At 38.5% G+C, this 60,948-nt stretch overlaps 2 protein-coding genes across 3 annotated transcripts; both read right to left on the reverse strand.

The window, feature by feature from the left end:
• Positions 1-25,265: 25,265 nt before the first annotated feature.
• Positions 25,266-30,522, reverse strand: LOC308256542 (serpin B11-like; the record flags this gene model as incomplete). Its single annotated transcript, XM_080684882.1, is given in 6 exon segments — positions 25,266-25,429; positions 25,432-25,458; positions 25,461-25,656; positions 26,459-26,614; positions 28,408-28,548; positions 30,487-30,522. Coding segments are annotated over 6 exon segments (720 nt in total).
• Positions 30,523-31,807: 1,285 nt separating this feature from the next.
• Positions 31,808-59,481, reverse strand: SERPINB7 (serpin family B member 7; the record flags this gene model as incomplete). 2 transcript variants are annotated; one of them, XM_080683842.1, is made up of 8 exons in its annotated part: positions 31,808-32,206; positions 35,355-35,504; positions 38,358-38,500; positions 40,653-40,770; positions 46,653-46,769; positions 47,343-47,393; positions 52,438-52,623; positions 59,443-59,481. In XM_080683842.1, the coding sequence occupies 7 exons, from the start codon at positions 52,603-52,605 to the stop codon at positions 31,808-31,810; spliced, it is 1,146 nt and encodes a 381-aa protein (XP_080539968.1). The 2 variants fall into 2 exon arrangements, with proteins under 2 accessions (XP_080539968.1, XP_080539967.1); XM_080683841.1 differs by lacking the exons at positions 47,343-47,393; positions 59,443-59,481 and having other exon boundaries at positions 52,438-52,605.
• Between the last annotated feature and the right edge of the window lie 1,467 nt (positions 59,482-60,948).

Raw genomic sequence — 60,948 nt, forward strand, 5'->3', positions numbered from 1 at the left:
ATCCCTTCTACCTTTCTACAGGTTTGTCCTGTGGGATCTTTGTAATACATAAAGGCAATAGAATCCTTTCTTTTGCTTCTAGCAACCCCTTAGGGCTCCTTTGGTCATGGGAAAAAAAGAAAACTACTCTTTCTCAGAAATTCTCTATTTTAAAATCTTACCTTTTTCTCAAGCTATAATTTTCTAAATAATTCTGGGTTCCACTCTAATCTCCTGTCACCAGCCACACCCAAAGCTCTTTTCATTGACCTTGTTTAGAACATAGATCTTATCTATTGATCAGTGAAAATCCATGGTATAATTTAAGTTGATTTTTATCTCTAGGTAAATAATGGATGTTGATTAGAAATTGTGATGTTAAAAACTTGATTGAGAAAATTGGGAGATTTTTTTTAGACCCAACCAAAGGAATTTGAGAAACAAAAATAAATAAAAGATATGCATGAAAATATAATTTGAGTTCAAAGATATTCATGCTGTTAGAGCTTATTGAAAAGTGTTTGCAACACGTTATAAAGATGGATTCACTTCTATTCTCTTTACTTTTATGTTCAAGAAGTGCCAAAAGAGGTAGGATGAGGAGAAGTAAAGGCACCATGCTTCTTCTCAGCTGGTGTCGGAAGCTCCATGTCTGTGCAGGGAGAGCTGGGTGGACAATCTGAGGTGTCAGTGAAACCAAGACTGTGGGTTTGAGTCCTTTGTGAGTCCTTCTCAGTTTGGCTGTGGTCCATAGAGCCAGATTTATCCTTACCTCATCTTGCTAGTGTGAGTTTCCAGTCAAAAATGAGTGGGAGGCATGGATCAGACTGACATATCTCAGACAGGAAGGCAGGGTGGGGGGGAGATGGGAAGAGATTAATCAAAGAACTCATATACATATATGCATAACCAATGGACACAGAAAACAGTGTGGTGAAAGCCTGGGTAGGGCAGGGGTTGGGAGAAGAGGAAATTGGGGAACATCTGTAAATAGTGTCAACAACAAGATAAAGTAAAAATATCTATAATAATAAAAGGGTAATATGCTAATTCGACTGGACATCATTCCGGATGTCCTTCCTGACGAAGCCGGGGCCAGAGGGATGCCCAGGTCCTGGGTGCCAGAGGGAAGCCGGTGCTGGCAGCTGGGGGAAGGAAGGCCTACTCTTGCACAAATTTCGTGCATCAGGCCTCTAGTGAATAAATGAATAGTTAAAAATAAAAAATGACTGGGTTTAATTAACCCAAACCCCTCATTATCGTTAGAGGGACAACGGCATAGGTGTGTTCTTCAGAACTTTGGCAATCAAAAGCCAAATTACAATCATGTGCCTCTTAATGATGGAGGTAAGTTCTGAGAAATGCATCTTTAGGTGATTTCATCGTTGTGCAAACATTATAGAGTACACTACACAAACCTAAGTGGTATAGCCTACTACCTTGGTTATATGATATAGCTTATTGCTTCTATGCTACAAACCTATGCAAAACAACATGGGATTAAATCAAGCAGAAGAGAAAATTATATAAACAAGAAAAATGGGATGTATGAGGCTGCTGCGATATTACAGGACACACTGTTTTATACCAAACTTTATTAAAAGTATAAAGAGCACAGTTTAAAATAACAATAAAAATATAGTATAATAAGTAACACAAACCAGTAACATATTGGTTTATTACCATTATCAAGTATACTGTACATAACTGTGTGTGCTATACTTTTATATGATTGGCAGCGCAGTAGGCTCGTTTACACCATCATTAACAAAACATGTGAGAAATTACTTTACAATGGCTACAATGTCCCTAGATAATGGGAGTTTTTAGCTCCATTTATAATCTTATGGGACCAACATTGTGTATGCTGTCCATCATTGAACAAAATGGCATTCATTATACGAAGCATGACTGTATTTGAATGTTTAATTGATGGAAGATCTCAGGTTCAAAAAGAAAAAGAGCTGGAAGTCAACCCCCAACAATGATCTTTCAACAATTCAGTTCCTTCATTAGACCAAAGGACCAATCAATGGCTGCCTACAAATTTTAATATCCCTTGGTCCTCAGTCAGTTCTCTGCTATTACTTGGTGGTCTAGGTCTCTCTCCCTTACCAATCTCAGTCCCCTGGAGTGCCCCCACTGGCAATATATATGTGATCAATCTATTCAACTGTTTCTTAACCACACTTGGTGAATGTCCCTAGAACTTTCTTTCACTCACTTTTCACGCTCTACTTTTTCTATCTCCTTCCTTCACTCTAGCTTTCCTTCTCAAAGGGAATGTCATCCTTCCTTCTGCCTGCTGATCCTAATCTTACACCTTATAACTTTCATGAAATTCAGTCTCACTTCTACAATCCTCAGTGAACTCCTGCTACATAGAACTGTACCTTTTAGGGTTATTAATTAATTAACCTGGTGTATTCTAGTTGATTCATCTGAGTTGGGCGTCTATCTCTAACTAGATTCTATACTTATTTCTCCTTCAGCAGAAAGAACAGTGCTGAGCATCAATGGGTACTTACTAAATGTTTTTTGATGAATTGAATAAGGTGTTAAAGCTCTTTAGAAGGGCCCTAAACTGTGATGAGCAAAGATGTGGACTCAGAGACTCAGAAAAGTTTTATTTGAAATCTCTTCCCCCTTTCCCAACTTTTTCCTGCACTGATTTCTCTACCTTTCTGAGCTTTAATTTTCTAACAATACTATATGGCTGGTACCACTCATTGACTACACCAAAGCAATCCACATTTGCTATCCTTCCTGATTTTGTTTAAGTATTATTTTGAGATTTCTTGATATTGAGAAAGGAGGACCTAGTTTCTGGTCTAGGGGATGGCTGCATAACCTGGTATGGTTAATGAGATGTGGATGAAGTCTGCTGGGGAATGTTTTGGGAAAATTTTTCTTCCCTATAAGAGAGATACATGCAAAGAGAATCTTCCCTTCTCTTCCTACCTGACTTTGAGCATGCTTGTCTGAGTTGTGATGCTGGGAGATGCTACAGCCATATTGCAACAATAGAGGAAGGGGGAGGTATTTGAAGAGATGCCAAACCAGAGCCCTGACATCAGAGAACTCCTAAGCCAAAATGGAAACCACCCACCCCCAGGTTTTGTTCTCATTACATGAGATAAGAAATAATAAGTTTGTATTGTCTAGGCATTGTTAGACACCTTAGATCCTCTATCATCTGCAGCCAAATTATTCTTAAATGACACAGACTTTTGTGAAGAATAGATGAGATAATGTCTATTAAGTACTTAGCATATTATCTTTCATACATTAAGTGCTCCATAGTGTTAGCTGGTATGATGGAGTGAGGGTTGTTGACCAGAGATAGGAGTTTCCTTCCTGTATACATTAGAGAAATTTTATGAGTTCAGCAGAAGAAAAAAATGTTTGGATGGCAAACAATTAGAGAAAGTTGTAAAAGACAATATATGATTAGGAGCCCAAATGAGTGGCACCAATGGTGTGTGCCATAGGAAAGAGGGAAATAGACTGAGAAATGTGTGTTAGGACCTCAAAAAAAGGTCGAGATAAGTGAAGTAAAATAAATATTGAAAGGAGAAGACCCTGAAATTATAGAAGTGGGAAGGAAAGATCATTGAGTGGCTATCTGAGGTCTGCCTGGAGCAGAATCAGTGTTATAGGGGAGAGAGAGGAAAAGGAACAGATAGTATCTTACAGAGGGACTGTGATTTCAGACTGAGTTGAGATCTAATCCAAAACCCACCTACTGCAAACTCTGGAGAATGGAAGTGACTTATAAAAAGTGGTGTTTTAAGAAGAAAAATCTGGAAAGTCTGGGAGAGGAGGAACCAAAGGTTGAGATACCTCTTAGGAGATCACTGCAATAACTCATCAGTAATCAACTAGAAGAAAGAGTCCAGCTACTGTAAAGAGTCCCTAGATAAAGGTCTCTCAAATGTCCTGAAATAGTATATGCTACAGTTTTAGGGCAACTTCTAAGGAAGTTGAGAATAGTAAAATAAAATGTCTTTTACCTGCCCAGCAAGTGTGGTTCAGTGGTTGAGCATCAACCTATGAACTAGTATGTTACTATTCAATTCCCAGTCAGGACACATGCCCCGGTTGCCAGCTTGGTCCCCACTAGGCGGTGTGCAGGAAGCAGCCTATCGATGATCCTCTCTCACCATTGATGTTTCTATCTCTCTCTCCCTCTCCCTTCCTCTCTGAAATCAATAAAAAAATATATATTTTTTAAATGTCTTTCACATTCTCATTTTCTTATCCTCTAGGAAAATGTGTACAAGATAATCTTAAGTGGAAAATAGGATATAAAATTATATATGCAGGATGACTCAACTATATAAATAAAATATGTGCAGAAATATGACTTGAAGGAAATACATCAAAATGTAAATAGTGGTCATTGCTGGGTGGTAACTTTATAGATATTTGTCATTATTTTCTTTATACTTCAAAAAATTTCCCACATTTTCCATAATAAATAGGCATTGCTTTTAAAATTGGAAATACCTTATCTAAGTATCTATATTGAGGTGTTTATTCTGCTCTCTTCCCAGAAGCACTACAATAAATCATGCATAAAGAAGAAATAATACCCCAAATTAGAAAAGAACTTTATGAATAAAGTTCTAATATTCTAATTTGGAGATGGCATACACTGTACATTTTCTCTGAAATGCCTATCCAACTATAATTGAATGACCTGAACAGTTCACTATTCAGTGTCTTTCTCACTTCTGGATGGTAAGCACCATGAGTTCCACAACCATAATAGTATTTCCCAATGACTTGGACAGGTTCTTGGTTCATGATGAGTGCTCACTAAATGTTTGCTAAATGACTTTCTTATGTTCAGCATATTGCAACATATTTCTATTCTCTCCACTTCGGATGAGAAACCACGGATACTTCCATAATTACCCTTTACATACGATTTACTGGTAGATGTCAAATATACAAATTTTAAAAATGTATCATCTCTACATCAGCAGTAATGTCACCACTGAAATTATCCAAAGCATGACATACCAGTAATTGTAGGTCAAAAAGGAAGTTTTGTTTTGACATAAAATTCCATATAATAATCTTCTTTTGTTAATGACTTTCAGTTAAATATATTAAAACACTATTTTTATAACAAAAATCACTAATACTAATTAGCTGTAGTATTTAAGTAGTATGGTTTCCTCTACAAATTTAAGTAGCTGTTGCTGTGAGCAGGACCAAATGTATGTGAAGGTGGTCACCTCAATGGTGTGAATTTGGGGTCCCTTTGACTAAGACAGCCTCCATAATACTAGTATACTTTTCAAACTATCTTTATTAGAGTATAAACATCCTATATAATAAAAACCTAATATGCTAAGTGTCAGTCGTCCAGTCGTCCATTCAACCAATCAAAGCATAATATGCTAATGATATGCTAAGGTCGCTCAACTGTTCACTATGACGTGCACTGACCACCAGGAGGCAGGTGCTCTGACCATTAGGTTAGCTTGCTTCTGTGGTCCAGCTGATCAGGACTGAGCGAGATGGGCTGGACACACCCTGAAGCTCTCCCGCGGTCTCTCCCCCCAGCTGGCCAACCTCCCATGTCTCTCCCCAGCCCTTATCATGTACTGGTGGGGTCCCTCGGCCTGTGCCCTCTCGCAATCTGGGACCCCTCAGGGGATGTTGGAGAGCCAGTTTGGCCTGATCCTGCAGGCCAGGCTAAGGGACCCACTGGACGGGACTCTAGTCTTTTATAATTAGCAATAAAACTTGGTACGTTAATGACTCTGGGAAAATAACACATGTATTTAAATTCTTGCAGAGAGGATTTTGATGGAGTGGAGGCAGAGTGGTCCAGGAAGCAGTTTCAGCATGTGAGAAGAGGATAAGCCAAAGAATGAGGCTCTAAATGAGAGTGGGCCTGGGCCCCAGAGAGGGTCACTCCCAGAATCCAGGGAAACAGAAAGCAAACCTCGCCTACTTTAAAATATTGCCCTGGGCTAGCCATGAGTGTGAGAAAGTTTGCACATGAAACAAGCTTTGCTAGGGAGTGTTAATACCTCAGATATTTATCTTGTTGCCAAGTGATAACCCCAACATAGATGCCACAGTCAGTAGACTGTGGGAACAAATACCCAGTGTTCTGTGAGTCAGCACTTGAAAAAAACCAATTACCATCCTAAAACTTGTCATGCCAAAAGCACACTAAGAGAAATGACATTTTCAGAACAACTTCAGAATGCATTGTGAATCATGAATTCACCCTTCATACACTTCAGGTGAAACTCTATGCTTGCAGTGATACATTTCCTTCGTGAGTCTAATGATGTAACATTGTACTCGTAACCACAATGGGAGCATCATCCAACTTTCTATTAATCTTGGATTATGTGTGGATAAGTGGATTATTGTGTTACTTAACAAGTCTTAATTCACCCACTCTCTTCACTAATATATTCCTAGCACATCTCTGCCAATACTGTATGCCTAATAAAAGTAACACATTTCAACGTTAACTTTCATGAAACATACTAAGAAGGTGAACATAAAACCACATAATCATAGAATACATTCCAAATCTATATGTCAATTACTTATTTTTACCCTTTTAAGGATTTCTGTGTTGTTGTTTTGACATTAAGAGTAGATAAAAGACCAGAGACCAATCCACACTCACTACTAAAATATACACATGATTCATACACAGACTTCAGAATTGGTCCCATTTAAAATGACTGGGAGAATCCCTTGATTTATAGGAAGGAAATGTCAAAGAAAAATTAGAAGAATGATAACCAGGTGGTGCATTTTATAGAAGGGTTGGACAGAAGAATTTGCATTGTCTTCAAATCATGACAGCCTTATTTAGGCTGGTGTAAAAATGAGGAGGAGGGAGGAGAGATTATTGCTCAGTTATTCCCCTGTTAATTAGTCATAGTCCATGGAATGCATGGACAGGAATATGGAAATGGAAATATGATGCGTGAGTGACTGGGAAGGAGGAAAGAAAAGGAGACAAGAATGGCTCCTACCACTCTATCTCCAGCCTTGACCCCTCCCCCAACCTTAGGACTGCCAAATCTAGCCTGCTAGAAGTGGACATCCCACTTGACTGCCCATGCCACTCCAGTTTCAACATGTCCAATATTGGACAAATCATCTCCTCATCATTTTCCCAGACATGTTTATTCTCATCTACTTCCCACTTGTCTACTGTCAAAACAAGAGCAACATCCTGGACTCCTCTTTTTATCCACTTTCATACCTATCACTTAACAAGTTCCACTAATTTCAGTTTTAAATTACTTTTCTCTAAAACTGTTACTCTGGCTCTGGTCTTCATCACTTCTGGCCTATTATCCCTGTCTCTAGTGTCTTGTTCCTTAAGCCATAAACTTGATATATTTATGTGAATCTGACCTAGTCATCACTCTTCTTAAAATCCTTCAATGAGTCCCCATGAAATACAGGATGAAGTGTTAACTGGGTTCACATGAGTCCAAGCCCATCTGTGATTTGGCCCCTGCCTTCCTCTTTACATGCATTAAATTCAAGAGTCTGGATAAGCTTTTATCATAATACTAGAGGCCTGGTGCACGAAATTCGTGCATGGGGGGTTGTCTCTCAGCCCAGCCTGCACCTTCTCCAATCTGGGACCCCTTGAGGGATGTCCAACTGCCCATTTAGGCCCGATCCTGGTGGGATTGGGCCTAAACGGGCAGTCGGACATCCCTCTCACAATCCAGGACTGCTGGCTCCCAACTGCTCACCTGCCTGCCTTCCTGATTGCCCCTAACAGCTTCTGCCTGCCAGCCTGATCACCCCCTAACCACTCCCCTGCCAGCCTGATTGCCCCTAACTGCCCTCCCCTGCCATCCTGGTCACCTCTAACTGCCCTCCTCTGCAGGCCTGGTCACCCCTAACTGCCCTCCCCTGCAGGCTTGATCGCCCCCAACTGCCCTCCCTTGAAGGCCTTGTCCCTCCCAACTGCCCTCCCCTGCTGGCCATCTTGTGGTGGCCATCTTGTGTCCACATGGGGGCAGGATCTTTGACCACATGGGGGCAGCCATCTTGTGTGTTGGAGTGATGGTCAATCTGCATATTACTCTTTTATTAGATAGGATCTGGCACAAACTAGGTACTCAAAGTTGTTAGCATTAATGATTACTATAACTTTTACCTGTTACTGTACTCAAAAAATTGTATTAAAGTTTTATATTTACATATTTTTCTCCATTTAGTCTCTTAAGAGTAGAAACTGAGTATCTCCTTTTTTTCTCAGTATAATATCTGCTCATTGAGGCTGCCTACCTAATTTTTTTTTACCTAAACTGAACACAGACTTTTGCATCCAAATTTTTATGCTCCCTAGCACTCCTGAGATAACCCCAAAACTAGGCTTTTCTTCTCTTCCCCCTTCTCTATAAGAATAGACAACTATCTTCCAGGATAGGGAGAAGTTAAGGTTGAATCCCACAAACTAGAGCTGACACAAATGTTGGGATTTTGGGTCTAGGAGTTTGGGCAACTTGAGGGGCAGGTGCTGGGAGAGGACTCCATAGGCAAAGTAACAGAAACCTTGATCTTGGATAACTGCAATAGGCAGAGAGGGGATCAGGTCTGTGGAAGGGAAAATACCTCCTCTCTTTTAGGGCTTGGGAGGAGGTGTCAACGGAGCTGAGATCACAGAATTTCTAAGATTCGAGTATCAAGTACTAAGGAAAGAGGCAAAGAGCTAAGAGAAGGTAAGGATTAAGGCCACAGGAGGAGGACTCACAAGGGAAGAAAGCTACCTAATTTTCCAAGTTTTGTTTTGGATACCTGAGTACAAACAGAAACAAATAAAACTTTTAATTGGGGGAGGAGGGAACATTGATGATGCTGCTAAATATCATGTGCCATGTAATAGATTACATAAAATTTGCAAGAATATTGGCTTCAGGGAAAGAAATAATTTAAATTATTTATGTACTAGACATTGAAATGAATAGGCTAATGAGATCATACACAGATCAGAGCATCTCAGAGTTCCATCAGGTCTGGACTTGTGATGGCTTACTTTTTGGTTCTAAATACTTAATCTATCCCTTTGAAACTCTTGCTTACCTGAGATCTGAGTCAAAGGAAAGAATATTCCCCACAGTATGTTATTACTCAGTGGTTTTTGCTCTTATCATCCTTCCAACACTATTTTAATCATGCTTCTTGGTGATTTCCATTTTGCACCCATATGCTTATTGGCTTAATATGAGAGTGTGGCTTCCTTTTTTCACACACTGGCAGAGCATGGTACTGAGCACAATAATTTAACTTTTCTATACTAGTGACTTAGTGTTCTCCAAAAAGTTATTACTATTACATTCTCTTTGATTCCCTTTAAATAAAAGGGAATCTTAGAAAGGACTTGAGGTTAAATGAGTTGTGTAATTGCTAACTTTTAACCAAATTTCTCACAACAGCCGTCTGAATTAGTTGTCCCTTTGTCCCTGTGTTAATTGACTGACTGCATTGTGACTGTGATGGCAGGAATTTTCAATGTTGTAAAAGATATTTTTGCACTGTTGGGGCAAAAACCTCCAACATATTTTACCCCAGAGGTTTCTTCTCATCTATGAATTGGGTCATGACTCCTTAATGATGCATATCTGAGTCAACTGGTTTACCTGTGACTTTTCCAAAAGTCTTTCAAGATTAAATTGTGGAGGCAGCTCTAAATCTTGCCTTATTTTGTATTTTGCTCTTTCCCATGTTCACACCCACTCCTTCCTCAGACTCTCTCTCCCCACCCTTCCCACCCTTTGACACCCACACTGAAGTTGGTTCCTGATGAAGTAATTACACTGCAGAGTAGGGGAACTTGGGACCTGCAAGCCTAACGAAATAGAACACTGAGTGGGCACTGCCCTGCTTTCACCTGTAAATGATTCTTTTTCCCCTGGTTTCAGCTGCTAGGCCAAGGAACCCTCAGGCTTAGAACTTTCCAAATCCACCACGTTGCAGGTCTGGCCTTGATGCTTAGTCCTGCCAGTTTAGGAGGCTAGTAAATCATCTTTTCTAACAATTTGGAGCCAGGGGGTTTACTAGAAATTAATGCACAAAGAAATCTGGAGATCTCCTTAATATTCAGATTCTGATGAACTAGATCTTCAATGAAGCCTGGAGATTCCACATTTCTAACAAGCTCCTTGGTGATGGGTCCCCATTAGGACCACACTTTGGGTGCTCTTTCCTTCTTTATATCTTGTCTACAACCTTCCACACTGGTGGGTGTAGTGAACACTGTTGGTGTCTCACCTACATGCCCATCCCCCAGCTTCTGTATGCTTTGCTGCTAATGGATTGCATCTGCAACATCCAGAGGATTTCCATTCTGTGCTAGAACTATGAGCTGGAAGTGCTTGGGAGTTCTCCACCTCCCACAAGAGGCCATAGCCAATGGCTGGCTCAGGTGGGAATACAAGAGCCCACCTCCTGTGTTCTGATGTGGTGCATACTCAGAAGTGTTGCCCTCCAGAGCTTTCCACAGGGTCAGGCTGAGTCTGAGACTTCATCTGAAACCCACCCTTATTTGGCTCCTTCTCCTTCCTCATCCTGCCTTCCCTAAGCCTTTCCTCGTTCCCCTGGGGCACTTCCTTAAATTAATCACTTCTCCATGAATCTTAAGCTTAAGGTCTGCTGTTGAGAGAACTCAACTAAAACAGGTGGCCTCCTCCAAAGTGGTTTTCGATTCTAACAGAATCTAAGAGAGGCATTCTAGCAGAAGACTTCCACAGTGAGAGATTGTGTGCTGCTGTTTCTCAGCACCCAGAACACCTCCTAGCACACAGTATACACTTCAACAATTTTAGTTTGATAAAGTTAATTCATATGTATCAGGACCCGCAAAACAGAGGCACCCCAGGGGCCTGGCCCATGTCACAAGTCTAAACCTAAATGAGCCTGCACTTACAGGAAACACAGGCCAAGGACACCTAACCTATACCCATCATGATCCTCCTCCACAGCTTCAGCTAGCTCACTTCACCCTAGAAAATAAGACCTGCTGGGTTTACAAGGAAATTCCCACGTCTGAGCCTATCCTGCCCTATTCCCACATTGCTTCTAATGCTCCATACACCTCGCTCTTGTCCCAAATTCCCAGGCACAGTACTCCATTGCTTGTGAGGCACTGTACTCCCCAATCCATGGACTGTTGTCCCTTGAATAAAGGACATCAAACCTGTTACTATATTGTTTTGTCATTTGACAAGGTGAATGACTTATTGGGTGTCTGAATCCAATTTCTTTATAGAGTTGAATTGAAATCTTATCTGACTTCCTGATCATGTGGTCATGAAGAACTGGAGCCCCATCATCCCCAAATACTTGTCTAGGCAGGGCTGGCTCATGGGCCCCCTCACCTCTAAACCACCCAATTATTATTTGGGGATCTCTAGGAGGTGTAGAAGTCTCAGCAACAGATGTCCCTAAATCTCAAATTTTTTAACTTAGATCTGGGCTTGAGTTCTTAAATGTTGGCACTCCAGGCCCTGCCCCTTCTGAACCACCTTTCACCCCGCTGCAGGAAAGAACACCAGAGCATCTAGTAATTGCCATGTGAACACTGAGCTGCTGACCCAGCAATCGTCCCCAAGAACACATCTCTCTAATCATGAGTAAAGACAGGAAGGTCACTCCACACCCAAAACCCATTTCCTGCACATTTGTAATGGCAGCACATCGCACAGCTGTGTCGTGTGGCAACCCAGCAGTGCACGGGTTGTTGCAGCATTTGTGTAAGGCAGGCTGAGCGCACATGCTTGTGATGGGAAGCACCATCCTTCTAAGGACAATGAATTTGCATGGAACATTTTGAAGAAAATGTTCACAAAATCCTATTTTTATGGTTCCTCCAAATCACTGAAGAGCATAATAGGAAATGGAATAGAAAGTGATCGTGTATCATGACCCTTGCAGACACAATACAAAATAATAGAATTCTAGATGCAGTCGACAATAGAAACACGAACGTAAGAAGGTAAAACAAATGTTTCACTCAAGTAACAATTTCCACCACTGAGGAGAGGTTTGAAACATCTTATTTCGGCCTTTAAAGAGGTGAGATCAATGATAGATGTTTATGGACCACACTCTCCCACACATGTGGGTGGCAGGGAGTCTGATTTACATTTTGCCTTGCTGTCTGTCCTTGCTAATCTTCACAGTTTCCCCCTTTTTAATAGTTTATTGTAGCAATGGCCCACTGTAGTCCATTTATAATTATTTCTTTATCTTCTATAATACACCATGGAAATAAAAACCAACACTTTTCTTAAGAAAAGCATTGCATTCAGAGATCATTAAGAACATGGTCAGAACTGGTGATGGTCTTTCAAATAATAAAACTTGGAATAAACCTAGACTCCCTAACAGAAACCAATGCATTTCTGATTTTTTCTGTTTTGATATCTGAAGCTATGCCCTGAGCCTTGTGTACAGGCAAGGATACATGAAAGTTATTTCTTCACCATGAATGGATTACCGTCCATTGGGAAACCTTGGTGATTTTGCACATTTTTTTCCTTCTGAAGTCTAAAATTGACTTCTTTATTTTTCTAAATGTTTCTGTCCCTGAGTCTTTCTGGATGCCCACTCCCCAAGATTCCACCCAGATAAAGCTCACCCGAGTTCTACATTTGACACCAACAGGAATGTGTGGCTTAAGGTGCATTTTGACCAGAGAGTACTGACCAGAAATAATCAAAAAGGAGATCCATCTTTTACTGCCATCCTTGGAAGAACATTGAAGGGTTTCTAGTTGAGCACCGATAGCACCACCTGGTAAATCTCTTTGCAGTTCTTTTCTAAATCTCTCAACACTGACCCTGCCCCCAGCATCTCACTGCCACTCTTGCCTTTCTCTTCTGCCTTCACGCTCTTGCTCTCTACTGTCACACTCCCTCATTCATCTAGGATCCCCTCACTCCACAACAGTTCATCCTGCCTCTCTCCTCACCTCCGTGTGTCTGTTAACTTACCATCTGGCTTCTTTTCATTTCCTCTGTGTTCTGTGCATTATTCAGTGTCTCCTGCCTGGAGATCACCCATGAAGCAAGAAACCTCCCTACATAATAGAAAAAAAGAAAACAGAGGGAACTAAGGTGGAGAGGTTGTGATTATTTATTAGTAATTCATTAATTTAATTATGATTTAATTTAATAAATCCTTAATTGTTAAATTAATTTAAAATGAGGATTTACATTATATTAATTTAAAAGTTTATGGTACTGTCATAAAACTCACCCATGAGCACCAACAGCCATGCCAAATATTTGCCACTCTCTATCCCCTACCTCACTCCACCCAGTTACTTCCAAGTTGTTGAAACATGTTTATTTATACCTGCCAGACTCCCAGTTTCTGGTTCCATGTCCAAGTTTTTCATCCTTGCTCTTTGGCCTCCTTTGGCTTTGGCAATTCTTAAATTTCCCTTTCTGCTTTTTTTAAAAATATATATAAAGATGTCCCCATCTAACTTTTAGTTGCAAGAGGAACTTTCTGTTTATATGAAACTTTCCTGGGATGGGAACTTCCCCAAACCCTCACCACACATTCCTGGTTCCTTCATCCCAAATTCAAGCAGGTGGTACTGTACATACCTGTCTTCTTCTCTAAGCTCTGATTTTACAGTAAGTAATTTATCTTTGAGTAATGCAGGGATTTAGTACATGTTGTGTGAATTGATTCAATTGAATTATTTTATGGTACTGAATCATTTCCCTAGGTACCCAAACTCCTCATTCTTGGCATGTCAAGTCCAGCACTTTTTCTGTGAACCCTCCAGGCATCCTGTAATCTCTTCCTTCTTCCTTCAAACCCACAGTCCTTGTCCATCACTGTTGGACTAAATTATCACTTCATTTGTCCTTGCCAATTTTTGTACTTATACAAAGACAGTGTTGGGTTTTTTTAAGTGAAAATAATACATCTTTTGATTCAATTAATAATAATAACAACAGCAACAGTGAACATAGGTTTAAATATAGCACCTCCTTCATAGGGTTTTGTGAATATTAAATGAAACAATGCAGGCAAAGTTCTGAGGACATTGCCAAATAAATATTAGCTTCTACAAATAAAAATATTAATTTTACATGAAAAGGAGCATACCAATTGCAAGTTTACCAATTGTAAGATCTAACCCAGTTTCAGAGGCATGAAAATACCATATACATTTATCACTTTCCTGGTTTAAAAAATCTCAGCCTTTTTTCATGTGTTCATTTGCCACATGTATATTTTCTTTTGTGAAGTGTCTGCTCAAATGTTTTGCCTATTTTTAAAACTTGAATCTTTGTCTTTGGGTTCATTATTATTTTGAATACGATTCCTTCATCTGATATATGTGTACAAGTACTTGCTCCCAATCTTGCCTTTTTGTTTTCTTAACAGCTTCTTTCAAAGAGCAAATATTTTAACTTTGATGAAATACAATTACCTTTTTTTCATTTATCGTCTCTTTATTTGGTATTTTAAGAAAGCATTGCCTACCCTAAGGTCATAAACATTTTCTCCCATATTTTCTTGCTGTTTTCTTGAAGTTTTAACTCTTACATTTAAGTCTACAATCAAGGTGTGGTGTGTCTATGCAATGAACTATGACTCAGCGATAAAAAGGAACAAATCACTGCCACACGGCTATTCTTACAATCATTAGGCTGAGTGAAAGAAGCCAGGTTCAAAAGACTATATGCTGTGTCTTTCCATTTATAAAAATTCTAGAAAATGCAAACTCATGTACAGTGACAGATGGCAGATCAGTGGTTGTCCTAGGATGGGGATGAAGGCAAAGTGGATTACAAAAGGGGATGAGGGAGCTTTAGAAGGTGACGGAAATGTTGGGTTTTGATTGTGCTGTTATGGATACAACTATCAAATTGACTGAATGGTTCATTTTAATCATGTGCAGTTTATTATACGTTTATATGTCAATAATATTAAAATGTATATTTTAATATTTTAGATAAAGGAGCTATGAAATTGTGCTCAAGCTAGTTGGTTCAGAATTAAGATCCTACAATCACACCAGGCCATCCCCAGTCTTAGTCTGACTCTATACCTACTCTGCAGCTGACATTGGCTCTTGGTGGTTTGCATGCGATGCCTGTCCTCTAGGGGTCAGGCTCATTCCAGAAAAATAATTTAGAAAGCTGAATCATCTTCACACTGTGAAGTAACCTTAAGACATATTGGCAGAAATCTGGCGTGTGTGTGTGTGTGTGTGTGTGTGTGTGTGTGTGTGTGTGTTTAATTGATTTTAGAGAGAGAGAAGCATCAATGTGAGAAACACCCATCATTTGCCTCCCATATATATACTGACTGGGGATTGAACAACTGGGTATGTTCCCTGAACAGGAATCAAGCCCACAATCTTTGGGTGCATGGGACAATGCACCAACCAACTGAGCCACACTGGCCAGGGCTATTTGTATTTAATTTGCATCAAATAAAAACTGATGTGGTTTAGTATGAGAGCCACCTGTCCCCCCCTCCAAAAAATGTATTCCACTTTATGGGAGAACACATTAGTGGAATCTAAAAGGGATCTTAAATTAGGAACCCCTGGTTCCATGAAGATTTTAAGTCAGGAGCACTTTGGCAAAAAACAGACAGTTATTCAGGTTATTTTCTGTCAGAAGTAAATGTTGGAAGAATTTTATCAAAAGCAATCACTTATTGAGGGTCTACTATGTGCCTGGGACTGTACTAAGTGTGTTATATATGCCATCAAATTAATCCTTACAAAAACTTTCCAAAGCTGGTGCTAGTTTTTTGGTTTTCACTGGGGAAGAAGCAGAGAGTTAGAGAGGCAAATTAAGTCTCCAGATTGCCATGGCTTTAAGCCCTGGTCTTGTTGCCTCAAAACTTAATTGGTACTGCTGCAAGATACTACATTTTTATTTTAACAAGGATTTTCAGGACTTAACCCAGCATATAGTTCATTAAGATAAGCAATTGCAGCCATGGTTGAAGGTTTTGGCCAGAGGGTTTTAAGGGCTACTCATATCATGCTCAAGGAAAACATTCGTTGGATACATTCTTTTTTAAAAATAGATTTTTATTTATTCCAGAGAGGATGGGAGAGGGAGAGAGATAGAAACATCAGTGATGAAGGAGAATCATTGATCAGCTGCCTCCTGCATGTCCCACACTGAGGATCGAGCCAGCAACCTGGGTATGTGCCCTGACCAGGAATCAAACCGTGACCTCCTGGTTCATAGGTCAATGCTCAACCACTGAGCCACGCCGGCTGGGCCGTTGGATACATTCATTAATGACATCATAGGGGCCTTGATGACAAGTTGTTTGAATTTGTAGATGAAATAATCTAAGAGTAAAAGTTTAGATAAAACCTTCAGGATATATCAAATCCAAAAAAATAACATTTTTAAATAAAGATTAAATTTTTAAAGCCCTGCAGAGCTTTGCAAGAGTGATTTAGAGAGAGAATTCAAGCATCTGAAAATGGGCAAGTATTCTTGAGGGACTGAGTCTGTGACTCCCATCCCTCCCTGTAGGAGACCATTGGCCCAGACTAGAATGGGAGTTACATTCAGGCTATTTGAAAGAAGCAGGGCAATGAGTACTTGAAAGCAAAAAATCTCTATAATTCCCATCTTGATGATGAAACAATACATTAGGGCCATGTTTATTTTCTACAGTTGATTTATTTTAATATTATTCTATTTGAAAACTGCATAGCAATTTTTAAACTCCACCATCACAAAGTCTACAGTCCTGGGAACCTGGGAACACAGCATTGAATGAACCAAACTGAAAAGTCTAGTAATAACTCATTTTTTTGTTATCAGAAAGTTAGATATTTTTGTTAAGAAAGTCATTGTAATAGCATTCCTCTCTACAGGTATAAACAAAGCATTGCTTCTCAACCTGGTGATTTTGTCCCCCAGGGAGCATTGTTAGCAATGTCTGAGACATTTTTGAAGGTCACAACTCAGGGAGGAAGTTGTGCTGTTCACATCCAGTGGGTAGAAGCTATGGATACTGATTATATATACTAATGCACAGGATAGCCCATTACAATAGAGAATCATCTGGCACAGAATGTCAAGTGTTGAGGTTGAGAAAACCTGATGCTTGAAAACTGCAGATGCAACAAAGAAAACACTAGGGGTCAGTAAGAACTCATGAAAGTCCCTTCCTATGTAATCTTCCACCTGGTAAAAAAGCGTTCTACATTGATTCTAAAACTCTTTGTGGTATGTACCATAGGAAATGAGTAAAAATGGTTTGGGGAACCAGGTCTTTTCACTGTGGGAGAAGGGGTCTGCAAATATGAAATGGGGCAAAGTGAGGAAGAACTTTTCAGGGTTGGCTGTGACTTGCAGATATTAGTGTAAATAGGTAAACACACACTGTACAAGGAAGAATTCTGATGTCCACCTAAATTTGGGTTTCATGTCTAATTCTTTTATTTTTCTTGGAGAGGGCTTCTCTGAGAATTCACTCTGAGAAGATTTCCCCCTCTGGTTTCTCTCCTCACACACCACCCTTTCCCTTCCTAGTGCTCATCAAAATGGGTAATTGTATACATACCCGTGTGTGTGCTTTTTAAATGTTTGAAAGCTCCATGAGGGCAGGAGCGGGTCTGTTTTGTTCTCACTGTGCATCTAGTACATAGCACTGTGCCCGACACCCAACAGGTATGAACAAGCATCTCTTAGCAGAATGACTGGTAATGTTGGTTCGATGGCTCCTGGTGCACTCAGAGCAGAAGACACAGTGTGTGATGAAGGCATGGATTCAATGCTGACGGGGCTCTTGAATCTCCACATTCAGGCACCTGTAGCCCCTGGAAGTAAGTGAACCGGTTAAAATTCAGAGATAAACTTCAAAAGATGGAGGCAACAATAAAATTCCATATGATTTTATTCAATATTAAAATTTCCCCCCTCTGCCTTCCCTTCCCCCTGGAAATTACTGAAATTAATATTGTTCATTGTTCCTCGTAGAACCTACATATATTTATGCTAAGTGTGGGTTTACCAGTTTAAACTCTTTGCCCAGTTCATGCTACTTGATGGTAAATCTTTGAAAGGTATCATTAAAAACAGGACTACAGCCTGACCAGCATGGCTCAGTATTTGAACAGCAGCCTATGAACTAGGAAGTCACAGTTCGATTCCTGGTCCGGCAATAACAATATATATTTTAAAGAAAAAAGGACTATAGCATTTATTGCCTGAATAAAGCATGTACTTGAAAAGTATCTCTTTCTCATCCCAATCCTTATATTTTCTAAAACTTGAATATAAGCTGCAACTGAAATGAATTTTTACACTGAAAAGGAAATGGCCTCTGCTAAAGTGGGAGTGGCCATCAGTATTACAAGGGAATAGACAGCCTTAAGTATAGTCCTGATGGAAAAGTATTTTGAGAAAAAAACTTTACTGAGTTTTCTCCACTGCTTCTTGATTTTACACCTAAGTAGCCCTACCCAATCCACTAACTAGCTTAACAAAAAGTATTACAATAATAATATAATACATATAATGTACATCTCAAATAATTTTGTAATGAGTTATAATAGTGTATAATAATATAACAAGACTAAAGGCCCGGTGCACGAAATTCGTGTACTTCTCAGCCTGGCCTGTGCCCTCTCGCAGTCCAGGATGCCCGACTGCTGGCTTAGGCACGCTCCCCTATGGGCCTAAGCCGGCAGTCGGACATCCTTAGTGCTGTCACAGAGGCAGAAGAGGCTCCTACCACCGCCGCTGCGCTCGCCAGCCATGAGCCTGGCTTCTGGCTGAGCGGTGCTCCCACTGTGGCAGCGCACTGATCACCAGGGGGCAGCTCCTGCTTTGAGCATCTGCCCCCTGGTGGTCAGTGCACATCATAGCGAGTGGTTGAGCAGCCTTAGCATATTACACTTTGATAGGTTCAATGGATAACCAGATGACTGGACACTTAGCATATTTGGTTTTTATTATATAGGCTTGAGTAATATATGGAATCTTATTTATACATTCCACTAGAGCTTGTTGGAAAAGAACCCTACAAATAATAAATTCTCTGGCTTACCTCTAAAAACTGTATGCAAAAGAAGATACTAATATAGTTTTAAATATCCTTTCTCACTTTATTAATTCATACTTTATTAATTCACATATAGTTATAACATAATGAGAAGAACGTTATAACTTAAATAAAGATCCCTGGCCAGTTCCAAAATTAAACTCATATAACTAGGCTGTTTCTTTTTCTCTTTTTAAAAAATATGTTTTTGAATTTAGAGTGACAAGAAGGGAGAGGGAGAGAAACATCTATGAAAGAAAAGCATTAATATCTATCAGCTGCCTTCTGCTCGTCCCCTCCTGGGGAGTGAGCCCGAAACCCTGCAAGTGCCCTGACTGGGAATCGAACCAATGACACCTTGGTACACAGGTCAATGCTTAACTGCTGAGCACCACCAGCCATGCTAGGTTGTTTCTTTAAAGAGAAAGTGCCAATGTGTCATAGAAAGAAAGATATGAGCCATTGCTGGGAGGGTTTTCAACTCCTTGGGAGAGCTGCATAAATTCAAGGCATTTGGCTCATTTTGGCCTTTTTTTATTTCTTTTGTTTCTTCACAGATCAAAAGCCCTGCCCAATTTTAGAAATACTAGTGCCAGCCTCTGACCTAAGCTAATCATGATCCAGATAAAATTATTAATTAGAATTGGAGGCAAATAAATACCATTCCTCTTTTTGTTTTAATTGCCCATATTAAAATGACTCATCAAATGATGGTGAAGTATGTGTCATGGGTTGTCAAAACTCTGCAGAACAGTCACAGGGGTGGAGGGATGGCAGGAAAATGTGAGACTGCACAAGTTACAGTCCATGGCGTTTTATGGTTCTTTGTTTTAGAAACAATTCCCAAGTAGAATGTTTGTTTCCAAACAGCAACTTATGCAAACATTTACAGTTCATTTTTCAAACAATATTGTTCTTCATAAAGAAATACATTATTATCTGTTTTGAAATTTTAATTATTGCCTTATAATTAATTACAGGTGTTTACTCCTGATCCTTTGAACATCTAGGTGTCTCGGTCTAAGACAGTGAAAGGGGGAGCTTATTTTAAGTGTTCAACTTAGTGATAATGATTTATTTGTTATTTTGGCAGATTTCCTCTCCTCATTCCTTGTCCTCAATTTTTCAATGTCAAGATCACAGAGATTAATTCATAAGATATTTTGTTTCAAATTTTATCTTTCATCATGTGCCATATTTTTCTTAAAATAAAGACACAATAAACCAGCATTTATCTGCTAGAACAAAGTTGCACATAGAACAGGCCTCAGGCATTCCGCCCTGGAATGATGGCTGTGAGGGAGGCAAAGCTTTCTTGAGCAACTGTGGATCTTTGTTGCTATGTTGAAGGTGGAGACAACTTTGGGTGGCACCATGTTCCCTATAGATGCTCAAACAGGTAGGAGCTGACTAATTTGTCTAATACTCCCATTGATTCATGTATAAATCCATTTGTACATTAACTAACCAGGTAAGCTGTATACAATATGAGGAATATAAACATTTAAATGTTGATGAAGAGAAATGAAATATTTTTATCAAGTATGCAATATGGATTTTTTAACCTATTATTCATGCTAATATAGGGTAGGGCAAAAAATGGATTTATAGTTGTAAGTACTCAAAACACAAGAGTTTATTCTTGTACAATTATTTATTGATGGTTGTATTATTTTCCATACAAACAACTGTAAACCTATTTTTGCCCCACCCTGTATGTAACTCTGCAGTCACTTTTGCCAGTCTGTGTGTATTCCACACACATTCCAGACTCTTTTGAAATATGTTTTCTTTATTTGAAGTGAAAGCAGTTTTCTTTATTCCATGCTAACTACCAGAGCCATTGTTAGTTTTAAAATACATATTTATCTATTGTCATAACTATGAATGTTGCCAGGTGGGTACTGGAAATATCGGGGGGGGGGATACTTTGTAAAGTTATATGATTGTCTAACCACTATGTACATACAAAACTAATACAAAATAATATTGAATGTAAAAAATACAAATTTATACAATCCCTATGAAGAACAAGTTGGTGATGTATATCAAAGTTACAAATGCACATTAAAATTGACTCAAGAGATATGATTTGTAAATCATGGCTAATGAAAGAAGCTCTAAGATGCATTGTTAAGTGAGTAAAGCGGAGTAAAGAAAAGTTAACATTTGTTTTAAAGTGTAAGAGAAGAAGAAAACTAAGCAAATTTGATTATATGTGCTGTATATACCTGCCTCTGGAAAGATATGTAAGAAACTCACAGCATTAGTTGCTTTTAGAGACTGAAGTGCTGGGGACTTAGTGAGAAGGAGGTTTTTCCCTTTACATCTTTTTGTACCTTTTTTTGTAAGAATCATATAAGTGTAATATTTATTAAAAATAATATTAAAAATTTTAAAGTAAAATTAAAAACATTTTATCTTCAAAAATCAGTGTTTATTAGGGGTCATTCTAAATGGTATATAAATATATGTTTTCTTTATTACTTTTTTTAATGATTGTTTTTTGAATATATTCTTTTCTGTCTTACACAGATCCTCTCTCTCTCTTTCTCTCTCTCTTTCTTTTTCTCTCTCTCTCTCTCTCAAAAAAAAAAGTGGAGATTTTTTTTTCTTCTATTTTGTTTTTATTTGTCTACATCAGGCAGGTGGAATTCACAGAATTCTACTTCTATTTACAATTTCTGTCTTTGGGTGTTAAAAAATGTAGTGTATTTGTGGGTGGTGGTTAGTTTATGTGACTCTTGGTATGTCCTGTATGCAACATTCTTATCTAGACCTGTTTTCAGGAAATAGAAATTGCAATTTAAATCTGATTGCAGTGTGTTTCTGTGTATCAAATGGATCCTATGGTGTTTAAAACAAAAATATGTTAATCAAAGATGTCAAACTACTTATATATTCAGCAGTGATTTTGTGATTAAAGTGATGCTCTAATACATTATAGTGGAAAGTATCTTATTCTTACCTAAAATTTGGCATAGTTTAGTATCGAGTAATATTTCTCAATGATATTATAAGAGGGTAAGTCTATAAGGAAATATTTGATATTTTACTAGACCCAGAAAAAATTCTCTTTCCCTGAAAGAAAAGCGGAGTATAAACCTAGCTAAAAGAATAAAAATGGAAGCGTGAAGAAGGGCAGATGAATAGCCGGAGAGCGAGAGTATGACTGTGTGCTGTGAGGGGTGAAGGATGGACGGTTTGCAGGGAGAAGGCAGAAGAGTAAAACAGTGAATGTGAAGATGAAGTCACAAACCCATTTTATCTAAGCATTATTGGAGTGCAAGTCTAGCAAAAAAAAAAATTCAATAGTCTGAATGTTAGAGGAGAAAAAAATATTAGTTATGGCACCTGATCAGGTAACCAATAACATAAGCCAATGTAGAATTCAGAAAGTATAATCCATGGGTTCATTCGAGGACAAATCCAGGCATTTCGTAAATTTACTTATAAAAAAATGCTAAAACTATTTAAACATCTCTTTTTTTAAACTAATCACATTTTTTAAATGAGGCGCCACATAAAAAACCATGGCCCATTAAGCTTCATGATTCTACTTGGGAAGAGCAGGCTGCCATCCCGAGACTAAAGGCTGCCTTCAGCAGAGCTGGCTGCCACACCCTCCAGAAACATGTCCTTGGCAAGGAGAGCCTTGGGGAGGAGACTTGTTTGTTTTGTTTACATTAGAGATACACTGGTTTAGTACTCAGCCTCTTTTCTTAGACTTTTGTTTTTATAGAAAATAGTTCCCAAAACTATGTGAGTCCATTTCCCCCAATCACAGTTTACTTTTCTTTTTCTTTTTTTCCTGTATAGCTGAGCAGGGGAATGGATATAAAAGCTTAATAATAGGAAAAATTCCAACCTGGCCAGTGTAGCTAAGTGGTTAGAGCATGGCCTGATCACCAAAGTGGGTTCAATTCCCAATTAAGGGTATGTACCTGGGTTGGGCGTTTGCTTCCCACCCCTGGTCTGGGCTCCTGCAGGAGGCAATCAATCTATTTCTCTTCTCTCTCTCTCTCTCTCTCTCTCTCTCTCTCTCTCTCTCTCTCTCTGTGTGTGTGTGTGTGTGTGTGTGTGTGTGTGTCTCTCTCTCCTTCTCTCTCTTCCCTCCAAAAAAGCAATAGAAAAAAATATCCTAAGGTGAAGATTAACAAAAAAGAAAGAAAACTCCCCAGCATTCAAATAAAAAAATCCGCCACTGAAATGCTTCACCATTTCAGTTGCCCTTGCCCTTGCCCCTCACCTTTCTTTGACGTCCTTGGCTTGACCAGTATCAGTTGGCTGCTTCTGACAGTACTTCATTTGGAAATTATGGTGACTCAGATGTCAGCTTAGACAATGAAAGTTATTTACAACAAATTCTGGGAGTGTGTTATTAGGGTGTACCCCGTCACTTGTATAGCATAGGACATGCAAAGTTACTCAATGCAAAGCACTCTAGGCCACTAGTAAATATTTAATAGTACAATGTTACCAATACTTTTCAGTAGTTACACATTACAGAATTTTTGTTCAGTTCTCTCTAAAGCTATTAAAAATCTAAATTGTGAGGTAGTGGAGATAGAGAAGCAATCTCATTACAATGAAGCAGCATCATGGGAATGATTCACCTGATACAAGTTTCCAATCCAGCAAGTTAAGAAAGGTGGTTAATATTATAGTTAAGTTTGACATGAGCAAAAGTATTGAACTAGTTATAAGCTGAAGTATGTCCCCAGCTCACTTAAAAGTGGAAAACTGGAGATACTATTCAAATTTTAAGTGTCTGGGGAAAATACTCAAAACTTTTTTTGAATCATTGCCATCAGATAAAACTAATAATGCAGAATGATTGCAAAATTAACACACACACACACACACACACACACACACACACACACACACACGGTATGCAAGTGGCAGTAGATAATCAAGCCCACAGACAATACAAAGAAGGAGTAGGACTCTTCCCATAAGAGAAAGCAGAGAGGAAAAAAGGGAGGGACCCAACAAAAGAAGGGATGAGCCTAAAGAGAATGCAGAGGGCCCCTTTGCTGTGCCCCAGGATAGCTGTACATTTTGGCAGCATGTAATTATAAAGTTAACAACTATCAAGCTTTTTCTTTTGTGTTAACTTATGAATCTCCCAGCAGCCTTAGGAAGAGGGCAGGATTGGAACTTAAGAGCAGGAGAGTGAACCTGAGATGTTCCTGCCTCACCCAGCTTGTCACCTACCAAGTGCACAGAGTCAGGATTTCAAGTTAGTTCTCCTGACTCCACATCCAGGACTCTTTCTGTCCTGTTCTCAGTGGGATCCCTTGGAAAGGGACTTGAGACAATGAGCACCTGGAGTCCAGGAGGAAGAAGAGCTTGATGATCAGAAAGTGGGAATTGAGAAGTGGAGAGGGACATACATGTGCGCACACTCACACTTACAGGAGAGATCATAAAATAAAAACACGTTTTCCTATTAAATAATTTCAGGTATGAAACTTCTTTGTAAACTTGAAAAATTATGCAAGTGTCACTTCTAAACTGTGCCCATTTCTTTGTGAGATAAAGGAGAAAAACAACTTCCCTCTTTTTCCTTCTGCTTCATTTTTTACCATAGGGGCCCTGGCTCCAAGTCTCAGAATACAGACTTGTGAATAGAACAGGGTTGATCATGGTTAAGAGGTGGCATCTTGTATCAGACTTTCTGGGTTTGAAAATACAGCCAGTCATTTATGTGTTAAATAGCTAAACCTCTCTCAATTTCCCATCTTTAAAATGGAAAAAACAATAATTCCTGACTTTCAGGATTTTGTTGGAAATTATGTTACATCATTGTGGGAGTGCCTGATACCTGCCACACACACAATGAAAATTAGCTCCTCTTACTAAATGCCTTTAGTTCAGCTGCTGATGAATAATATTGTTTCTTTGGGGAAAAAAAAACACTCATGTTTAATAACCTTTAAATGAGGTTCTGAGCAACTTGATGGTGACTTAAGAAAGAAGTGATATCAATCATTATTTTTTAATAAGTAAAATTAATGGCATGTTATAATTTGTTTAACCAATGTAAACAAAACAAAGGATGGGTATTCTATGTAAGATAGTTGAAAATTAAAAACATTGTTAAGAAACATGGTTTAACTCTTTCAGTTGCACCTATACTGAGTGTTTTCTACAAGTAAAATTCAGCTAATTTGAAGAATCAGAAGGCTGTTTGAGTACAGTCACTCCCTTGCTTAAGGGGTGAAAATTCTGCCATAGAAAAGAATAGTCTTGGTTTCTTTTGATAAGGAAGAGGAAAGACGCGCAGTCCACCCTAAAGATTTCAGGATTTTCCCCTTTGCTTGTGTGGTTGAAAGGGTTAACTCTGAATCATCCTCAGTAACCTCTAGCATGGCCAATAGATTATCTTGGAGACTGCCAGCTTTGACCTGCAGTTATGCCAGACAAATTAGCCCTTAAGTGGTCAAAGACATCAGTCATTCCTAGAGCTGCCAATATGGAAGTCAGATCTTCATGGCACCCATCAGGTCTGACCTGAAGCAGATGCAAAACCACAGCTGTGTCTCTCATGTTGGCTGAGCCTATCCAGCTTTTTAGTTTCTCACAGGTGAGTTCCTTGGTAACCTATGGGAGAGAAAGTGAGAAGCAACATGTAAATAAATTTTATTTTGAAAATGAAATTTATACTAAAACGTGAAGCATCCTAAGGGTTGGATGAGAGGTTATGAGTAGGCAAGGCTAGTTCTCACTGTCATTTTGGGAAACAGATTCTATCACAGTAAGTGGAAGAAATCAGGCCATGGGCAAGAATTGCAGTCGAAGCATGTAGCCCTAGAATCTGTGCCTTTGAATCTATAATACAAAGCATGGAATCTAGGCCTGGGCACACCATCCAAGAGCCACTCAGGAAAACATAGATCATCATGGGAAGTTTCTACTTTTCTTCCTCCTATGATTCCTCTATAAATTGCTTAATTTATATATTATAACTGAACACTTATATAAGTGTCCACCCTTTTCTGGTGGCCACATTAAAAGAAATCTTTGGAACCTGAGATCCTTCGATTCTGCCAACATAAATTATAATTCTAGATTGACCAACTCAACTTAAAATTCTCATTAGTCAGGTATCCAAAGAGATTGTATTCATATCAAAGTAAGTAACATAGAAAACAACCACCAACCAGGAAGACCCAAAGAGGAAATTCATGGTTGTGCTTTGAAAGTCATAAACTTTTACAAGTGCAAGCAACACATTCTAGTGCATGGGTGTCCTTTATTTAGAGATCCTGCTCATTTTTTAAATGGACATTAACACTGCATTAGAGTGTACACGGATGTTTTTAATGCTTCAGCTTCTGTGTGTGTAATCCTCAAGCTCAGAGCCTTCTCTTGTGGCTGTGGCGATGAAGGCTCCGTGGTTTTCCTGTTGCAGGTGGATGTCCTCCCTGGGGAGGAGAATGACCATACTCTGGTGATCCTCCGTATCAGGCATCTCAAGGACCTGGACCCCAGGCTCCTTTATGAAATCCAATTTCAAGTGTTCTTGCAGCCTCATCATCCCCAAAACTTTGCTCTGGGACTGTAAACCTAAACACAGTGAAACAGCAAAGCTAATGCCTTCTTATTTTTCCATTTAAGACAGGAAATTTACATTTATATTCATCCTCCAAAATTGCCCACATTGAGTGATCAAAACAAAAGCCACTCATCTTTCCACAGAATTATATGCGATCATTATTGTGATGATTTAAAGGTGACGGGAGCCTAAACAAAGAAGCTATTGAAGTACAAAGGATATTCTGTCCTTTCTTGATGCCCACAAGCAGTTAATTCACTTCAAAGAGCTAAGAAATATGCACCATAAGATCTTATCAGGATAACCATTTTTAAAAGTCAAATAGGTTCTTTCAAGAATATAATTTAGAAATCTCTCCAGCTCAAGTAAAATCTGACCAGTCTGCAGCATTGAGTTGCAGATTACAAAATAGTTACAAATAAGGCAAGAATGTAGAACTCAGGTTCTACATAATTAGGCCATTTAAGGAAATTTAGTTATAACCCTTTTTTATGTTTATCTCTTTGAAATGCTTAGTAACTGGTTAAAGATATCTATATTGACCAGATTTTACTGGGAAATTAAAGATTCTGTTTATTAACTGTTTTCTCTAGCAAGTCTGTTTGTTTTCAGTGTATGTTTACCCCTTCAAGTATCTCTATGGATCCTGCTAAAATCTTTCACTCCATCTTCCTAATATTGTGATTCCCCCCAACTGGGCTGATCCTTGAACAAACCTATAGAAGCTACTTAAAAATACATATACCCAAGCTGTAAATCAGAATCTTCAGGATTGTGGCCCTGGAATCTTAAATTAAAAAAAGAAAAGAGCTATAAAATATATAATTTCATTATTTGTTTTATGATCACAATATCTGATGGCAATATTCTTTGGAAAGAGAGTTCTAGATACTTCCAGAGGTGACTGATGTGTTTGGCTAGAGAATTATATTTTTCCTTGAAGTCATTCACTATTTCTTTTACAGGAAAAATATTTATTCACAAGTATAAGCTCTTCTAATTTTTACAGTTGACTATAAAAAATTTTAAATTCACCAATAATTTTAAACATTTGTTGGTAATACATCTGATAGAGTGTATACATTTGATAGCTTAAGGACTTAATTATAATGTACAAACTCATTCTTTCATGTTAAATAGCATGTTTTGTTTCGATTGCATCCTGCTCTTTGGGAGGCACTAAGGAAAGAAGTTGGAAGACTAAGGTTGGTAGGACAGTGTACCTGGAACCTTTTATTTTGACTGTGAATCTTGTTCACCAATGCTGATGTACTTAAGATCACACCCATTTTACGATCTGCCTGGTGTGTTGTTTGTTGTTTTTCTGAATATTTTCTTTTTTGTAATTTTTAAAATTGTTTCAATTAGTTTCAGGACCTGCCTCTTAATTCCAGGAGTGTCTATTAGTTCTTCCCCATCATCTGACTTCATTTCCAGTTTTCAGTAAGTAAATTACATCATAATTATTTAAGGTTAGCCCAAAGCCTAAACCTACTATAAGGCCTTTCAAGGTCTTATATTTTTTACATCAGTTTTTAATTTTACAACTACGGTGCTAAAAAAACAGCATTTCTTCTTTCAAAATATGATAAAAGTACTATGATGAATTTTTTTAAGGTTCAATAAATCTTTTAAATGTATTGAAAATCAAACCTGCACTTTATTGAAAATGTAGCAAGGAAAGTCATTTGGAAATTAATTTACCTACCAAAGGCCAGAAATAATTTAACAGATTTTAAGGGAAAAAACTTAGAGGTTTATCTTTAAGAGAAAAACAAATTAAATCATGAGACTAACTTATCCAACCTGAAAGCCATAGTTTTGGTGTGGCCTTTCTGAAATGCATACTTCCAGGTCCCTCCGAAGGAAATGGCATGAACCAGCACTAACTGATCAAAGATGTGAGGCTTCTGGTGGCAAGGGGTCCTTGATTTCACCTTTGGGAAGACAATCAGTAAGATCGCACCTGGTAAGCCATGAAATATGAGTTATTTTCACTAGTTTTGTGTTGAACTGACATAAGTAACTGCACTCAATATCTTCAGCTGCACTAAAAAGATTTTTGAGCAAATATGTAAAGCATTCATATTTATTTAATAATTAAAGAACATAGGCTGCAGAAGAAAACAAAGTGAGTGTATAGCCTATCTGCTTTCTTTATGGCTACATACAAAATTGTTGGTTAAGTTTTCTTGTCTTACTCTATTAATAAATGCTATGTTTCTCTTCCTTTGGTAAAATTCTTACACTAATAATAACTTGGATTCCAGCTAAAACAAAAATGTAAGGGAAAGGACCATGAAAATCTCCTGAGGAATGCTTACATATTTTCTTACAAATGCACTTACATGCACAATCTTAGAGTGAGGAGGACCTTCTTCAACAATCTGTACACCTTAGGAAGGTCAAAAAGTCTTCAGAAAAGGTCTTCTTTATACTGGAGATCTAAAAGGGGAGATTCTATATGATAAGGTTCCTAAAGGAACTTCTGAAAAGGAAAACTAGAAGTTGCTGGGTTGGAGTGAGAATATAAATAGAAAAGGTGTAATTCTTTCTCCTGACAACTTAACTTATAGAATGTTTTGCCAATATTGGAGGCCCAGCTGCAATGTCTCTGGGCCGAGGGGTGCAGTTCCAGTAAAGCAACCTAAAGAATTCCTACACAGAGAAGAGCAAATTTAAATAATTTGGCTGGCGGGTGGTTGATGTTTTATAGGGACCAGAAATGTTCCCACTTGCTTGAAAAGCCATCACTCTTCACATCAACATGGAAGTAAAATCCTCTAAGACAGTGGTTCTCAACCTTTCTAATGCCGCTACCCCTTAATACAGTTCCTCATGTTGTGGTGACCCCCAACCATAAAATTATTTTCATTGCTACTTCATAACTGTAATTTTGCTACTGTTATGAACCGTAATGTAAATATCTGTGTTTTCCGATGGTCTGAGGCTCTACAGCAGCGGTTCTCAACCTGTGGGTATCTGCCTGATCTAGCACAAAGCATCACAGAGCCATGCTACAGTTATGAAGTAGCAACGAAAATAATTTTATGGTTGGGGGTCACCACAACATGAGGAACTGTATTAAGGGTAGTGGCATTAGAAAGGTTGAGAACCACTGCTCTAAGACATCAGTATATTTCTGTTGCCTGTTGTCATATAACTAGGAATGGAGTGGGGAGCAGGCAAAAATTTGGGGTCAGGTGGGGTTCAAGTTCACAGAAAATAGAAATAAATGTACAGACCAGAACCTGTTTCTCAGGGTCTGTGAGGCACTTGACCCATTGTTGTTGTTTTTTTCCCCCCGCCTTTTGCCGAACTCTTTGGAAAGCCTGTTACCTGGTAAATCACATGGTCACCCTATAATCAAAAACGTTCCTCTGGCTATGGCAGATTATTCTAATTGGATCCACATAATCCAAAACACATGAAAGACAATTAGTTGAAATGGCCCACCAAGGGTCTTTATAAGAGAGAGCTTTTAAATCAGACACACTTGAGTTTTAATATGAACTTTGCCTTTTGTCATACATGTGAGTAACTAACTTGACTTCTCTGAACCTAGTTATTAAATAATGATAATAACAGACACAACAAGGTTGTTGTGAGTGTTAAATGTGATAATGAAAATAAAGCTTCTAAATAGAAAAATTATTCAATAATGTTTATCTTTCCTCCTCCTTTCTAAGGATTATGGATTTAACTCAAAGAAGAGTCACAGACTTGAAAAGAAAACTATCAGGCTCCCAAATTAATTCTACAAGTGGGGAACCGAAGTCCTCCTAAAGACAGAGTCTAGGAATATGTCATACTTGAATGGCAATCGGTGGGAATGGAGTTAATCAGAAAAACCAGTTTCTCCCCAAAACACATACCACTGCATACCAGTTAAATTTACTCCCTGCAAACATCTCTGAAAGACATCATAGTCATTTCAGGTGTGGCAGGTTAGTGACCAAATTATTTTGGTCAGTAGATACTCTACATCTTTAAAATTATGTCACATTCACTCATTCATGCCATATTCATGGATTCCACAATATTTGTTGAAAGTCAAGTATCTGCCTGATCTAGCACAAAGCATCACAGAGCCATGCTATAGGCTACTAGGAAGTTCAAAGTGGTCTACTGATTCTCAATTTATTTTTAATCTGTTTTGTAAAGCTACCTATGACCTATTATAAACATTTATAGGTGCTAATCTTTTCCCCTTATGAATTTAAGTCCTCATATTTAAAATTAGCTCATCAGCCTATGTGAGTAGATGTAAAAGTAACTTTCATGTGTAATACATTAGCAACATTTAATGAAATCAGATTGATATTCGTAAAGCATTCTTTCTTTCTTTTTCATTGCTTGATTGTTCAGCCTAGAAAAAAATATATTGCTGGCAGTCTCACAATTGGTCATAGGAGAACAGTCACACTGGTATAGTTATGTTGTTTTTCTTTATTCTGATAAATAGAGAAAACACATGTAAACTATACAGCATATGAAATAATACACTGTACATAACAACTGGAAACAGTTAAAAAGGTATTTAATATTTGAAAAAACTATGTACATATTAAGTGTCTATCAAGGAAAAGCCAAAAGACATTCATTCACTTGAAGTTATTCATGAAATATTTTGGTTGGCCCCAAACCCAAATCCATATTTTTTTTTGCTTTTAGATTAGAGACTGATTTCACATCAATGTTCAAGTCAATTCTAATGTCTTCTTAGGTCAGCAAGGAAAAGTGATCCCTCACACTTATTTCTAGCCGGCGGGCTTATTTTCTAGACCATGTACAATAAAACTAGACTATTGGGGACACCTAGAGAGTTTCAGAAAAGATCTCTAGGATGACTTCTACATTGTTATTACCAGTGGAGCACATGTGCACAATTCCCAGATGCCATGCCCAGGACTGTGTGCAAGTGGGTATGGAGTAGACTGGTAGAAATGAGTGTGGGTAGAAAGGCAATGAAATTATAAATGGGTGGGGCAGATGGAGGTAGAAATGCTAAGAGCAAGCTGGGGATAATCAACCAGGTATCAGAGAAGGGTCAAGTCACCAAAGTCATCTGCTGACCAATGTTAGAAGAAAGTAAACTAAAGGGAGCTCCATATGCTTCCCATTACATTTTATCTATTCACATGTGGTGGTTCCTTGATATTGATGGGACTAGCATAATAGAAACCAATTGGATTGTCAAGGGCAAGAGACTTTGCCACTAAACAAGATGATGTCATTCTTCATGATGACAAATAAGAATGGGTGATCAGCCTTGAACACGGTAGACTCAGGGAGTAGCTTTTCTACAATGGTGTTTTCTGAGACAGCAGCCGCCTCTGTGCCGTCCTCGTTAACTTCTATGTATGACTCGTGCATCAGTTTTGACAAAGATAAACGACCTCCCGAAGCTATGCCAGAGAAATCAGCTCTGGTTTCATCAAAGATATCTCTCAGGCCCAGGGCTTGTAAATAACGTTTAATTTCATATTTCTTCTCTATCTTGAACTGAGGAAAAAACACCTTGACGTACCGATGATTCATTTTTCTTGGGTTGGTCCATTTCATTAGATTTTCGAAGGTCAATTGGTTTTCAATCTGTAGGAATATTCAAAAGGCAATTTAGAACCCCATGGTTAAAAAACAACAACTACAAAGATATATGGCTTTCCATAATTATCCTCTCCCAGACACTGTATTTATGCGTAAGTATGTGAATGGGTCCTGGAGATTTTGGGAATGGGAAATGATTAAAACAAATAGTTCAAGCACTCTTTCATAAACCACATGCTTAATTTGCTCTGCTATGACAAAGTGTGACTTAATTGTATTCCGGATACTTTCTGTTCTCTGCCCACATATGAACCTGTATAGCTGAAGTGAAACAATGGGCTGGTGAAGGAACTAGGGAATCAGAGATCATCAGAGGGAGAAAGGAGCTCAGTAGTCATTTAAGTCAGTGTTGACTGACCATTTTCTCGGGATGGATGGCAAAGAAAATGATATTTGCATAGCTTGCAGGAGTAAACCAATGGAAGGAACCACGGTGGGGGGGGACCGAAGGCAAGGAGCATGGAGCTCCAGCCTCAAGGACGAGAGGGGTCAATATCTCCCAGCACAGTCACTCACGCTATCCGGGAGGTTTGGGTCCTAAATAACTCTCCTACTCGACACATGGGAGGACTGAAACTCAAGACAATGTTAGGAGATGTGCCTGAAGTACACAGATAGGAAACTTAGTTATATAGCTAGGAGCTCACGTCTCACTCCAACACCCTCGCTGACCCCAAATGACTCACATATTAAATTCACTAATTCCTGAGAACTGGTCATAGGTTATTCCAGACTTATAATGTGAACATTTTTCATGTACATTGTTTCCAGATCTCATATATGGACATTTGTTCTCAAATTCAGGCTCCCTGGGATCATAAACAGATTTTCACAGCTATTCATCCTTACCTGTATGTATTCTTATCAAGAATCCAAATTTATAAGCAAATTTAGTCTTATTTAACTTTTCTATAAATTATCCAGTTTGAAGTTAACCTGTAATAACTTTTTTTTATATTTTATTGATTTTTTACAGAGAGGAAGGGAGAGGGATAAAGAGTTAGAAACATCGATGAGAGAGAAAACATCGATCAGCTGCCTCCTGCATACCTCCCACTGGGGATGTGCACGCAACCAAGGTACATGCCCTTGACTGGAATCGAACCTGGGACCTTTCAGTCTGCAGGCCGACGCTCTATCCACTGAGCCAAACGAGTTAGGGCTGTAATAATTTTTTATTCTAGGTTAGTTTTTCTCATTTAGCCCACTGCAAAGCCAGCTTCCTCATTATTATTTAGTAATGTAGGATTATGTGGTTATATAGATTTAGTAGTTATTAATACTAGACACCTAATGATCCACACATTAGGGCAATCTATTACAGAAAAAGATAACTCAGACAATAAGTACAAAAACAAATCTATCTTTTGAGTTACCTCCTGCTTATTTTATCTAGGCTACGTTTTCTATCATTGCAGATTATTTGAAGTTAAAATAATTGATATGTGCTAAAATCTCATTGGTATAAATATCACCAAATGAATTATTTAATATGAGTACCCATATTTCATGTTGTTTTGCTTTCAATTTAAAAATGCCAACTTCATGAATTTCATTTGTTGTTCATGTCAAACTACATAATATAAATGAAGCATCTGGCACATTGTAGGTACTTAATAAACAGTCCTTTTAATTGTAAGTACAGAGAAGGGACATGAAATCTAAGTTTCTAGGACTGCAGGCTGAACATTGGCCAAGTACATGAGGAGAAGAGGATGAAGGGCTGAAAGAGCAGTGTGATCTGAGTTTAGTAATTATGTCTGGCTTACATGGCCACCACCATCTGCCCCTTGCACTGTGATGGTCTGTTGCTTTATCCTATCTAATAAAGAGGGAATATGCTAGATGGAGGCGCCCACAGCCAATAAGGAGGGGATATGCTAATTGACTGCCATGCCCTCAAAGATGGCAGGCTCCCACAGCCACAAGATGGCGGTGCCCAGTCCCCTCAGCCCTGCCTGGGCAGCAGGCGCACGGCAAGGCCGGCCTGTCCCCAGGTGGCCCGGCTGCTCCACACACCTGCCTCCAGAATCCCCTCAGCCCCCCAGCCGCCCAGGGCCTGCCCGAGGTGCAGGCAAGCCTTGGATGGCGGCTGCCTAGCAACCCTGGGCCAGCCTGAGGCATAGGCAAGCCTCAGATGGCAGCTTCCCAGCCTCCTAAGGCCACCCAAGGCTCAGGTAACCAGGGCCAGCCAAGGCTTGTGCTGCCAGCAGTGGCAGCAGCAAAGGTGTGATGAGGTATCGCCTTCCCCTGATCGTTGGGTCACCTCCTGCCCCTGAGGGCTCCCAGACTGTGAGAGGGGGCAGGCGGGGCTGAGGGACCCCCCTCCAGTGCATGAATTTTCTATATATAGATATAGATAGATTAGATATAGATATAGATATAGATATAGATATAGATATAGATATAGATATAGATATTGATATAGATATAGATATAGATATACATGTATATTGACTTCAGAGAGAAAGGGAGAGGGAGAGAGAGATAAAAACATCCATGATGAGAGAGAATCATTGATCAAGCTGCCTTCTGCATGCCCCTTACTGGGGATCGAGCCAGAAACCCAGGCATGTACCCTGATTGGGAATTGAACCATGACCTCCTAGTTTATAGGTCAATGCTCAACTACTTAGCCACACCGGCTGGTCTGGTCTGTTGCTTTTGCTATATCACTCACAAGGCATTTCCTAATCTGTGCTTTTCCAGAGACACAGCAGCACAAAGTCAGATGACACATTTTAATTCTCAAAGGGCTAGGACTTCAAAATGCCATCATATCATTCCTGCCTGAAAGTGCTTATTCTATCAAAATTTCAATATACATGAAAGACAGTTTTCATGGCCAAGGGCAAAGAACACTGAAACTCATGCACTATTGCCTCCATAGCTGAGATTTGAGAGGATTCCAATTTTACAACTGTTTAAATAAAATTATGCTAAGCTGAGTTAAGGCATCTATAACAATGCTTGGCACATAGTAGGTACTCATTAAATATTTGGCAAATAAATGAATAAGTGGATAAGTCTCTAGCATTCCAACAACCTGAAACCTTAAAACTGATAATTGAACACACAAGTACCAGTATCCTAAAAGTCATCCCCAGCAGTGGGAGTGGGAGTGGTAACTTACTTCGGAGAGGTTTTCACTCTGAGGCAGCATGATGTACATGCTTATGCCACCCTGATATCTGAGTTCAAGAACTTGCATACGTGGGTCCTGAATGACAGACAGATTGAACATCCGTTCTTGATACATCATGGAAACTGCTTTCCCAGGACACTGGAAGTCAAGTCACAAAAACATTTTAATGAGCCCGCCTGTTTCACTTATTGACCAGGTATAAAAGAAAAAATGTTTCTGTTTTTGTTCAGTTGATCCCGTAGGTTTTTCCTCACATGTTACCATTGGTGCACATCTTAGTGGTGAAAGCATAGACTTTAACTGCCTGAGTTTAAAACTCCCCAGCTGTGTGACCTTGGGCAAGTTACTTCACCTATCTGTGCCTCCATTTCCTCCTCTAAATAATGAGGATAATGATAGTCTGTACTGCAAAAGATTATTGTAAGGGTTATGACAGTTAATATATCTAGCACTTGGAACATGGCCTTGCACTTAGTGTTTTATCTGAGATGTCTATATAATCCTATATAATAAAACCCTAATATGCAAATTGACCAAACGGCAGAACGACTGGTCACTATGATGTGCACTGACCACCAGGGGGCAGACACTCAATGCAGGAGCTTCCCCCTGGTGGTCAGTGCGCTCCCACAGAGGGAGCGCCACTCAGCCAGAAGCCCGGCTCATGGCTGGCAAGCGCAGCAGCAGTGACAGGAGCCTCTCCTACCTCTGCCGCAGGTGGGTGGTAAGGAGCGAGGGACCCTGGACTGTGAGAGGGCACAGTCCAGGCTGAGAGACCCACCCCCCGTGCACGAATTTCATGCACCGGGCCTCTAGTAAGTAATAAACAATTATTAAATAGCATTATAATTAAAAATGACGGCTATAGATTTTTTTCTCTCATAAGAAAAAAAATACAACCTAATACTATCAAAATTACACAATTTAAGAGTGAGGTTTTGTAAAAAAAATTATTTAACTTTTGTAAAATACATTGCTCAGATTAACACAGTAGGTCTAACCTTGAGGACTATAATTTGCAGATTTGGAAACACAATAGAGGTGTCATAAACCATCCTTTTCCTAAACAATATTGTTATTCTGCAAAGTTGTCATCTTGCCTGTCATATCTCGCTTTAGTACAGAAAATTCTATAGGAGGAGGATAGGTAATGATTTGTGCTAAAACCAAAGTTCCTTCTCCCTCTGGAAAGGATATCCATTTTGACCGAAAGTTTGAACTTCATAAAAGCACACCTGAAGCAGTAAAGTGGAAAAGGCACCTGCCTAGTGAGACAGGTCAGCCGAACTGAGCCTGGTGCAAATGGGGGCTGATGTCACAGCCATAATAGCACATTTCTGTGCCAGGGCTGAGTTATGCTGGAGAAAGGATCACACAGTTGAGTTATGCTGGAGAAAGACTGAAACAAGACTTTTTAGCAGAGAGGTCACTTCACCAAAACTGATGTCAGTGATATAGATTCCATAGTTTGTTAGATGCTCTATATCATAACTATATTATAAGGGACATGCAATTGGCAGGAAGATTATTTTAAACAGTTATTACATGTTAACACTTATTTAAGTAAAAAAAGTTCTTTAGGAGAAAAAACCCACAAGCTGTGCAGGGGATAGGCACACCGTGTCTTCATTGAAGGAAATGAATCAATACAGTCTATGTGGGAGGTGCTGAAGGAAAGTGGGGAACAAAAGCTCACACCAAACTCTGTTAACAATGCCAGCGGTTCCTAAAATTCTAGTACTGCCTAATATTCTTCCTATTCAATTATGCAGATAATGTCTGTAGAGACAGCTGCATTCTTATTAGGATTTATAACATTATTATTTTTTCACATACCAATTTCAAAATATTTCTGTGCCCCTCTCTTTGTTCCCATGGAGACACTTGCATTGTAAAATTGCTCCTCAAGGTTGTCTTAGGACCCTGTAGTCAGGGACACAAGGCCGCGCTGGCTGCACTCCATGCAAAGGGCAGTCACCAAGACAAGCCTGTTACCTTTCTATTCTGTTTTTGTGTCTTCTCCTTCCTCTCAAATATCTCCCAAATGCCTTCCTCCTGCCCTACCTGTGGTTCCAGTCTGCCTAGGTGGCCTTTCGTTCCCCACCTCCTCACTCATCCAGTGACCTCTTATTTCTACCAGCATTCAGCTCTCCTGTGTCCTAAACTTCTGATGTGGGGAAATGTAAAAAGAACATTTCAATTGCATTTTCCGCTTGAAAAATTAAGTTTAAAAGTCAAATCTGAATTTCTCTACCTCAGCTTAATAGACTGGGTGATTGAAAGAGAAATTAGAGGTGCTTTATGGAATCACTGTATTTCACTTGTGAGGAGGTCTGCAATGGTTAACTTGCTAAGACAAGGCAGCGTCTATGAGTCGAGGTGAGGACCCCAATGTGGTATTTCTGACTCCAAGGCCTTTGATATTTTTACTATACTAAGGTTATAATGTACAAATTGGTTTAAATTTTTTTAAGAATACATATTTTAGAAGGTTGTTTTAAATCAAAGAGAATTTAATTAAGGAACAGATATAATCAATATTTGGAAATGCATAACTTTATTAAACACAATTTTATGTTTTATAAAAGGAAACATATTTGCCTTGACTCAGGGAAAATCATTGATATTAAATGACTCTGTGCACCCTGCAGTTAGAATCATGAAAAATAAACCTAGACTTTAGTCATATTTTCTTCTTACAGGCCCCCTATTGGAATGCCTTCAAATAAATTCGTATGTTATTCCTTTTCTCAATTTCACATATATTTTAAGAAATATCAATTTATAGGGCACCTCCAGTTGTATTCTATAACCTGCAATAGCAGGAAAATAGAAAGTTTATCTTATAAGCACTTGACTGTATAATATTGTTAATGCAGTAGAAAATGTGTGAAGAACTGCTGATCCCAGCCTTTATCTATGTAAACATCACAACTGCTGTTAAGAAATACTATCAGCAAAATACTTCCTAAGTTAAACAGATCTCCATACCTTGGGAGATTTGAAACGGCAGTGCCTAGTGTCACTCTTGGTGAAGGCCGACTCCCACTTGCCTTTGAAGTACACAGCGTTCACCAGCACCATGACCACCGATGAACTGATGCTGCCTTCACTAATGATGTTCTCGATCTTGCCTTTGGAGAAATAAATTGAGGGGAAAAAATGTCAAATTTTTAATGTAAGTTTTTTTTAAAAAAATTAAGATGAGATAAGCATATTTTTCTTATCACATAGTTATTATAATAATTTATGAGCAATTACTCCATCAAGCATTTTTTTAAATGCTGTATATGCAGTATTTAGTTTAATCCTCACAAAATCCCTGTGAAGTGGGACTGTAATTATCAAAGAGACTTGGGCAGAGAGAGGGTAAGTAATTTGTACAGAGTCACGCAACAAGAAATACTGGCAAGAGGATTCTGACCCAGGAAGACAATTCCCACATCCCCTCCCTATTCAAAGGCACCAAAATGCCTTTATTGAATTGACCAGGCCATAGCAATCCAAGTATAATTTTTACCCATTCCAGAGAAAGAGCGAATTCCTTCCTTCATTCCACATTAACGAGATTTTTGCATTTAACTCTGGATACTTGAATCACAACAGTGAAAGACAGTCCATGTCATCATTGGGCTCACACTCCAGTACAGAGAAGGCAACAACCAACAGAACAAAGGCGCCTGGTGCCATAGCCACATGCTCAGTTTGCTGGGTCACAGGCTAGAGGCACTCATCTCTGGCTCGGTGGCCTGCTGAGGTGAGGGCAAGGTGTGGACTGGGACAACTTCCATAAAGCCAGGACTGTTTATTCAGACCTGGAAGCCTGGGAGAGCAGTGTGTCTGGAGCAACCCTAGCTCATTCTGATGCTATAGGAAGAGTAAAGCTGGAGAAGTTGGAGGCAGGGGCCAGATAATGAAGAGCCTTCAATGTCTGCTAAAAATTTTGGATTATCCTGAAGGCAGTGGATAATTCTTGTCCACTATTCATTGGAAGACAAGAAAGGGCATGGTTTTGATAAATCAGATTTGTCTTTCAAAAGGATGGCTCTGGTAGTGTGTGGAGAATGGGGAGCAATAAAACCTACGTGGGTTTGCTATAACATTGGCAGTATTTGAAGTGTTCCCCCAAATGACATTGAGTTCATATGCTTATCAAAATGAGAATAATTATATATGTATTTTTTGCATGGAAAAGAAAGGAAAGAAATAAATAAATGGTCAAAATTGAAGAGTATTAGTGATCTCATACCTTTAAGTACTAAACAGTAAATAGAAGCTCACTCAGTTATTAAAAAAGTAATTGTGTAGTTTCTCTTGATGTATGAATAGTATATTTGAAACATGTGGTGGCTAATGGTCAAAGTCACCCTCTACTGATTTAATGATGAATTATGACAAAAAGAATATTGAGACCCTGTATTCTTGTTTGCAGGACTAACTGTATGCTGTTGGATGTTTGCCTTTAACAGTACAAATCACATGTCTCATATTTCTAACACAGAGCCAGCATCATCAAATACATGTATATTGTTCAAAATATAAAACAAAGCCAAGCATTAGGTAAAGAAATGGCTGACTTTGAAGTCAGTCGATTAAAAAAACAACAAGGAATAGATGTCCTTATTTGCTTTGTACAGAACATTAGCTGTGATTCTGTGTTAAGTTGTGAAAGAGACTTACCTATAAAGAGATGTACTTTTTCTTGAAGGTACTACCTGAAGCTATATATACTATTTTGATAAATAAAAATAATGTTTAAATTAAAGAATTAATCCCTTAGAAAAAGCAATGATATTAAATATATTTCTTAGACAGTAGGATGTCATAATTTTAATAAGACCCTTCAGCCCAAGAAGGAACAGTAAGATGCTGGGTTGATCATTAGAATGAAATATGTTGTGGTCATTAAAAAATGTCCCATAAACTGCTCTTAATCTTGTTCACTAGCCAGGCATAAGAGACTGAGGATCCCTGAGTAAATTACCTTAGCTTATAACTAATTTATGAAATGGCCATAATAAAATCTATTGGTCTCACAAGATTATTTCCCAAATGAGATCATGCAATAACCAGGACTTCTTAAAAGCATAAAGCATTCAAATTATTAAGATTGCTCAACGCCACATTACAGACAAATACTAAAGCAATTTTAAATAACAATCATTGCTTTGGATCAGGAAAAGCAGTGCCTTCTGTGTACAAAAGACTCCTAATTGTAATGTTGACAGTTCTCAACATTCACATATAACTGACCAATCCTGTGGAAAAATTGAGCATTGCACTCACCATGTGTCTCATTTGCAACCCAGTTATTAATTTTATATCTGGCATCTTCTACAGCATTTGTAAAATCAACTCGTTCCACTTTGGCATTGTATAATTTTTCAGCACACCTAATATATTCCTGTAAATACAAATAATATACAGTTCTGTAAGTAATATGCAGTTCTTATATTTCCAAATCACCACCAACTAAGCATATAAGAAATACATTCCTGAATTTGACTCTTTATTTTTACTACCCTACTCAAGGATTTTTTCCTTCCTCAAAGATAAGGAAATGCAGCTAGAAATATAGAAATATAGCTAGAAGAGGAGCTAGAGAACTCATGCCGACTGGATTAACTTATATTTATCTGAAATGGATTGAGGGGACTAACAGAGATTATGGCTAATGCCCACCTCCTTGCCTTTACCACTGCTTTCTCACCATAAATACTTCAAGAGCCTCCAAACTTCTCTCCCTTGCTGATACCACCCCCATCCTACTGAAAACATGTCAAGGCCACTTCCTTCACTTAAGATAAAGCCTAAATCTCTGGATCTGGCCTGCAAGGCTCTGCTGATCTGCATCCACTTCTCTATTTCTAGCCACTGTCCCCTTCACACTCTGCTCCCTAGCCAGACTCAACTACAGGAAGCTCTCAGAAGTGCCATGTGTCCTGTTTCTCTGAAGGCCTTTGAACAGCATTCATTCTGCCTGGAATGTCCCCTAGTTCCTGTGGTTATGTCTTACTCATTTTCTAGTTTCAAGCATAAATGCCCTTCCTTGATAGCAGTCTTTCCTGGACCCTCCTGTGTACTCCAATAGTCCCTGTTATCACACTGCATCTTACTTACATCTGAGATTTCCCGAGCCCCTCACAAGAGCGTAAATTCGGTAAAGTTAGGACAATATATGCCTTAGTTATTATTGTATTCCCAGTCCCTGGCACATTGTCTTGCACATAATAGGTGTTCAAGAAATATTTGTTGTTTTTAATAAATATAAATCATAACCATCTAATTTATCAACATACCAGCAATACAACAAATACACACATGTACATTTTCAGGGAAATCTATATATATAAAAAGCCAGCGATCGGAACACCAAAACAACCAGAACGGCTGGAACGACCTGTCACTATGACGCCCACTGTGGCCAGCAAACCAGCCCAATTGGGGGCGGGGCCAGCCAGCGAACCTCCTGGCCCCCCCATTGGCCCCACCCACACTCACCCCCACATCGGGGGTGAGGCCAGCCAACTACCCACAGCCCCTCACCCCCTCCCCCACCAGCCCAGCCCCCGATTGACCCCCATCAGGGCAGCCCGGACGGATCCCACCCATGCATGAATTCATGCACCAGGCCTCTAGTATTTTCATAATTAGGGAAAATAAGATTCATTACAAGTCATATGTATTGTCAAGATATATCCTGATAAATTTTATGGGATTTTCAACCCTAATATGAGGATTGGTTATTTATCCACTATCTGTCTGCAGGATAATATTACCTCTATAAAGAAGGCTTTATGTATAATTTCTATAAATAATGCTCTTTCCATCTTCTGATTAATCCATCCATCCATCCATTTTGACACTGGCTACACAGAGTAGTTTTAAGAACCAATCCCTGGCCAGAGAACTTGATGACTGCATGGCGTCAATACTTCTGGGAAATTCTAGAAGAGCTTTGGGCCACCAAAATTGTGTGTGTGTGTGTGTGTGTGTGTGTGTGTGTGTGTTATACATATAAATTTTGTGTAGTCCAGCTAGTATGTCTTGCCAATCTCCTTCAAGGTCTGCTGCTTATGTCCCTAAAAGGATACATGAAACACAAATGACAAAGAATAAAACTATTGAGGATTGACTGTCTATTCATATGTTTATTGGCCATTTAAATATGTTCTTTTGTAAAATGTCAGTTCAAGAATTTCTACTGGGCTGTTTGTGTTTTTCTTTTTGTTTTGTAGGAGTTTTTGGTTTTGAATGTCAGTTTTTTTTATTCTTATGTGTATTGCAAATACATTCTGTCACTGTGGCTTGCCGTTTTATTCTCTATATGATGTCCTTTAATGAAAATAAATTCTTAATTCTAATGCCATCTATCCTGTCTGCTTTATCTTATATGGTTAGTGCTTTATATATCCCAAAACAAAGATTTAAAAAATCTTTTCTTATCCAAGGTCTTAAGAATAATCTATATCTTCTAAATACTTTGATTTTTCACCATTTACATTTATATCTATAATCCACCTGGAATTGATTTTTTTTATATGGATAGGTTTAAGATACATTTTTTGCTATGGCATTTATTACAAACATCATCCCTTCAAATTGCTCTGCAGAATCACACTTATCATAAATCTATTGTCTCTATGCATCTGTTTCAGGATTCTCTACTGTGTTCCACTGGTCTACTGTCTATCTTTGCAAAAATGCCAGAAAATCTTAATTATTGTAGCTTTTAAGCCTTAATTTCTAGTAATGTAAATCCTCTGGGTGTTTTGGTGTTTGGTTTTTTTTTTCCTTTCTTCACAGTTAACTCTTTTCTTAATTCTTTGCATTTCCATGTAAATTTTAAAATCAGCTCATAAATTTATCCAAAATTAATTGCTTTTAATCTATAAATAGACATCTTTATAATATTGAGTGTTCTATGCATAAACAAAATGTATCCTTTGTTTCTAAATCCTTCTTTCTCTTAGTAACTTTTTTATTTGTGGACGTCTTTCATTAGATTTATTCCCAGGTATTTGATATAAATGTTATTTTTTATTTTTAAATTATAAATAAAAGAAAAATGCAACTTAATTTATATGCTAAACTTGCTAAATTCACTATTAAATCTAATAACTGATTTCTAAAATCTTTTAGATTTTATGCATACACTGTTGTTATCTGTGAACAATGATGATTTTATTTCCTCCTTCCCAATCCAAATCAATTTTACTTCTTTTTCTTCCTGTCTGTTACTTCTAGTTCAATGTTTGTATTGGTTATGACTCCAGTAAAATGTTTATGACTCCAGGAAACATTCTCATCTTGTTCTTGGTGTTAAGCCAAAAATATTTGGTATTTTACCAAAAACATTTTATGTAGAAAATTTCTTTTCTAGTTTGTGAGAATTTTATTTTCTGCATCTATTGAATTGATGTCAAGTTCTTTCTCCTTTAATCGCCCAATGTAGTGAATTACATTTATTGATTTTTAAATGTTAACTCAACATTGAATCCTGTAGTTATATTTCTGCATCCTCTCTATATCTTGTATGATTCTTTGCACTTGGTCAGAGCTCAGGAAATGGTTGTTGCATATTGAATGAAGATGATACATTAATGACACTTTAGTTTAGCTGCCACAAAAATACTATGCACAATTTCCATTTTCAATGCATATTGTAGATTCAAAAATACAAGCTCAGCCATGAAAGTTGAGAGCTATAGAGACTATTAAGTATAATTTCTTCATTATATCAACCAGGAAACTGAGGTTTAGACATATCAACTGATTATTGAAGGACACAAAGCAATAAAGTGACAGAGTTAGGACTCAAGTAAACCTGACCCTTAACCTGGCACTCTTCATTCTACCTTTAAATGCCTTTAAAAAAATGAATATGGGATTCAGTCATTTGGGAGGTCCCTTGTTACATATAGTACTGCAGGATTTCAGATTGGGAAAGAGTGTTCCTCTGATACTTCTTGTCTTCTTATAGACTACTAGAGGCCCGGTGCATGAAAATTCATGCACTGGAGGGGGAGGGGTCCCTCAACCTGGCCTGCCCCCTCTCACAGTTCGGGAGCCCTCAGGGGCAGGAGGCAACCCAGCAATCAGGGGAAGGCAATGTCCCATCACACCTCTGCTGCTGCCACTGCCAGCAGCGCAAGCCTCAGCTGGCCCTGGTTACCTGAACCTCGGGCGGCCCTGGGCTACTGGAAAGCCGCCATCCAAGGCTTGCCTGCACCTAAGGCCGGCCCTGGGCAGCTGGGGGGCTGAGGGGACTGGGGGACTCCAGAGGCAGGCGTGCACCTGCCACCCCAAGGGCGCTGAGGGGACTGGGCGCCATCATCTTGTGGCTGTCGCCATCTCTGAGGGCGTGGCAGTCAATTAGCATATTCCCTTTTTATTGGCTGTGGGTGCCGCCATCTTTTGAGGGCATCACAGTCAATTAGCATATTCCCTCCTTATTGGCTGTGGGTGATGTCATCTTTGTGATGGCGTGAGGATCAATTAGCATATTCCCTCTTTATTAGATAGGATGGTTCTCTCTTGGTCCCATCAGGGACTGTCTTCTTCAATCAGTGGCCTGGGTGATACTCTTCTCTGTGGTCTGTGTTGATGCAGTCACCTAGTTGAATTGTTGAATTAAAGATTTTTTATTGTATGTGTTCCTATGAGTGAAGGGGGAGCTGAGGTTTCCTCATCCTATGACCAATAAAAGAGTTTTCTCTCTTTTTTTAAATTGAAGAATAAATAGCTTTCATCATTCAAAGTTCCATTATGGTATCATGATGCTTAGACTGTTACTCTTGCTTTTAAAAATATCTGATGGTCATCAAGTTGTGGTGGGAAGAGCCCTTGTTGCAGTAAAACCACCTGGATGAATTCTACATGCTAACCTTCAGTTTCCTATACATTTAATGAAGATCAAGTGCATAGCTTTTGATTTGTAAGAATCAACTGCTCTATAAATATCACTGTGTCATCATCTTCATGTTGCCAAATCATGAGCAGACTTTCAATGTCTCCATTTTTCCAAGTTCTTGATCAGCTCTCACCTTTATTGTGCTTCTAGGTGCCTTGCTCTATATACACACTGAGGGTCAGAAAAGGGAACATGGGGAACCTACTATAAATAGTAGCATGATGGACATGTCAACTTCTAATTGAAGAGAGTTGACAGTCCTTCAGGGACACAGCAGTTTGCGTGGGAATAGAGAAAAAAATGTGGGGCTGAACATACAGGGTGGCCCCTGGAACACTTGTCTAGGATTCTTTGGATAAGATTGAAAAACAACGTGGCCTAATGCTTTATAATTGGCAGGCTGGCAAAGGATTTGGGAGTGGTGCTGGAAAGGGGCAAAGAATGTGAGTGGGTGACAGGCAGAGAACATAATAATGGTTGGGTGGAACACAGAGAGCTGGGAAGATGCAAGTAGGAATTAGTCCAGAGTTGTCACAGAGGTGCAGTTTTATAGTTATCTCAGAACTAGAAAATTAAAAGGGAGAACAAACATTCCCAGAGAAACACGGCCACTGTGTCTGCTTGAATAGCACTAACCAACTTCCGGGTATCACAGCAATGATGGTTCTAGAGAATGGGTTGAGCATTGCAATATATAGAGTGCATTCTTATCTCATTGGTATTTGGATAAGAAGATACTAGGATGAATAAACTGATAATACAAACACCGAATAGTAATACTGAAATTCAGTCTGCTGACCTCAAGAAAACCTACCCCCACCTCTGTGTCAAGTCTTAACTGCTCCTCTGCCAAAGGCTGGTCTCATCTCTACTACCACCAACTCTTTTTTATAAATGATTTTACTGTATAGATAAACAATTCAGTCCTTCAAGGAGAAATGAAAGGCATGCCTGAGGAAAAAAGGAGGTGAATTCAACACTGGAGATGAAAACTACGCCTGTAGACACAAAGCCCAGAGAAAATAAATGGCAGAATTTTCCCCTGCTGTCCAGAGACAACCCTAAGTGGGCTGTCTGCTTTCCCACCCCAATGACAGGTCCACATCACACCCAAGGGACATGTTCTCTTTGGTTTGGGAGCCTGTTCATCTAGTGACCCTGAATACATGGATCACTTGGGTGAAGTAAAGTTGTACTTTGAAAGCAGGTGATGATATTTTGAATACAACTTGGGAACATAATTAGTAGTGACAAGAAAGAAAACACCTTTGTATGGCTGAGTAGAAAGAGGCAAGCCTTTATTCAGATGCTGGATTGAATAAGGCTCAGGTCCAGAATGAAAATAACCTTCTAAGACAGGAGGCTGAACTTACCTCATGAAAGTCAAACATTTTTTCTGCAAAAAGACCACTGGCAATGCTAAGTTCATATTCCTTGTGGAATGTGTTTATATCGGAGAGAATTCTTTTCAGTTGAAATTGGAGTCCTGGCTGTTATTAAAAATATTCATAAAAATGTATTATTGGAAAAGATACACATACTCTATTTATGTAGGATATGAAACATGTATATTGGATAATAAAATAATTGAAAAATAATGGCACTATAAAAGCATCAAAAAATGCCACATAAATCTACAATTTCTTACCCTTTCTCATAGTAGTGTCTGTGATCAAAGTTAATTAAAGGATTAACTAAAGTAAATGATTAACCTTAGAATAAAATTATTAACTGAAGATAATGAATTTGCCTACTATGTGCACTTAATAATTCATTTTACCAATGTAAGTTGGCTGTGAATATCAAAGATAAAAGTAAAACATTTAGTTCCACACTACCTTGTCCAAATCTGGCCAATACACAAGTAAAATATTGGTAAATTAATAATCAACAAAGATATTATCAAAAAATCATATTTGAAATATTTGCAATATGGAAATCTGAGTGAAACATGTTCCTTTGCTTTAAAGGACAGGGAGCATAATTAAATGTGTCAGTGAGAAAGGAATTTTTCTAAATTTAGGCTTACAGTCTGTTTTCCTAAAAGAAAACATTGTCTTTACCTGAGTATTAGAAGGGTTTCCATGTCCTGACATGGTATTGGTGTGAAGTACCTGCAAACAGGGACAAAGAAAACAGTTAACAAGTCAGGCTGAACAAGAAGGGACCTGGGGAAATAAAATAAGGTGTGGAGACTTCATTGGTAGTGTGTGTGTGCGCGTGTGTGTGCATGTGTGTGTGTGTGTGAGAGAGAGAGAGAGAGAGAGAGAGAGAGAGAGAGAGAGAGAGAGAGAGAGAGAGAACATAGGGCAGGAAGGAAATGTGCAGTTACCCTATTGACTTGGTTAAAACGTGGTTCATTGGAAAAGTATAAACTGAGAGAGTTAAATCAATGGCTACCAATGAAATGTGTTGAATTATTGTAGTTTACTCATTCTGGGGGAGTAATTTAATAAGTACTCACTGATTAAACTTGGACAAGGATAAAAGGGGTCAAATAAAAAGCTTTGTTTAATCAAGTGGGAGGCAAGATTAAGGCTAATCACATGGGGGGGAAGCATAATACAGAGAAGTTGTTATTAACTATCTAGAAATTCCTAAGTATGAAGCTAAACTGGGACTTGGGAGATATAATTTTTGATCCTGCAATTATTTGAAATAAAACAGTTTTAAGTTTTTCCTCTTCCAGTGTGGTTCTCACAACCCCATTATTCTAATAATTGTTCTATTCCCAAGTCTTTATTTTCTGTTGTACTTTAGCTGAATTCCCCAGACCCTTACATCTATGGGATCTGAAATGCAAACTCAGTGATAAAGGGTACTACCCATCTGACAATCACTTGTGCAAGTGACTGGGGTAAACTGAATGTGTGCTGCCTGCACTTGGATGGACAACACAGAGAGGCAACCATGTACTTCTTTAACTTACATTCCGCCAACCAATTGCTTGAAATGTCTAAATAGCTGCCAGACGATGGATTTGTTCCATAGTCTGTTTGTGACTCCTGGAATCTTATTGGTTGGATTTTTGTAGAAATATGTAGTTTTTCTTTAAGGGATACTGTATGCTGTATTTGAACCACATCCCTAGTGGACAGTGGGAGTAAACAGAAGGGGAATTTAATTAAACAAGTCAATCTTGCAATCAGTGCCTCTGTGGGGGCTCTTGACTTCAAGGCTTCAGACCCCTAATTCATAGCAACATTGTATTGGCTAGGGCAGTGGTCAGCAAACCACGGCTCGCGAGCCACATGCGGCTCTTTGGCCCCTTGAGTGTTCTAACGCCACTTCTTCAAAATAGACTCGCCCAGCCGAAACCGGTTTGGCTCAGTGGATAGAGGGTCGGCCTGCGGACTAAAGGGTCCCGGGTTCGATTCCAGTCAAGGGCATGTACCTTGGTTGCGGGCACATCCCCAGTGGGAGGTGTGCAGGAGGCAGCTGATAGATGTTTCTCTCTCATCGATGTTTCTAACTCTCTGTCCCTCTCCCTTCCTCTCTGTAAAAAATCAATAAAAATACGTTTAAAAAAAAAAAAATAGACTCGCCCAGGCCCAAAACTGACTTCTGCGCATGGGCCACGAAGTTACAATCGCACTGAACTTGAGTGCCTGCAAGTGGTATTTTGTGGAAGAGCCACACTCAAGGGGCCAAAGAGCTGCATGTGGCTCGCGAGCCGCTGTTTGCCGACCACTGGGCTAGGGGAAATGGAACAGCTTGGAAAGAGATATGAAAACTTAACAAGGCCATGAGTGTCACTATTAGCCTTAATAGATCACAGAGAATTGGAACCTGCCTCATTGCTAAATCCTCTTAATCTTGAATAATAATATGAGATGGAATGAGAGATAAGGTAAAATCAACAAGGCAGATTTATACAAATTAGTAGTCAACTTATAATTCACAAGTGAGGTCTTTGCAGTCTGAGTGTCATCTTCCCCTCTAATTCTATGATGTTATGGAGCATGAAGAACATCATTCTCCTTTCTCATTTTGCTTTGGCCAAACACAAAGATTTTCAATGCCTTAAAGAATACTATGGAAGGGGAGGAGCTGTGGTAAGAGATAAACCAAAAGACTTGTATGCATGCATATAAGCATAACCAATGGTCACAGACAGTAGGTGGGTGAGGGCATGTGCTGAGGGGCAGGAGCAGCTGGGGAGAGGTCAATGGGGGGAAAAGGAGACATATGTAATCCTTTCTACAATAAAGAATTTAAATTAAAAAAAAAGTATATTATTGTTATCTCTTCCCAAGTGGTAGAGTTGTGAAGGTCCTGATACAATTCTGCTTCACAACTTTTGGGTCAATTTCATTGTGATTATGACTCCTCCATTGGTGAACATGGAGCTAGTAACTTGTCTAAGAGAAGAAGGTTCAATGAAGACCTTCCATTTCCATGGAATCATTTAATTTTTTATTACAAGGAGAGGAAATAAAAGCATGAGTCTTTATAACTTCAATTATGTCATTATCATTTTTTTCATTCTGCAATGTAACATTTATATTCGAAACTGGATGAGTTTACGTGTCAGTGTCCCTGAAATGAAAACAAAAATGTTGCAAAGAGAAGCTATCACCATCAATCACCTCAGTATAGGATGGAGATGGAGAGAAGCCTGGTCAGTGTGTTCCCCGAGATTGAACTTAGAAGGTCCCTTATGTGTCTTTCCTCCCTAAGAGGTGGGCCGGGGGAGGGAGGATCAAAACAGCTTAGGGAGAAATCTTTAAGCAAAAGAAGGGGGAGAAAGCATTGGAAATCATAGTTATTAATGTGTAATCTTAAGGAAAATATAAATGCCTTTGTGGAAAAACCTTTTGAATGATGTCTGTCCCTCAGCTTTAAATATTTTACTCACTCCCTCATGAAAAGAACCTAGTAATTAATGTGAAGCCTAGCAAGGAGAAATAAAAGCTCTTCCGTTTTGGCCAAAATTCCTCCCAAAGTCAGACTAACTGTTTTAAATGTTCTGTAGTTTTCTTTAAAAAAAAAAAGAAAAAAAGAAAGAAAAGAAGAGAAAAGAAAAAGGTCCTAACATCATTATTGGATAGATTGGCAAATGGAAGTAAATGAATGTATTAGAAAAATAAAACAGCATCATAAAGTGTCAGGACTCAACGATCCCAAGGTCTTTTCTGAGCTAACTTTGTGGAACCCAGACAATATAAAAAGTATATGAATCTCCAGAAATCATTCTTCTTTACTTTTGAGAAAAACTTTAATAGCATCAATATTTAATATCATTCTTTGATTATTTCTAATTTTACTCCATTTTGAGACTAATTTGGTTGTTTTTTCTGACATTTATAATTCGCTTTTAGTAAACTAGACTGATACAATATTAAGGCGGTACATATCTGTTTCCATATTTTTCAGAATTCTAAGAAATTACAGATCCCATAATAAAACTACCATAGCTAAAGATAAATAATAATACTAATAATATTTAAATGTGTTCAATATTAAATAAAATTTCAATGGGCATAGTTACCATAATTTGAAATGCTAGGAATCCTATATTTTCAAATACCTTAGTGTCCCTATGTAAAAAACAGAATTTCTTTTTTCAAAATAACTGGTAACAAATATATTCAGATGATTGCAAAAAAGAAAATTATGGACCTATACAATGTAAGAAATTTCAGGATATTAAGATTGAGGGTAAAAAAAAAGATACTATGAGTCACCTGTATCCCAATGGCTTCTACCTGTATTTTCACGCCAAATTACAAAACTATTATATCTTCCCACAAAAGTGGTGGACTAAAGAATATATTATAGTAATTATTTTTATAATGTTTTGGGTAAAACACAATTGTGTTTTAGAAAATTTAAATTTGTATAACTTTTGAATGATATTGTAATATAAAGACATGATTTAGGATAAAAAATTATGACATACTGTATTTCAATGGAAATGTTTTGTGAGAGATGAGAGGGGCAAGAAGCTCCAAAAAAGGGAAATAGATTTTTTTTATATTAAAACAAGAAAATACAGTTATATTATAGCTAAATAAAATAATATGAAACTGAACACATGACCTTGTAAATCAATATACTTTTTCTGCTTCCACTCAAATGACAAGCAGCTTCCAGGCTACCTTAACTCCACAAAACCTCACTCAGACCAATTCTAGGCTTTAATACTATTACCTGGTGAAAGGACCAAGCTTTGCAGAGACTAGCTGGCCTTTCTTTGAGCCAAGAAAATTAAAGAAGGTCTATAAAATATCACTGTCAGTAAGCAAAGATATTTTAGAATCATCTGGAAAAACTTACTTAAAAAGAAAAGTTTAAAGGGATTTGTCCTGGCCCAACTGCGACCATTTGAACATCAAAAGAAAGAAGACTTTGGTCCATGGTAGTACTTAGAGGAGACATATAGATGGATGCCATAACGAAAGGAATTGGTGAATGAAAGGAGTGACAATGGCCTCCACTTGTAGCCTGGTATCTCTCCTGCTACTAAATTTCATTGACAAAGTGTGGGAAACCATGACCTTGTCACTTCCCTGTGCAGCCTGGCTCAGGGCAGCATACTAGAGTGAGTTAATAAGTACTTTCTAAAGGTGGTAGTGACAATGTGATGACCATTCGGGGAGGCTGCTATTACCCTATTGCCCTATTATGTTCTTTGTGCCCAGGTCACTCGCGTTTCAACTAGGACTTCATTGCTATCTCCTTGGAACTTTTCTTTCTCACCCGTATCTACTCAAGCAGTGGTTCCCGAACTTTTGTGTGCACCTAGGCCCTAGGGAGCTTGTTTAACACAGATAGCTGGGATCCATCCCCATGGCTTCTGCTTCAGTGGCATTTGCATTTCTAACAAGTCCTCTAGGTGACACCACTTGTCTGGGAAACACTTTGAGAACATGTTCTAAGAAAAAAAACAACAACACTGTAGTTCTGGAAACATTCTTGCTGTCTCCCAGCTGAAAAACAAGGGCTGCGAGCTGTGTGCATTCCTCACACCTGGAGAGGAGCTCATTGATATGTCCTCACTTAGCTGGGACCATTGCAACCAAATATACTTGGGGTGGGGTGTGGGGAGAACAAAGTTGTCCTAAAGATTCATTGCAACCAAATATACTTGGGGTGGGGTGTGGGGAGAACAAGTTGCCCTAAAGATTCATTGCAGAAACCACAACTGAGACTGACCTTATCCATCTGAGCAGCACCGTCACCTCGTGCACCCAAGCGGACCACGGCCAGGGCAGTGAAGATGCTCAGAGAGGAAAAGAAGACATTTCCATTTCCTTGGTTGTTATCCATCTCTCGGAATAGATTGAAGCAAAATTCTGCATTTACTGCAGCAAGAGAGGCCATTGTGAAATGGAGTGTCGCCTGGAGAAGAATAAGGAAACAAAATGAGTTCCAAGTGTATTTTTTTGTGAATATAATGGCTGTATATTCTTTTAATTTTTAAAAGCTTCATTTCTTCAGCCTTGGATGTGACCATCTAATAACTTAGAACAACAACAACAAAAAAAGTTCCTTTGATCCAGTATTCTTGTTGCCAACACTCTAAAACTATCTCTTCTGACAACCATATTATGATACACTCTTTTTTTTTCACATTTATATTCTCTAGTGCAATGCTTCTGTGTTTCTGCCCATAGTCTCATATTCTTATCTAGGACAAATTTCTAGTTCTCCTTGATGGCATTTCTATCCAGTGGCCTCTGATATTTTAGTTTTTATTTTATTTTTATTATTTTTAATAAATCTTTATTGTTCAGATTATTACAGGTGTTCCTCTTTTTTTTCCCCATAGCTCCCCTCCACCTGATTTCCCACCTCACCCCATGCCCTTACCGCCCGCCACTGTCTTCATCCATAGGTGTAAGATTTTTGTCCAATCTCTTCTAACACCCCTCACACCCCCTCCCCCCTGGGAATTGTCAGTCCACTCCCTTTCTATGTCCCTGATTCTATTATATTCATCAGTCCATTCTGTTCATCAGATTTTTTATTCACTTGATTTTTAGATTCACTTGTTGGTAGGTATGTATTTGTTGTCATTTTGTTGTTCATAATTTTTATCTTTACCTTTTTCTTCTTTTTCCTCTTCTTAAAGAATACCCTTCAGCATTTCATATAATCCTGGTTTGGTGGTGATGAACTCCTTTAGCTTTTTCTGGTCTGTGAAGCTCTTTATCTGACCTTCAATTCTGAATGGTAGCTTTGCTGGGTAGAGTAATCTTGGTTGTAGGTTCTTGCTGTTCATCACTTTGAATATTTCTTGCCACTCCCTTCTGGCCTGCATAGTTTCTGTTGAGAAATCAGCTGACAGTCGTATGGGTACTCCCTTGTAGGTAACTAACTGTTTTTCTCTTGCTGCTTTCAAGATTCTCTCTTTGTCTTTTGCCCTTGGCATTTTAATTATGATGTGTCTTGGTGTGGTCCTCTTTGGATTCCTCTTGTTTGGGGTTCTCTGCGCTTCCTGGACTTGTATGTCTATTTCTTTCACCAGGTAGGGAAAGTTTTCTGTCATTATTTCTTCTAATAGGTTTTCAATATTTTGCTCTCTCTCTTCTTCTGGCACCCCAATAATTCGGATGTTGGTATGCTTAAAGTTGTCCCAGAGGCTCCTTACACTATCTCCATATTTTTGGATTCTTTTTTCTTTTTGTTTTTCTGGTTGGGTGTTTTTTGTTTACTCATATTTCATATCTTTGGTTGATTCTTGGGGTCCTTTGATCTACAGTTGAATTTCTGTATATTCTTTATTTCAGACAGTTAATTTTTGACTGGTCTTTTTCCATTTTTTTTGGCATTCTCATTAAGGTCCTTGAAGGTCTCACCAAGCTCCTTGGAGGTCTCATCAAGTTTCTCGGCAGTTTTTAGAAGATTCTTGAGTAACCTTATAAATGTGGTTTTGAACTCTATGTCCAGTAGTTTGATTTCCTCCATTTCTTTCATTCGTGACATGTTTCTTCGTCTCCACATTTTGCTGCTTCCCTGTATTGATGGAGAGGTTTTCTGTGGTAGGTGACCAGTGGTTCAGCCTATCACCTGAGGTGGACACTCTTGGTGCACCCCTTTGTAGGCTGAGTGCACAGTCTTGGTGTAGTTAAGCCTTGACTGCTGTTGGTACACTGGGAGGAATTGACCTCCAGGCCAATTGGCTGTGAGGACCCGCTGTGTCTATAATGAAAGAACTGCTGTGCTAGAGACACACTTATGGGGCAGGACTTGCTTCAGTGGGGCTTTGGTGCTCACTGAGTCTGCCTCTTGAATGTGCCACTTATGGATGTGAGTAGTTGAAATCTGGTGTCATCTCACACTGACCACTAGATACACTAGCTTCTGGATCTCCAATGGGGTGCAGGTCAGCTACTGTCTGAGGCCACCCAGCAGGAGCTACAGCAAGAACTACAGTTTTCTCCTCTTTGCTTGGAGTTTGGAGGTTTTGGAGCTGTCTGACCAGAGCTGCAGTTTGTTAGGTTAAGCTGCGATAGGGCAGACCATTTATATGCAAAAGCCACTGCGTGGAGCTTGGGTGGGTTTGTAGATTGTGCGGGGCGGGGTCTCAGGGAGTCACTAGGCTAGGGTGTGGCAAACAGCAATGGCTGCCAGTCAGCTCTCTCTGTGTCTCTGCGTTTCCAAGTCCCCACGTCCCGTGCCCCAGTGCAGTAAACAATGATTGCTGCACACACCTCTGCAAGAAAGCCACCCTCACTTTCCAACCCAATGGCAGACAGTCCAGCTTCTCCCCATAGGAGTTTGGGTCCCCAGCGTCTCCCCAGAAACTGGAGTTCAGAGTAATCAGGAGCTTGTCTCCCTTCAGGTTGAAAAAAGCAGCGCACCCAGTTGCCCCCTGCCACCCCAATTCACGTGCTTCCGTACCTCAGCTTTTCAGCGCTTGTGCACGTTTCAATGTTCTTTTCTCTTTCCTTCTAGTTGTAGAACTTCCACTCAGCCAGCTTTCCCGTGGTTCTGGGTGATAGATATTTTGTCTTTTAGTTGTAGTTTTGAAATTGTTGTGCAAGGCAGCAGTTTAGGTTTATACCTATGCCACCATCTTGGTTCTCCCTGATATTTTCGTTTTTATTAAATTTATTGAGGTGACACTGGTTAACAATATTATACAGGTTTCAGGTACACAATTTTACAACACATCATCTGTACACTGTATTGTGTGTGCACCACCCCAAGTCAAGTTTCCATCTATCACCATTTATCCCCCTATAGCCTCCTCCATCACTCCCACTCAACCTCCCCCCAGCATTTTAAAGTCCTAAGCAGACACATTCATGGGCCTATTCTAAAATCACCCCAGATTTCTAAGCTGTTTGCAGTAAAATAAATATTACAACATTAGACAGTCTATTAAAGGGGCTATAGTCCTGGAGATTTAACAGCATTTCCTTGCCCATTGCCTCCATCATAGTCTGCATACAAAGTCTTAGAATAATCATACATCCTAACTTTCTTTAGGACCATCCTAATTTCAAATATTATTCATCCTTGGTCCTATAAGTGTATTTATTATTTTCATGCCATTTTCTGCTTATTTTGTTAATGGAAATGTAATTACCATTTTATGTATCACAAACATCCATAAGACTTTCCAACACAGAGTTCTATCTCTTACTAGAGAACCTAAGGTATAAAAGCAAATGTAGAATCCAGAATGAAAATGATATTATCTGAATTCTTGATAATGTTGTTTCTGTCCCCACAATGGAATTCTTCAGGAAACTGTTTTGGTATTTCTTTGCATACTTTCTCCACTGCCACAGTAGAGGTTGCCTCAGACTATACGAATTAACATGAATACTTTAATTATTCCCCTTGTATATTCTGTGATATCACATCTGATGGTGTGGCAGCTCCCAAGAGACATGGACCCTTAAGGGACTCAGTCCTAATCCCAACCCTATTGCTAATAGTTATGTGACCTGAGTCAAGTCTTTAACTTCTCTGAGCTTTTAAGTTTCATCGTATTCAATGAAATGATCAATTGACAGGACAGAAAAACACGTGTTCTTCTACACTTACACCTGTAAGAGGACCACACCATAACATCAGGGCATTTGGAATGAAGGGTCAGGGAATGGGGTGGAAACAAAAGAAGATCAGGAAGAGGGACATACAAGTGGTTTGAAACAAGAATATTCTAAAATTGTCATCTGACTGACTTTGTTAAAGTCACAAAAATGTAATGCCTTTTAAAATCAAAAATGACATTAAAACAAATTTTCAATTTTTATTTTACCAAATGGGAGCTTGAGTTTAAAAGTAAAATTGAGAAACAACTCTATAAAATGCCTGACTGCTATAGATGAAAGCTGCTACATTCCTTATTCTCTATAAAATGCTAATAATCTGTTCTGTCCTGAAAACCAACAAATTGAACATTTCCAGAGTATTTGAGAACCCCATATTCTGTACTTTGGAATTTCAAGCCCTGAGAACATCACTAAGGCACAAGGCTATAAATGATACTGTCTTTCAAGGTCAAATTTAGCACCTGTCAATTCCAGGTAAGTCCCACTCTACAATTATACCCCCAGGAATACAGGGTGATAAAATCTCACTCCACACAAACTTTACTCCAAGGAAGAACACCTATGTTCTTTTAATAGCTACCTGAAAAATATTTAACTAATTTCACATTGAATCCAGTGAGCAACATTGGCAGTGTCTAAAGTCCCCAGACTTTTCAGGGACTCAAAATCGTATTTTGCATCTGAAATATAAGTATTGTTTCTAAAGTGTGAAAAATGGTAAAATTAAAATTAATGAGCATATAAGTAAATACACTAATTTGAAGCATAAGTTGCTTTTTATATTAAGTTTAATAGTCATAAAAATTTCTTTAATTTTGGGGAGAAATTGTGAGCTAGATTATCTGGAAACAATTTCTAAGACTTCATGTTGATTGCTGAAAATCATAGTATATGAAATAAATCACTCTTAGAAAACTAACATTAAATGCAAAGTCATAATAATCTTTTTAAACTATTTACAGTGAAAATTATATTTAAGAGAGAATTGTGGGTATATTTTAATATATTTGATATAATATTGACTAGAATCTTTAAAATAAGACCTGAAAGATTTTTAAATGATCCTGTTAGAGGACCTGACTGCTTGGTCCAATGGGGTCTGGAAGTTACTTTATACTACCATATCCCAAAGCACAAAAACACACTTTCTGTACATTCTTCTTTGCTCAGGCTCCAACTTACCTTGTTTCTTTACAAATTTATGTTTTACTATTTTACCTTCTGGGGTGAAAAAAAACTCTTTCAAATCATTCTTTAAATTACTTTCTAAGCAATAATCACAAATTTTCAGTTTCTAATCTTTTAGTCATGCTGGTAACTTTTCACAAAACATACATAACAGAAAAGAAACTACACAGAAATATGTGGATTCAGGCATCAAGTACATTTTTGTAATCAGTTAGGTAAGTTTTATGGCAAAGAAACCATACTAGAAAAAATAATCATTACAGAGACATATGAACCAAGACATTCCTAGACCATTATCAATTCTCAAGCAATGGCTTTTAAAATGATAAATGGCACTAGATAATATATCTTTAAGCAATCTTGTGCGTACATGTTGAAAATAAATACCAGAAAGTATGTTCACGTCACATAATTGATCTTATAAGCTTTATGTAGGTGCACTGTAGGTTCCAGAAACGAAAGCAAGATAACTTTTCTTCTCACCTGACATAAGGTTGGAATCTCGTTGGCAAACAGAGAACTATATTCGAGGCTGACTTAATTGTTTTACACCTAGGTTTCCATCAGGGGGCAGATAAATAAATGTTAACATGGTACCAAAACTGTGATTTTTTCTTTCTCCTATAATTTCTTTTCACAACAACTCTTTGAGAAAAACACACAGCAAAATTCAATAAGCCATCAATAAGTACCTGATGAGTTGGGTCCTAGCTAAATAACTAAAGGAAAGTGAAAAGAAAAATAAATAATGTTAAGCTACAGAAAAAATATCATATGATACCACCTCATATGCCATTGTCAGAATATAGCAATGAAGGAAAATTCTTTTCATATGGTAAGAACTTGGCTTTTTATTAACTTTATATTTTACTGTAAGTATACTGTATTCTTATGTTCCTTACATAAATACTTTAGCTTAATATATTGATATGTAGTTAATTTATAATTTTCAAGTTAATACAACTCAAGTTTTCAATCCCAAACATCAGATTTGAGGACCTGGAAGTCCACAGAAACCTGAAGCCTATTTGCTTACTTATGGTATGTTTCAATCCAAGAAATGCTTTATCCCTTTCTTCCTATTGTCAACACAAAAAAATAAGTATGTACTCACAAAAGCATTTTTTAAAATCTAATAAAAAGAAAGAAAAGTAATTTTTAAATAAAGCATAGGAAAAAACAGAGCCAAAACACATTCAATAAAATAAGAACTTACAATGTTAATATTTCATGTACCCAAGCTTACTATACTTAATTGATCTATTATGTGCCTTAAATGTTTGATCAAGATATTATCTAATCTTAGAATAATTTTGTCTGTAAAAGGAAAAATAATCATATTTCATGGACTATTACTAAGAGAAAAAAACTCCTGTATTTACCAAACCAAAATACACAGATTGGAGAAAAAAATGAATAACTACTATTCAGCATGTTTAATTTTTATCGTTACCATATAAATTAAGTGCTATAAATAGAGTTACTCCTTTACACAAATATTTTCTAATCTTTCCATTTATATTAAAAATGTGCTTTCAAATATTGACAAATCTCTAATCAGATATGCACTTTGCTATGCAATTAAAATAGAGTATAATTCTAATCTCAAAAATTAGTATATTTCAACCTACAATGTCTTAACTAAGAACACTGGAAATATAGAATATAGCTTTGTACATAATTCCCCAAATGCTATTTATCATTCCAAGAGTGGAACATGAAGTGTTCAGCTGTCTTGATGCCCTGTACACCGTGCTCCCAGGATACCACAGAAAGTCAGCGATAGACAGAGCCATGAGATAGAGAAGTTGAGAACAGGACCAGGCAACAATTTGGATATCGTTTGATGAGTTTAGACTATCAGATACAGAGAAGCAGCATGATTCATTCACTGCTCTCTTTTGCCTCTCTCAACAGTGTCTGCAAAGACTTTTAAGTTATGGGCTTCAGAAATATTTACCTTACTCTCTTCATAGAGGAAGTTAGCAGCTGGTTGGGTGAGTCTGAAAGAGTTCCTTGCACGACTGTGAAATATAAAGCCTCTGACTCAGACACTCCCTATTTGCTTTTGTGATGACCATAGTAGTTTTAAATAATGTCATTAAGATGGACTTGTGTTCAGGCCCTTTATGGAGCAAACTAAAAGAAGTGGGTAGAGTATTAGCTACAGATCCCATTCAAAGTAGTCAAAATAGATATTTTGTGATGATCCAAATTTCAGCGTGAAATTTTACTTAATTTGATATTAATATCACATAGTACTTTCCTATTGTATGTGTAGATATTCATGCATGTGGTACAACTGGTATTTTTATAAGTGGAAAGGTATGCTTTTCAAATTCAAGAGCTGATTTTAGTTGTTTGTTAGATTCCTCCTCCTCCTCCTCCAACTCTGGTGCCTAATGAGGAACATAGTAGAGCCTCATCTTCAAGGTTTCCTCGTCTAACATGGCTAAATGTAACTATCACAGAGGAGCATCAGTGCAGTCCTAGGGGAATGAAGAGAGCAAAGCGCTGGAGGAGGTGGGGGTCGGGGGGAAGCGCAGCTCTGCCTAGGGAATTGGGGATTGCTGGATTTGAGGGAGATAAGAAAGGTTTCAGGAGAGAAAGGTTTTACTTTATGTAGTGCTTCTGACTTTACCTTACACATTATTTCTACAAGCATTTGCACACCCTAACTTTATTTTTTTAAATATATTTTTATAGATTTCAGATAGGAAGGGAGAGGGAGAGAGAGATAGAAACATCAATGATGATTGGCTGCCTCCTACATGCCCCACACTGGGGATTCAGCCCACAACCCGGGCATGTGCCGTTGACCAGAATCAAACCCAGGACCCTTCAGTCCGCAGGCCAACACCCTATCCACTGAGCCAAATCAGCGAGGACACCCCTACCTTTAACTATATGCTTTAATGCTAAAATGGAATACCCTGACCATTTGAAGTTCTCTAAGATGAATATTCTATCAGAAGGACAGATGTGTTCCCATCTCTAATGCATTCCATCAGGAGGAATGCATTAGAGATGAGAACACTGAACACTAAACAAACAAAAAATAAAAAAGTGATAATAACTCCAAAGAAAACAAAGATTACACTGTGAAATGTATGTCATACCATCCTTTATAGTTCATCTGTGGATAATATTCTCTTCGTTGTAATGATTTAAATATGTTGTATTGAGCAAACTTATGATACATCTCCATAGGGGTATTAGAAGGAGACTGTGGGGTGGGAGTGTGGGAACAGAGCATCCAAGAGGCAATGATCCTTCCATGAAAGGAGGTCTGTAGTGAGTTTTTAATATGAAAAACCTAAAAGACCAGCACTGGCGTGTTATTTAGGTTCCTGGAGGAAGATACAAGAAGCAGCATTAAAAGTCATTGAGACTGGAGATAAGTGTACGTACACCCTTGAAACCATCGCTAAGAATCAATCATATCTCAATAAAGTGTTTTTGTGTT

The sequence above is a fragment of the Plecotus auritus genome (genome assembly GCF_963455305.1).
Source record: "Plecotus auritus genome assembly, chromosome: 8".
Lineage (NCBI taxonomy): Eukaryota > Metazoa > Chordata > Mammalia > Chiroptera > Vespertilionidae > Plecotus > Plecotus auritus.